This window comes from Parus major, chromosome 3 (genome assembly GCF_001522545.3).
Source record: "Parus major isolate Abel chromosome 3, Parus_major1.1, whole genome shotgun sequence".
Taxonomy (NCBI): Eukaryota; Metazoa; Chordata; class Aves; order Passeriformes; family Paridae; genus Parus; species Parus major.
In genome coordinates, this window is record NC_031770.1 from 109,651,275 (window position 1) to 109,706,139 (window position 54,865).

At 49.5% G+C, this 54,865-nt stretch overlaps 3 protein-coding genes across 3 annotated transcripts in view; 2 read left to right on the top strand and 1 right to left on the bottom strand.

The window, feature by feature from the left end:
- The window catches only part of PAQR8 (progestin and adipoQ receptor family member 8), a 14,406-nt gene extending 956 nt beyond the window's left edge, over nt 1–13,450 (top strand). The window contains exon 2 of the mRNA XM_015622677.2: nt 8,596–13,450. Within this exon, the coding sequence (XP_015478163.1) occupies nt 8,640–9,698 (1,059 nt within the window). The 5' untranslated portion in view covers nt 8,596–8,639 and the 3' untranslated portion in view covers nt 9,699–13,450. The remainder of the gene's footprint in view (nt 1–8,595) is intronic.
- Nucleotides 13,451–17,861: 4,411 nt separating this feature from the next.
- Nucleotides 17,862–34,820, top strand: EFHC1 (EF-hand domain containing 1). The gene is made up of 11 exons (XM_015620341.1): nt 17,862–18,016; nt 22,902–23,123; nt 24,756–25,043; nt 26,740–26,889; nt 27,932–28,124; nt 28,356–28,576; nt 29,278–29,418; nt 30,557–30,770; nt 31,120–31,267; nt 32,083–32,284; nt 34,315–34,820. Exons 1-11 carry the CDS (start codon nt 17,900–17,902, stop codon nt 34,438–34,440), a joined length of 2,022 nt encoding a protein of 673 aa, XP_015475827.1. The 5' UTR covers nt 17,862–17,899; the 3' UTR covers nt 34,441–34,820.
- Nucleotides 34,821–36,043: 1,223 nt separating this feature from the next.
- TRAM2 (translocation associated membrane protein 2) lies at nt 36,044–48,492 on the bottom strand (the record flags this gene model as incomplete). Its single annotated transcript, XM_033512947.1, is given in 11 exon segments — nt 36,044–40,492; nt 41,118–41,287; nt 42,250–42,408; nt 42,536–42,640; nt 43,294–43,364; nt 43,459–43,543; nt 44,089–44,147; nt 45,725–45,841; nt 46,065–46,174; nt 48,350–48,441; nt 48,443–48,492. Coding segments are annotated over 11 exon segments (1,092 nt in total), but the record flags the coding sequence as incomplete, so codon positions are not given.
- Between the last annotated feature and the right edge of the window lie 6,373 nt (nt 48,493–54,865).

Consider the following 54,865-nt stretch of genomic DNA (forward strand, 5'->3'; position numbering starts at 1 on the left):
GGACAGTCTTAAATCACAAATAATAGTTATATAAGATACATAAGATATATAGATATATAGGTATATAATATATATATTAGAGATATATAAGTTTAGGTAAACACTGTAACAGTCAAATGTCAAACCAGTTCCTCTCTGGCATGAGCAGGGTTGGGTGTGGAGCATCCCAGTAGCTGTGCCTAGGTGGCTTTGGCTGGGGCACACAGATTTTTACTGGCATGGAGAGGTGCACTTACTGTGGGATGCTGTGGGATTGTGGCTTCAGAGCTGGGAAATTGTTAACATATCGCTAGTTGGAGGATTTTGGGGTGGGATGGGGCTTGGAACAACCTGGTCTAGTGGAAAGTGTCCCTGCCCATGGCAGGGGGGTTGGAACAAGATGAGCTTTAAGGTCCTTTCCAACCCAAAACATTTTAGGATTCTAGGATGGCTTGCTGCGGATTAGGATGAGGAGTGTAATGCTGCTCTGGCAGCAGCTGTTGAAAAAGAGCAAAGTTATGGAAAGGTCATGAAAAAGGATGAGTCCAGCTGGTCTGAGGTCTGTTTTTGCCCTCTGCCAGAGCAGGGAGGGGACAGGCAGCTATCAGTTCTGAATTCTCGCAGCAGATTGTGCTCCAGCATTGGGGTGCTGTGCTGATACGTGCTGCAAACAATTCTTAGAAACTCATTCAGGGCTCATCAGGCTAAACCACACAGTTGCACATTTCCTGCCACCGGGGAAGGTGTGGGTTAACAGCCCTGCACCCTGCAGGATTTTCTGTTTCCTGGGCATTAATTGCTTTTATTTGTTTACGCCGAAGCTGCAGCCGAAGCCTGTGGCTGAGCAGAGGGCTGTGTCCCTGTGGATGCAGGGAGGGATGGCAGGGAGGGGTGGCCGTGCCAGCTAGGCTGGGGACAAGGGAGGTGCCACCACCGTGTCACGTGTGAGAGCTTGCAGCTACTTGCAGGTCTTGAATCAGGCGCCAGCTTAATTTTTTATCTGCCAGTTTACGGGGTAACCCTTGCTCATGGGGTCAGACCAGTGGCCCTTTAATTGCATAAACCATTAATGATTAGTAAGTTCTAGAAGAATAAATACCCAGGGAGGCTGCTGGAGGCTGCAGCTGTATAGTTGCCATGCTTTATAAGCTCCACAGAATCATAGAATGGTTTGGGTTGGAAGGGACATTAAAGATGATCCAGTTCCAACTCCCTGCCATGGAGTTGCTCCATGTCCCGTCTTGGTTGCTCCAAGTCCCATCCAACCTGGCCTTGGACACTTCCAGGTAGTAAGGGGAAGCTTGCTTCCACTTCCTTCCCACCCTCCAAGCCCCACCAAATCCTTGGGATTGAGTGGGACTCCAAGCAAGTGAATGCAGCACAGCTTGCATCCCTTTTGTGGAGGAAATCTCCCATCTGGCCCTTCCTTGGAGCTTTGTAGCCTCCAGGAAGGGCATCACTTCTGTCACTGCAGACCTAGAACCTGGCTGGGAGAGGCCATGGGGTTAAATGGGACAAGGTCCTGGATGGGGACAAAGACTTCTAGTGCAGGGGAGAGGAAAGCTCACAGCTCCACGGGGTTGGCACAGAGCTGCAGTCCCTCCCTGGCAGCACCTCCTCTCTGCCCGCAGCAGCCGCAGGGCTCTGCATGATTTATATACATTTTTTTCGAGTGACCAAAGCTCTAAAATCCACAGCCTTAAAAAAAGTTATGTTTTTGTACAAGAGGCTTTTGTGGATGAGAGCAAAGCTGAGCAGCCTCAGCCCCGAGGTTCTTTTGGGGATGATTTGAACCAACAAATAGCACACGGACAGTTTGGTTTGGTTGTTCTGCCCGCAGGCAGATGGTTCTGGGGTTGTCCCATCAGCAGATGGATCTGAGCAGGGAGGGATTGGCTGGCTTGTCAAGGAGTTCCCAATTCTAGATCTGCACTGAAGGAGGATTAGTGCTGAAGGAAATTTAGGAGGTGAAAGTGGGATGCCACTGTAACAGATTCAGGCTCCTTTTTTAGTCAGTACAGGGGGAAGACCCTCAGGCACTTTGCTGGCACAATTCCAGCTTCTGGAAAAAGTCCCAGTCCATCAGTGATCCCTGCAGGGCTGAATACAGCAGGCAGGGACTGGTGGGGGTGTCAGGACCAAAACCATGCTCAGAAGTGTGCTGACACTTCGGCAACCTGATGGTTACAGTTTGGGACTGTGGCCTGGTGTGGTTTGATTCCTGGTGTACTCATCCAGGGATTTCACACCCACCTGAAATCCAGCCCCAAAGCATCGGGTGCTGTGTTGGTTGTGTGTGGGAAAAGAAAGTGACGAGGGGATCAGGAAAGCACAAACAGCAAAGGATTAGTGAAACCAGGAAGAAGAGCTCCAGAATATTATGTACTAAGCAAATTTCGATACAGGGGGAGTGGATTTGCCAGAGGAGGGCATTCTCAGTCAGGGTCTGTGAGCAGAATTAGTGAATATTAACTAGTGCTGATACTAGTGTTAGCAGCAGCATCACCAAGCTCCAACCTGGGTTAGGCATGAGGAAACTGCAGCTGTGCTATCACAGCAAACCAGAACTGTGCCATTCCCTGACATGGTTTGGGAGATAGCACAGTCCAGGAGTTGTTCCTGGCTGACAGTTTGTGTGTGGCCACCCATTTAAGGGGTGCAGCAGCTCAAGAATGGCCAAGCCAGCCCAGCTGATCTCTGAGAACGTGATGTTGTGAAAATCAACTCCTCCTTGCACTTGCACATCATGCTCGGACTCTCACAATAAAGCTACCAGCCTCATCCAACCTTTGGTTTCCTAACTTTGGGGTTCCATTCCCCTGCTTTGCTCCCCCAAGCACCACAGGGCCTCGGGGGTCCCCCCTAATTGGGATGCTTTGCTGCAGGGACGTGGCCTTTGCCAGCAGCTTTGTTTTGCTCTGTGCCTTGCGAGCACAGCGTTCCCTGCGCTGGCTCCACTGCTCTCATCCCCTGGCCCCATCCCAAAGCTCGGGCAACGCTGAGCCCATGTCAAGAGGCACTTGCTGCTCAGCACGGCTGAGCTGGCTGCTGGCCCAGCTCGCTCCCAGGCCAGGAATTGCAGCAGAGCTGACACTGCTGTGGCTTCCGTGGGGGATCCTGCCACCTCCCACTGGCTTTCATGGCTCGTCTCCCAGCATCACGGGACGTTCGTTTCCTGAGGGATACAAGCTTGGACAAACCCTGCTTGGGCTGCACGCTGTGTGTGTGTGTGTGTATATAGAGAAGGGGAGAATTTGTGCCATTTTCTTTTATTTTAAATTTTCCACTAGGTTATTTTGACATTTTTTCTTAACAGATCAGGTTGTTTTAAGTTGTGCCCTTCAGTAAATCACATGGAATCACCTTTTACCTTCCAGAGCATCACAACCTGCAGGTCCCTGTTGGAGGAGTAACGGGAACTGGGCTGATGTAAATCTAACAGGGTACCTAAGTGCCTTGAGGGAAATAAAATCTGTGCAATGCACTGTTAAGTATTCCCAGCACTGCTCAGTACATTAGGAGCACAGTATCTCATTTCCATCAGGCAGATGAGGACTGATATCCCCATTTCATAGATGGGGAAGTGTAAGCCCAGTTTACAGAAGCCCCAGGCACCTGGCCCTTCTCTGGTTGTGGGGATTTCCACTTCTTTGGTGCTGGAGTGTAGATAAGTCCTTCACACCCTGCTGCCTACCTGGCAGGGTTGTCCCTGGCACAAACCATCAAATCATGGAATCACAGAGTGGTTTGGGTTGGGAGCAAAATTAAAGCTCACCCAGTTCAACTCCCCTGCTATGGGCAGGGACAGCTTCCCCTTGGTTGCTCCAAGCCCCATCCAGCCTGGCCTTGGACACTTCCAGGGATCCAGGGGCAGCCACAGCTTCTCTGGGCACCCTCTGCCATCCTGTGTAATCCTGTGTAAATCCCAGTAACTCCCTGAAGAAAGGATCTGAGCTCTGGGTGTTCCTGCTGCAGTCTGGAGGAATTTTGGCACCTAAATCTGTGGCAGGAGAAGGAAGCAGGTCATACCAAGACTGCACAGGAAGTGCTGCTTAAGCCAGTCCATAGTCTCTTATTTTCTCAGCTCTGGAGGGGCCTTTACAAAACACAGGGCAGAATGGGATGGAGGAGCTGGCACTGTGCTCCCAGGATGGTCTTTCAAAGTTTTCTCCAGCCCTACAGAATGGTTTAATTACAGGACGAGATGTTTGTGCTCGGGGAGGACCAGCCTTGAGACAGCAGGGTTTGGGATGGGGCCTATGCAGTGCATCTGAGCTGGGTGCAGCCCTGGTGCAGCCTCTCCCAGAGCTGAACTGCTCCCTGCCATCCTGGTGCAGTAGGAGCTGTGACACCAAAGTTAACCCCATGTAGGAAGGGGTCACAATAAAACCACAAGCTTCAAAATTACCTGGAGTCCCCCTAGGGACTTTTGCTCAAGTGCTAGAGGAGAGCAATTCAGGCATTAATCACCTGCATCTCTCCAAACCAGTTTGTTGGCCACTGCTGTTATTTTCATGCTGTTCACAATCACATCTTTTTTTTCCCCTCCTTGTTTTAAATGCCATGCATTTATTAAGGACTTCCCCAAAGCTGAGTACCCCCGGTTCTCCCTGCTTTGTTTACCAAGATTTACTGCCTTTTTGGAAGCCTGTGTAAACCTCTGATGCCTGAATACCAGTCTGCGAGCAAATCTATCACACTGGTCCAGCCTCAATCCCAGACAGTGAACTCGGGGGCCAGACCGGTGGGAAAATCGACCGTACTCTGTAGGAAATTTTCTCATTCAAACCCTTCCATCAGACTGTGACCAAAAAGCAAAAGAGCTGGGAAAACGCTCGGGTTTCCAATTACCCTCTTCAAAAGGGAGAGAAAAAATTGGAACAGGATCGTTCTCCTCCTGTGCCCGGAGTTTTTATTGTGGATGTAATGATCCAGCCTGGCCATCATCCACGCCCTCCTTCTCGCCTTGCAGCTCCCTCGCTGAACAAACGATACTTGGTTGCTGTTAATTGGGAGCAGCCAAAAGAACTGAATTCCCCGGAGATGGGGGTGAGGACGGAATCTCAACGAGACACCCCGCCAATGAATGTGGCTTTCAGCTGCTCCTACACCCCCGTGAAGGGAAAAGAATAGGGGCTCTGTGAAAGTGAAACAGCCAGTGCTGACCTTGGGTTTCTGGGTTGGTGGTGTTTTTTTGTTGTTGTTGTTGGTTTTTTTTCTCTTTCTCTCTCTTTTCTAACATTAATTGCCCGTCACTTTGTTTGATCACATGATCGCTGGAAACTGCCAACTTGTTCTCACTCGCTCATATCACAAGGTTTGAAATAAGCAGGCTATCAGGTTCCTGATTCAGCGCTATTCAGCCCCGTATCAGATGTGTTTCTTGTGATTTCGGACTATTATTTTGAAAATCTCTGCCCCTCACAGCCTGTTTAAAACTGGCATTTTCCAGCTCTGAAAGCCTGCCTGGAATAATCTGTGCTGTCAGGGAGATGTGCAGTGCCCAGGCTCTCTGGGGCGATGCTCGCTGCATGCACTGAGCTCTGGGGATGAGAGACCGTGGCAAAGTCCTGGCATGAGCACGAGCGGTGCAAGCCGGAGCCAGGCTGTGCCTGGGACAGAAGCTGCCTGTCTCCCCCACATCCTTGTCAGCATGCAAAGCAGGCAGGCCATGGACTGCACTCCCATGCATTCCTATTCCCAGGCTCAATTGCCACCCTCCCATGTGTTGATTTTGCTCTTCATGTGCAGTTTTCAGCAGGTTTGTCTGCAGGAGATGAGCACTGACTCTGCTCTCTCAGAGCTGGTCTCTTGGGAAGGTTGGTGCCCCCTCAGAGCTGGTTTGCAGTTCCCGTTGTGCTGGGGTTCACTCTGGCATTACTCTGTGTTCTCTAAGATGTAAGGAACTTCAGCATGTCCTTTCTTCTTCTGCCCCACCATCATGATCATTGAATCATAGAATCTCAGAATGGTCTGGGTTGGAAAAGGTAATTTTGTTCCAACTCTGCCATGGACAGGAAGTTCTTCCCTGTGAGGGTGCTGAGGCTATGGCAGAGGTTGCCCAGAGAAGCTGCGGTTGCTCCATCCCTGGAAGTGCCCAAGGCTGGACGGGGCTTGGAGCAATCTGGGATAGTGGAAGGTGTCCCTGCCCATGGCAGGAGGTTGGAATGAGATGATCTTCAAACCACTCCCCAGTTCCATAATTTGTGAATGAACGCCATTAGCTACAAGAAGACAGACTAGACTGGCTGTACATTGGAACAGGGCAGGGCGAGTGTTCCCTCCTGTTCACATTGTGCCCTCCTAGGAGTGCCCCAAACTCAAAATTTGCCTGGCCTTCCTATTTTGGCATGTAACTCCACAGGCATACACAACCTGCTGAATGAACTGCATGTCCCATGATAGGTGAGGACCCTGCAGACCCTTAGGAGAGAAACAAAGTCTTTATGAGTGTGCACGACATTAACTCCCCAGCAAGTGTGCTCTCTTCAGCATTACACATCTTTGAAACTGAAAAAGCATTTCCAGGGACCATTTTGCCTTCTGTGGCTAAAGCAGCTCCATCAAACACAGCAGACAAAGTCCCCTGTCGCAATCAGGGGAAAAAAACAACTCCAGCCTTGAGAGATGCTAAGAGGGAGAAAGCTTAGGCAGCATAGGGCGGAAAGAATTTTCTAGAAAATGAAACCTAATTATGACAGCTCCTCTCTGCTAGAATACAGAAGCAACATGAAAATATTTTGTCTCTTATCAGATACTTTGGGTTTCTACAGGAAGTGAGACTTGCTACCTGGTTGAGAGTCTGATCTGACTTGCTCTTTGTGCTGTCTCACCCTTGGACTGCAAGGTCCCACCTCCCTGCTTTCAGAAACTCTCATGGTGTTTCACACTGTCCTGTCCTCTGAATCACAGCCTAGCAGGGGTCTCCAATCACAGAATCACAGACTGGTTTGGATTGAAAGGGATCTTAAAGCTCCTCTAGTTCTACCACGGGCAGGGACGCCTTCATCAGACCAGACGCCCACACAAACTATTGGTGTCTCACCTCTGGACACAGCTGGTATCTCATGTAACAGGAGAAAAATTGGCTGTTTTCCACACTCAGGCAAAATACTTACTTGTGTTTCCTTTTTTTTTTGCTACCTCCATCCCCTGCAGCTCCACTTGTTTTGTATATAAGCTTAGGAGACAGATTCTGCTCCTGCAAACCTGTGTGTGTTGGTTTCAGAGGAGTAACCACAGCCCTGCACAGTCTGGTGGGGCCCCATCAGCACCAATTTCAGTTTAACATGGGCATTTGTGATGAATTTTCCTCTATTTTGTATGACAGAAACACCAGCAGGGAAGAGCGGTATCTAGGTTATTGGGAAACAGGGGGTATTGGGAATTAATTTAATGCCAGGAATTGTTCTCCACACATTAGGATCCTGCTGTGGCCTGAATCTGAATCTTGCCAGCCAAAGCTTAGCAAGTCTGGAGGTTACCAAGGAGCAGAGAAGGCAGAGGAGTGCCCAGCACTGGATTTGGCTGCTCTGAGCATCCAGGGACGTCTCTGGCAGTCCCTCAGCTTTGGCTCCATGGATGCTCCCAAAGGTCTGATGCTGTACCCAAACTGCAGCCAGCTCTCATTTCTTCAGTCCCTCTCAATCCTAATGCTTCTTACTTGTGGAGGGATGAGGGCTGCAGGTTTGGGATTGTGGATTTCTCTACTCCTCCCTCTGCCATACTCACTACAGTAACTCATGGGCAAACTGTGTGACAGGGAAGCTTGAGTTTCTCTGCAAGCTCCGTGATTTGGTTGGGACCCTCTTAACTCATGTGCGGACAGGCTGGTTATCTCTTAGATGAGTAATTTACATCTCAGTTTTGTTCCTGAGCATTTTGTTCTGGGATAAGGGGTGAAAAATCACCTTCATAAATCATCAGATGCCTTCTTGTCAACTAACTGCTTCCTGCAGTTGGCAGCTCATGGCTTCTGAACACGCTCCAAGCTGAGTGCCTGAGGAAGTGGCAAGGAAAGGCAGGATCTGATGCAGGCTGATCTGCAGGGACACTGCTCTGCATCCTCCTCTGTGCTGAATTTGGGTCAGAGAACAGATAACCCTGGGAATCCGGGACTCTCTCAGATGCTTCTCGAACTCCCGAGGAGATCTGGTACCCCTAAACTTGACAATATTCATAGAGTCACGGAATAGTTTGGATTAGAAGGGATCTGAAAGACCATCTTGACCCAACATGGATAAGGACATCTTCCACTATCCCTGGTTGCTCCAAGCCCACCCAGTCTAGCCTGGAACACTTTCAGGGATTCAGGGGCAGCCACAGCTTCTCTGGCCACCCTTTGCTAGGGACTTGCCACACTCACAGGAAACAATTCCTTCCCAATATCCCATCTATCCCTGCCCTCTGGCAGTGGGAAGCCATTGCCCTTGTCCTGTCCTTCCAGGCCCTTGTCCCAAGTCCCTCTCCAGCTCCCTTGGAGCCCCTTTAGGCACTGGAAGGTGCTCTACAGGCCAGCGTCTCGATGGTGCCATGGTTAATCCCACTGGGAATGGCAGCATGCTCTTCTCCCCGGTGCGCCACCATTAACATTTCCTCTTTCTCCGATCCCCGCAGGGCAGGAAGACGACGTTCCCTGGTGTGGGGCTGAAGGCAGCGGGATGACAGCCATCCTGGAGCGGCTCAGCACGCTGTCCCTCAGCGGGCAGCACCTCAGCCGGCTGCCCCGGCTGCTGGAGGACGGCTTCCCCAAGATGCCCTGCACGGTGAAGGAGTGCGAGGTGCCGCAGCTCTTCCGTGAGCCCTACATCCACAGCGGGTACCGCCCCACCGGCCAGGACTGGCGCTACTACTTCCTCAGCCTCTTCCAGAAGCACAACGAGGTGGTCAACGTGTGGACTCATCTCCTGGCTGCGCTGGCTGTGCTGCTGAGGTTCAAGACGTTTGTGGAGGCAGAGCAGTTGCCTGTGGATGCGTGGTCCTTGCCATTGCTCATCTTTGTCCTCTCCTCTGTCACCTACCTGACCTGCAGCCTCTTGGCGCACCTGCTGCAGTCCAAGTCGGAGCTGTACCACTACACCTTCTACTTCATGGACTATGTTGGAGTCAGCATCTACCAGTATGGCAGTGCCCTGGCTCATTTCTACTACAGCTCTGACCAAGCCTGGTACGACAAGTTCTGGCTTTTCTTCCTGCCAGCAGCAGCTTTCTGTGGCTGGTTGTCCTGTGCCGGCTGCTGCTATGCCAAATACCGGTACCGACGGCCTTACCCCATCATGAGGAAGATGTGCCAGGTGATCCCAGCAGGGCTGGCTTTCATCCTGGATATCAGTCCCGTGGCTCACCGGGTGGTCGTGTGTCACCTGGGGGGCTGTCAGGAAGATGCTGCTTGGTACCACACGTACCAGATACTGTTTTTCCTTGTCAGTGCTTATTTCTTTTCCTGCCCTGTCCCTGAGAAATACTTCCCTGGCTCCTGTGATATTGTTGGCCACGCCCACCAGATCTTCCACACCTTCCTGGCCATCTGCACCCTGTCGCAGCTGGAGGCCATTCTTTTGGATTACAAGAACAGGCAGGAGATTTTCCTGAAGAGACACGGGCCTTTCACGGTTTATCTGTCCTGCATCTCTTTTTTCGGCTTGGTGGCCTGTAGTGCCATCACAGCTTACATCCTGCAACGCAGGATCAAGGCCAGCCTGGCTAAAAAGGACTCCTGAGAGTCATGGATGTGATAGGCATGACATCACCAGAGAAAATCAAGAAAAGGCGGCATAACATACTAGAGACATGACTGTCTTACTTGCCTAACATGCCATGACTAACCAGGACCTTGGACTCAGATGGAAGGCTGGACACTTCATGCTGGATGCATTTTCACAGCAGGAATTGCCTTTTGCCATCCGGGTTGGGGGGGGACATGGAGTGTTTTAAGCCAGAACAAGTCACTGAACCAAGGATGCTGGAATAGGCAGAGGTTCCTTGTTCATTCTGGTAGAGCTGCGGGTGAGACCTTGCTGAAGGTCAGGGAGGGCAGCCTGGAGGCTGGGGGGCTGTAGAAGCGGGTGCCAGGGCTCACAACACCATGAGGACCACAGCTGGATGTGATGACCTCTCTGGGTTTTGCTATATCTACATGAGAACTGTTCCTATCAAAGGCACTAGGAAGGTTTTGGGAAGTCTGTGTTTCTAGGGTTTGGATGTGAGGGCATGTGTGGCACAGTGGCTGCTAGAATCCTTTTCCTGTTCCAGCCAGGTTCTGTCTGCACTCCCCTTGTCATGTCTGTCAATGCCAGGTCACTTAGATGGCTTTGGGAAAACATCTTTGGAGATCCAGGCTTGACCTGGGGTCCTCTGGGACAAACTGGGTCTGTGTCAGCTGTCTAGGGAGTCTGACCAACCTCTAGCAATATCCATGAAATATGGAATTACTTGGATGTGACCTGTTTGATACAGGAAAGGCTCTGCTCCTCCAACACCACCACTGTGATCACGGCCAAAAGGGTGTGAAGGTGAAGGAGTCTTTATTCCCCTCTTAATGCTCCTTGGTGAGCATTGTGGGAAAGCTGACCTTGAAGCTGCAGGGTTGCTGTTCTGTGACCAGTGGGGTTGTGACTGGCATGTTTTTATCAGTACTAGATGAAGGTGGAACAGCAAAAGGCCAGGAGCAGGGTGACAACATCAGGGTCCTGCACCTCAGCATGGGTTTGTCCTTGGTGATTCCTGTGTGGAGTAGAAAGGATAGTGATCAGGGTCACTCAGTGTCCATTGGTCACTCCTGTCCAAGGTAACAAAGGCTGGATTACTGTGTCCCGCACTAGAAGAATCTATTCTGTGCTTGCCTTGGGGGAATATTGAACATGGAACCACCAAGGAGGTTTAAATCTTTGCTGAAACCAAGGAATCCATGGGATCTATCTCAGCCACGGATTTGTCTCACTGAACCCAAGGGCAGGCAAATGAATTGTGATTGCTGGTTCTGAGCAGGCAGAATGTAGGGTTGGGGATATGGTTGGTGAGGACAAGCACTGATTTCTGCACTTCATCTGTGTTCTAGCTCTTGAGGTGTGAGTGTGTGTTCATGTTCCATGCGTGTGCATGGGATTTGTTATCCAGATAGGCTTTGCCTTGGGATTTTATATCTGCAGAGCCTCCTGGTTGGGTTAAGATTAACCTGAAGGAAACAGTGCTGTCCTGCTGGAGGAGCAAGGTGGGCCAGATTTGTTAATGGGTGGTGGAAAACCTGTAAATAGGTACTTTGCTGGTCCTGTGTTTAGTAGGTAAATTTGGAACTCATGGCCCTATAGAAAATTAAATACAAAGGGAGAGGAAAGTAAGTTTGGAGTACAGGAGAAGAAATCATAGGAAAGCCTTCAGGAGGTCATCAAGTCCACCCTTTCTCATCAGTCCTGGCCTCAGAGCTTAGAAATTAATTACTTAATTTCATAGGGTGTTTTTGATGGTACAGATGGTACAGCCATGCTGACTTAGCATAAAATCTGCCTCAGGGGAGATGCCAAGCAGGGGTTTTCCCACTTGCACCTCACTGAACCTCTTCCCATGCACAGAAGCTCATCTGGCCACAGAGCAAGCCAGCACCGGGAGAGGCAGCATTGGGAAACCAATCCCACTGAAAAAATGTCAGTAATTTTCAGCTGGTTTTAACTCTGAGCCAGCTCACTTGGACAATGCAGCTGCTGGCAGGGAAGGGCTGGAGTGGAGTCCAGCAGCAGTTCTTCCTTGCATGGCAGCTGGCTGCTCAACTCACTCAGCTGCACCGATGGACTGCTCCCTCCATGGGCTCTGGCTTTGCTTGTGGGTCTCCTCCCAGTCTGAGGAAAGGCTTCCAGTGGGAGCAGCTTTTTCTCACAGCCTAATTTGCCTTGGTTTTGTGGTAGATAGGGAAGAACAAGGCACTGGGTGTGGAACTGACTGGATGGTATTAGTGAGTTTCTGTGCAGAAACAAAGGTAAATCAGGCTGGTCCAGAGCTCATTTCTGGTATAAAATGGAGAAGGATTAGGCATGGCTCATAACAGCAAACCTGCTCTGCTGCTACCTGGAGTTATACTGGTACCAAAGGAAGGGATCACCCAGGGGTCCCCTCCTCTGAGGGTTTGAAAACAGATGGCATGCCCTGCCCTTGTTGAAAGAGTGTGAGTACGGTAATGCCATCTCATTCAGGGACAGGCAGAGGAGCCCACATGGCTCTTCCAAGCTACTTTTGGTCGTATCTTCTCCTCCCTGGCTGAACAGAAGTGACAACAGAAGTGACACTTCTCTGGAGCAGTGGTGTGACAGTGGAGGTGTTTTTGCACACTCCCATGTTTCCCCTCAGGTGAAGCTGCTCCCATCTCGGCGTAGCCCTGCACTCCCACCTGGAGCTGACCTCCTGGTTACGATGATGGGTGGAGTGAGCGGGGATCTACAACACGGATCTGTGCTGCTGTGAGGATGTGCCCTTGTGTCACAAGAGGCTCACCAACACTGGAGCTTCCTTCATCCCTGTCTCCATCCTCCTCCTCTTCCTCCAACCAGCTTCATTCCTTCCTTTATCCCCAGACTTTATCCTTGTGCCTTATGCACCTGGCTGCCTTCCTGAGCAGACTCCACGTGCCGCAGTCTGCTGGCTCTCGGCTGGAAAGTGGCAGTGGAAGCTTTGCCAGTGGTCCAGAGGAGATCAGAGCTGTATCTGGAAAGAGCCAAAGTGCTGCTGTGATAAATGCTCAGTTTGTCTGAGCCCCCCAGGACCTTCTCCTTGGGCTCACTGCTTGGAGCAGGTCTCCTCCATCCCGGTGTTCCTAAGGAGGCATGGCTGGGAAGGATGTACCAGTGGCCAGAGCCGGTGGAGAGCTGACCACCAAAGGATGAGCACACCTGAGATCCCAAAGGGACTGAGGTCACAGGAATACTCCCTCAGGAATCTCTAGTCCTGAGGTAGTATTCCTGCAGATCTTGCAAACCAGGACAGATCCTGAGAATTCATCCCAATGTGCCTTGTGCTATTCCTTTTGGGGATTAATCTTGAAGGAACCTGAGAGTCAAGGGCAACCTCTTTGCTGTCTGCTGGTCCATGGTTGCTCTTAACAGCCAATTCCCACTGACAGGATTTGCTCAGTGTACAGAGCAGGAGGAGAGGATGGAGACAGGTGCTTTAAATTTGTATTTATGCCTAATTTGTGTAACAAGGCAAGGACGGGTTCCTCATGTGCCTTGCAATTTACATCTTTTACTGACAAGATTATTTTTAAGCACTGTTTGTTACTAAACAGAAATACAAAAAGAGTTTGTATTTTTTTTTCCTTTGGGAAACAGGGAAGGATATGAGTGTTCCTTATTAACTATCCCCTTCCCAACTCCCATCTGCTGACTTTGTATTGTTGAAAACATTGACAATATTTTAAGCTTTGTACTGTACTGATCTTTATTTAAAAACTTTAGTGGAAAAAAAAAAATCTGTGAAAGCAAAATAATTGGTGTGGTGTGAAATTCCCAAATGCACAACTACAGAAGGTTCTGAGTTATTAGAAAGAAATAATTACACAGAGGATATATTAGAGTGATAATAATTACAATAATGAACAATAAGGTGTGGTTTTATCTGTGCATCTCAAAGCACTGTCAAGGTTTCACAATACTTGTTGGATTTCCTTCCCTTTCCACAAGGGAAGTGCAGAACAGCTTCCCTGACACTGATAGGAAACTTTTAGTTCATCATCCACAATCACAGAAGGGTTGAGTTTGGAAAAGATCTCTGGGGGCCATTTGCTCCAACCCTCAGCTCAAGCAGGGCTACCCAGAGCTGGTTGTCCAGATGGATTTTGAATATCTCCAAGGATGAAGACTCTGTCACCTCTCTGGGCAACCTGTGCCAGTGCTCAGCCGCCCTCACAGTAAAAAAGCATTTCCTGATGCTCAGAGGAACCTCCTGTGTGTGCCCATGGCCTCTGGTCCTGGCCCTGGGGCCCGGCACAGAACCTCGTCCTGTCCTCTTTGCACCCTCCCTTCAGGGATTTATATACACCTATAAAATCCTTTAAACATTCCCTGAGCCGATCCTCTTCCACCAAGGTACATATTCCTTGCTTCAGCCCTTCCTCCTTGTCTCAGGGACCAGGAATTTCTGAAGGCTCGTCTTGCTGGTAAAGACTGAGGTACAGAAGGCTTTTCCACATTCTCTGTAGCCAGCTGCCACATATTATTGAGCAATAGGCCCACTACATTTTCCTTTCTATCCCTTTTGTTACCCTCTAGAAATCCTTCCTGAACAGATTCTAGTTGGACTTTGCCTTTCTCCATCCCCACACGCTCAGATCATGTCTCTGTATTCCCTTCTATTTGTGTCCTTGCTTTCACCTTCTCTCTGCTGCTTCTGTGTTTTTTTCAGGAGCTCCATGTTTATCCATGCAGGCCTGCTGGCATTTTTGCCCAGCTTCCTGCTCATCAGAATGGACTGCTCTTGAGCTTGGAGGTGACTCCTCCCAGGCTTCCTTATCCCAGGGCACTCTACCAAGGGGATAGAGGCCTTCAAAGAGGCCAGAGTCTGAAGTCTAGTGTTTGAAGTTTGCACTCCTCTCTTCCTTCAGGATCCTGAACTCCACCAGCCAACTCTGCCTTTGACCACCAATTCCCAGCAAACCATGGCTGGTGAGTCTGATGTCCAGCAATGCAGCTCTCCTTGTTGGTTCCTCCATCACTTGGAGGAGAGATTTACCAGTACTGCATTCCAGAAACCTCCTGGACTGTGAATCACAGAATTATAGAAGGGTTTGGGTTGGAATGGACCTTAAAGATCATCTTGTTTCAACCCCCTGCCATGGGCAGGGACACCTTCCACTAGACCAGGGTTCTCAGGGCTCCATCCAATTTGACCCTGAATGTTTCCACGGATAGGGCATTCACAGATTTTCTGGACAACCAGTTCCAGGGCCTCACCAACCCCACACCAAAGAATTTCTTCCTAATATCCAGTCTAAATCTACTCTCTGGCTTCACTTTGAAGCTGTTCCCCTTTGTCCTGTCACTACATGTTTTTGTAAATAGTCCCTCTCCATCTTTCCTGTAGGCTCCCTTCAGGTACTGGAAGACTGCAGTTAAGTTACCCTGAAGCCTTCTCTTGTCCAGGATGAACAATCAAAATTCTCTTGGCATTTTCTCTTAGGAGAGGTGCTCCATCCCTCTTTAGTTGTCCTTCCAGCATCTGTCAGGGTGGATGAAGTTCCCCATGAGGAGCAGGGCCTGCAAACAGGCAACTGCCCAGTACAGTGTCAGCCACACTGATTATCCCTTGAGCCTTTGCCCTGTAAGCTCTCTGTTGGCTTATCATCCATGCAGAATTCCAGGCACTCCAGCTGTTCTCCCACTAAAGGGCAGCTCCCTCTCCTCACCTTTTTGGCTTGTCTGTATCCTTCCACTGCACTGGGGTCGTGGGAGCCATCCCACACCTTCCTGATCCCAACAAGATCATGGCCCTGCAGATGTACCCGGATCTCTGACTCGTCATGCCCAGTCCCCACACTGCTGGTGTTCTTTACACACATTCCTGAGAGACACCCCAGCACACTGACTTCCCAGATTTAGGGATTCAAGTTTGGGGAGTTTATCCATCATGGTGTTTTGTTGATTTTCTGATCCCTTTCTGTCATATCGCTCCAGGTCCTCAAGTCATCAACCTTATGTGTGAGCGTTGTGTGAAATCACATACATAATTCACCAATTTTTCCTGAATTTCAGAACTTAAAACCTCTGGAATATCTTCTAATTTCCCTTCCAATAACCAGTAATTTTAATTATTATTTCTTAATATAGCACACAGACCAAGGCTTCTGCAGGTTGTGTTTTTAGCCACCAGAGGGCGAGTTGTCTCCATCTGTGTCCTCCAGTGCCACGAAAGCAGAGGCTGATAAGGAATTACTTTTCCCTTTCATGAGTACATAGCAGGTATGTAGGAAGCTAAAAAGGCTCATCTTAACCTTGGCAAGTCAGACTTGTCTGTCCAGAAGTTGTCAAGGATGAAGCTTAATCCAGATCTTCACTTTAATTCCTTACTCCTCGTTTCTCCTCTCTTCTGCTTTACAGTCACTTACAAAGTTTCTGCTATGGCTTTTCTTCTACTTCCTTCTGTGGAATCCCAGAATGGTTTGAGTTAGAAGGGACATTAAAGACCATCCCATTCCAAACCCCTGCCATGAGCAGGGATACCTTTCATTAAACCAGATTGCTCAACCTGGCCTTGAACACTCCAGGGATGGCACAGCCACAGCTTCTCTGGGCAACCTGTGCCAGGGCCTCCCCACACTCACAGGGATTAATTCCTTCCCAATATCCTATTTAACCCTGCCCTCTAGCAGTTTAAATCCACTGTCCCTTGTTCTGCCACTGCATACCCTTGTAAATCATCCCTTTTGGGCTCTCTCACAACCCCTTTAGGCACTGGAAAGGACTCGAAGGACTTCCCAGAGCCTTCTTTTCTCCAGGCTGAACATGCCTAGCTTGTCATCTTTATAGACTGTGCACTAGGCACTCTGCCACACAGCTTTGTCACAAATTTGCAGTCACTCTCTTTGGGGATGATCTTTGGTACACAGAAGTGAGTTTCCTTCTCTGAGACAGGCCCCGTTCCCTGTTAAATGCTGCCTGGATATCGTAGCTTGAAAAATCAGAGGGCTTGATCAGGGTCCTGCACCTGGGTCTAAGTCAGCCCTCACACCAAGAGCTTTGCTGTCTTCCAGATTCAGCTCTTCCAGCCCTGCTTGGCCTTCAGTCCATTATTTTCCTTTGTAAGCTCATCAGCCTCGTTCTTTATCTCCCACCGTCTGGCTTTCTTCTCTTTCCCAGTCTCTGCTCAGACAGACGGTCTAGCTGTCATTCTCCCTGCTTAACTTCTGCTTACAAAACCTTCGGATCTGCTGCCTGCCCTTGAATCACAGCCTGGTTTGGCTGCTGTACTGGTGATAAAAAGAGCAAAGCAAAGATGCACAAAGAAACTTTTTTCATGGAATCCTAGAAGGTTTGCTTTGGAAGGGACGTTCGGGATCATCTCGTTCCAACCCCCTTGCTATGGGCAGAGACACCTTCCACTAGACTAGGTTTCTCCTAAATCCTGTCCAGCCTGGCCCTGAATGCTTCCAGGGATGAGGAATCCAATTCTTTTGGGGAATCCACAACTTCTGTAGGCAACAAACAATTTCTGTTTTCCATGGTAATGGATTTAGTTCCGTTCTCTCTCTTGGCATTTGTATAGCCACTTTCCCTTGATGGTATCCCTGATGCTTCTCTTTGCCCCTTCCTCTAGACATAAAAATCATGTTTGAGAGGAATTTTATCAGTGCTAAATATGAAAAATACACTATTTTACAACTATATACATTTTTATACATGTGTATATACACCATAAACCAGTACAACCACTTTGGTTAAAATATCTCAATCACTCCAGGTATGGACTTGTCCCTTCACAGCTGCTCCTCACCCTGGGCACTGCATAAGGCAGGGAAAATTCCTCAAAAAGAAGCAGTCCAGATGCGACCACCCGTTTGGGAGGCCAAGATGTTTTAACATGAGGGGGTTATAAGGCGCTACGAGAGAGATCTGAGTGGGCTCTGAGGGAATTATGAAAGGCTGAGTAGGACACGAGCGGACTGTGAAGGGGAAATCCCTAATAAAACAGGATTAACGCTTTCCACGTCTTTTTTTTCCCCGCTGCGGGGGCCGGACTCCCCTCCCAGGGGTGGGGGGGGAGACGGTTCGGCCCCTCAGAGCCGCCCCCACCCGTCACGGCGGCCGCGCGCCCCGCGGCGTTCAATGCGCAGGCGCAGAGGCAGAGGCGCGAAGGGCCCCGCGCATGCGCACTGAGCTCGCGGCCGGTTGCCGTGGAGACGCGTCGGCCGGGACGGGCCCGGAGCGCCGCCGCCGTCGCCGCCATGAGTTCGGGGCCGAGGCCGGAGCCGGGGCCAGGGCCAGGGATACGGCCGGGGACAGGGACAGAACCCCCGATCGATCTGCCCTTCCTCCCCGGCTGCGGCATCAAGGACCCCACGGTGAGCGCGCCCGCCCACTGTATCCCCGCTGTACTCCCTTCCCACGGGAGGCCCCCCGGATCAAGGTGGGCTGGTGTGGCGGGTGCCCCCCGAGAGGCGGCCTCAGGACGGGCCTCTGCACCTCTCCGCACCCGCTTCAGGTGGTACCTGCTATCCCCTGAAAACACTCTGGGAATCTGGTGATCCCTCAGACCTTCCTCTAAATCCACGGGAGACTTGAGACCCCTAAACTCGACAATATTCATAGAATCATGGAATAGTGTGGTTTAGAAGACCTTAAAGACCATCCCATTCCACCCCTTGCTATGGGCAGGGACACCTTCCACTATCCCAGGCTGCTCCAAGCCCTGTCCAGCCTGGCCTTGGACACTTCCAGGGATCCAGGGGCATCACAGCTTCTCTGGGCACCCTGTGCCAGGGCCTCTTCACAGCCACAGGGAAGAATTCCTTCCCAGTATCCCATCCATCCCTTCCCTCTGGCAGTGGGAAGCCATTGCCCCTTGTCCTGTCCCTCCATCCCTTGTCCCAAGTCCCTCTCCAGGTTTCCTGGAGTTCCTTTAGGCACCAAAAGGTGTCCCTGGAGCCTTCTCTTCTCCAGGTGAGCACCCCCAGCTCTCCCAGCCTGGCTCCAGAGCAGAGGGGCTCCAGCCCCCAGAGCATCTCTGTGGTTTTTGCTCCAACAGGTCCATGCATTTCTTGCATTTTGGGCTCCCAGCCTGGGTGCAGCACTGCAGGTGGGGTTTCGCAAGAGCAGAGACAGTTTCTTCAGGGAGCATGTTACCCTCTGAACCCACACCAAGGGAACCTGCTGTTCCTTCAAATCACCTTGTAATTCCCCCAAGAGGCCTGGTACCTCCTGCATTCACCAAATATCCCTGAGACAACTTGGTGTCCTCTGATCCCATGTCCTGGGAACCTCAAACTCACCAGACTCTGAACATGACCCCTGAACAACCTGGTGCTCTGTAAGCTCAATTGATGCTCCCCAGCATACTTAATATCCACTTAACTCTCCTGCAGGGAGTTGGTGTTTCCCAAAGCCACCAAATACCTGCTGGACTCACTTCTGGGGGATCTGAATGCTCTGTACCTACCTGATATCTCCTGATCCCACCCACAGCAGACTGGTACTTCCATAATTCTTCCAATGTTATTGACAATCACAATCTGTTCCCAAGGGACCAAGTATCCCTGAAATAACCTTCAAGGGGACTTGGTACTTTTAATCTTCTCCCCAAGGAATCAATTGCATCATGTACCCATTTTATAACCCTGAATTTGTCCCGATAGTTTTGGAGAGAGACATACACACCTCTTCTCCCCTCATTTGTGAGCCTCATTTGAAATTCCAAAAGCTTTTTCCATAACTGCAGATCTACTGTCTGCAAACTCACTCCTTTGGATATTCATTTCCCCTAAATCCATCCAATAATTTCCCTACAGTTCAAGAGATACCCCAAGGGAAATCCCCAAACTCGCTTTATGGTCCTGAAACCTGATTCCCTCAGAAAAACTGAAACCATCTGAGTTTTCCCAAAGCAAAGTCTTCTCAACTGATATTGATATTGTTCTGAACTAAGTTCCTTAAATGAAGATAGATATACCCAGGAGAACCAATATTGATCAAACCTTGAATATTCCTCCCCTAGGAATTAATCCCACAAATCTTCCCAATGTAATTATTTTCTGGACATAATTTATCTGTTACGTAGATACACCTTGAAGTCACCAGTCTCATTGGCAATCAACACCTTCATGATACCACTTCCTCCAAAGCTCTGATACTTCCAAAACTGTTCTCCTGGTGTTGCCTGAGAACTGAATCCTTGCCAGTCCAGGTCTGGAATTTGATAATCTGATGAGAGAACTGGTATCCCACCACAGAACTGGTGCCATCACAGCTTCCATGTTCATCCCCAGGAAATGACACACTCTCAGCTGCTCCCAGGTTCTCTGGAAGAAGCAGTCTCATCCTCATCCTCATCCTCCTCATCCTCTGCAACTGATACCTAAATGAGGAAGCAACCTCTCCTTTTCCTTTCCATCCAGTGATCCAGGCCCTAAGAACTTGATAACCCAAAATCCTTCCAATGTCCTGTTGAAGAAGTGGTGTCACAGAGAACTGATGTTTCCATTTATTTCTCTGATATACTAAAAAAATCCCCAAAAAAGCCAAAAAGGGGGTTGTTGCATGCCTGGTTTGGTGTGTAAATTCCTCACCAGGAATTTACAGCCTCCCTGGAGAACATCTTTAACAGAAAACATTCCTGGCTGCATTCAGCTTTGTATATGAAAATTATTTGTCACAGAATCATGGAATGGTTTGGGTTGGAAGGAACTATTAAAGATAATCTTGTTCCAACCCTCTGCTATGGGCAGAGACACCTTCCACAGACCAGGTCACTCCAAGCCCATCCAACCTGGACTAAAATCAGTGACAACTGAGTTCTCCAGTACTAAATAGAGTAAATTACTCATAACAAATAAGTATCCAGTAATAAATGTTATCTCAGAATTATTATCTGATAATAATATTTCCTTGAAATAATTTATAACATCGTGGAAATCTGCAGTTTTCCAGTCTATAAAACTGGCATCACAATATTTGGTTTCCAAGTGAATGCTGAGAAGTTCTGGAGGAAACCTCTGTGTTCAAGTAAAGTGCTGTTACTGCTTAGTGCTCACAGGACAGGGAAGCAGACACTGGGAGGGGGAATGGTGTTTGTATGAAGTGTTACAGACTTGGAAAAAAGAAGGACTTAATTCAGTGGAATTTCTTTACATAAACACTGGCAGCAACTGAGATTAGGAGTTTACATTCTGGGCTTTCCCTTTTAAATTTGCATGAGTCACCTGATCCTGGGAGATGTTTTCTGGCATCCAGGCTCACTTTGGGAGAGCTTATCTGCTCAGGAGCCTTATGAACCAATGAGGTGCTTTCTTTAGGTGAATGTGGGCTCTTAAAAGCCTGTATACCTCTTAACAAACACTGATATTGCTCAAATTGAAGACAAACTTCCTGGTTTTCCTTGAATGTTTTTTCCCAAAGTTTTCCCTTGGTGTTTATTTGACAGAAGGAAGTAGCAGTTCTGTGGCAGTTTATAAGATGTTCTGCTAAAATGTCTTCAGACAAATCTTGTTTTCACCTGTTTTCCTCACTGCTCTCTCCATTGCAAGATCTATAGTAGCAGTTTAAAGAAAAAACAGGGAATTATGTGGAATTCAAGTGGGGCCTTGAAGGTATAAATAAGATTAGAGGCTTAACCATGAGGGGTGAGGGAGGGGGTGGAGAAGAAGCAGTTTGCATGCCTGAGGTTGGACTGACTGCAAGCCTGGGGCTGGAAAAGGAGCTGGAGCTTGTTCTCTCAGCACTAGAAATGCTTAAAACCCTGTTTCATTTGGCAAAAGTCAAGAGGTTTTATTATCATAATTTCCCCTGGTTCCTCTGGAGCTTTGAGTGTTGAGAGCCCAGTGGGACCAGGCAGTCTCTTGGGGTGCAGGTGAGGTACCACGTGGGGTGGAGTGCAGCAGATGCAGTGGTTTGATGTCACTCCAGTCTGACCCTGCTCTTCAGTGGTGAAGAACAAGACTGGCTGACAGAGGTCAGGTCCTGTGCACAGCTCTGACTGAATGCAGCCCTGGGAGAAGGACTGGGGCTGCTGATGGATGAGTGGCTGGGACCCAGGAACCCCCATCATGTGCTGGGCTGATCTTCCCATGTGGGCAGCAGGCCAGGGGGCGATTCTGCCCCTCTGCCCTGCTCAGGTTGGACCCCCACCTGCAGAGTTGCCTCCAGCCCTGGGGTCCTCAGCATAAATAGGACGTGGAGCTGCTGGAACAAATCCAGAGGAGGCCATGGAGATGCTCCAAGGGCTGGATCCCAGCTCTGGAACCAGGCTGGGAGAGCTGGGGGTGCTCACCTGGAGAAGAGAGGGATCCAGGGAGACCTCAGAGCCCCTTCCAGGGCCTAAAGGGGCTTCATGAAAGATGGGATAAACTTTTTAGCAGGGCCTGTAGCAGCAGGACAAGGAATGATGGTTTTAAACTCAAAGAGGCTTAATTGAGATTACATACAAGGAAGAAGTTTTTTACAAAGAGGATGGTGAGGCCCTGGCACAGGATGCCCAGAGAAGCTGTGGCTGTCCCTGGATCCCTGGAAGTGTCCAAGGCCAGGTTGGATGGGGCTTGGAGCAACCTGGGATAGTGGAAGGCGTCCCTTCCCAGGGCAGGGGGTGGAACTGGATAATCTTTAATGTCCCTTCCAACCCAAACTGTTCTATGAGTCTATGACTATATAGAGATTAAAACAACTAATGTGCTTTTGTACATTTCATAATTGCAGTTCTGTAGGCATGACATGCCTTATTTAACCCAGCAAAGAAAATCCTGTGTCATGTCCAGGGGAGGGTTAAAAAAGTAAATAACCATGGAATACACAAAGGGTGCACAACAGTGAAGGGAGCACCACAAGGCAGTAACCGAGGTCCTGGTGCTCTGTACTGCTGACAAATAGGGTAGGGAACAAAGAGTTGGTGAGATAAATACCAGGGCAGATAAAGTGCTGACACACTGTTCTAGGCACTGTATATCGTGGCAGTCAGGAAATTCAGTGATTTAAGTTCTTCCGGAGTCTGTGGCGGGTGCAAGGATCTGAGCTCACTCTTGTGCTTTGTGCATCCATCACTCTCTGTTTTTTCCACTTTCCTGATCTAAGTACAAAATCTGACTAAATAACTGCTGCAGTAGTTTATAATAAAATGCTGTGGATGTGTGTGGGGGGAGACATTCTTGATATTGTACTCTCTTACTGAGTTTTTTTGTGCTTCCAGTAGCTGTGTCTGCTAAATTCATGCAGTATTTTGATAGCTGGATTTCCTTCCAACAGAGAACGTCTTTTCATCGGCCCCAGACACTGGACTTCAAAAATGGATATGCCTTTTCCCGGCTGCCAAGAGAGGGGGTTGGTGGGGAGACACTCTTTGCAAATCAGCTCTCTCAAGATGAATTAGATGATTTGTGCACCAAGGGATCCACACTGACCTATGGGCAAGTCAAGAGGCCTGCACCTTCCCGGTTCACTCCAGCATTCGTGGCTTATGACAAAAAGGTATAAAGAAGCTGATTCCAGGAATATCACTGGCCAAATTCGGAGACATAAACAGTCAGCTCCAGGGTTCACGAGACTGCATAGAGCAGTTTTCAGATGCCAGAGCCCTTAGTCAGAGACAGCTGAATCCCAGACTGAAAGAGGCTTTCTTTGCTTGGGAGGAGGATTATAATACGTAAACGATGTAAGACATTCCCTGCAAGTTACACTCGAGCATTTCCAGCAGATGTTGGAAAAGAGGTTTGATTAGCTCTGGAAAGTTCCAGTTTATAAGCATTGCTCTGTAAGCCACAACCTGGAGTTTTGTGTTTCCAAAACTATATTGAGGTTGTAATTGAGCTTTAACTGGAAAAGTCAGTCTGCAGTGGGAACCCTGTTTGACCCTGGTGTATCTATTCATGCTTGTGTTGGTCACCACAGTGTGTCACAACCCGAGCTGCTCCATTAGCGCTTCCCACGTTACATCTTGGTGATCATATCAGACTGGGTGGTGGCTCTGTGTCTGCTCAGAGCAGTCCTGAGCTGACCCTTGGTTTTCAATGTGCCAGTGGCCCAAGCTGCAGCCCTGAGCCGTGGATGGAGCAGCAGCAGCAGTGGGAGCTGCAGGGCTCGGGAGCTCAGCACGTGCAGGCTGCACACACTGCCAGAGCAGTGTGCAGCCAGCCAGCCCTCAGCCCGGCTCTGACACAGGCTGGGGAACAGATGTGCTCTGTTAATTGCTGAGGCTGTTCCTTCAGAGTAATGTAGATGTTGCTGTTTAATCTGTCAGATCCTTCTCTGCCCCTTCCTTCAAGCTACTGGAGCAGCAGGAGCCCCAGTGCTGCTGGGGATGTCACAATCCCTTGTGGGGCACTTTGCTGACTGATAGGAATTTACTGCTTTATAATCTCTTAATTATCCAGGCCTCTGGGCTGGTGTAGGCTGGGTGTGCAAGGCCTGATTGGCCACCTGCACCTTCTTAGGAGCTTTGAATGATCTGAATATTTCTGCCAAGCAGAGGAACTGGCTGATTAGTTTCCTTGTTTCCCCAGCACAAATCAGTTTTTGCTGTCAGTGCTGAATAGATGTGACTTCAGATCATGGAAAAGGACCTTAAAGATTATCTTGTTCCAGCCTCCCTGCCATGGGTAGGGACACCTTCCACTAGACCAGGTTACTCAGACCCCCCTCCAGCCTGGCCTTAAAATGATGACCTCTTCCAGATTTTACAATCCTCAGATGTGGTTGAACTCTTTATTAAAATCTGTGGATAACTTCCCTAAATCAGGGCTGTAAAGCTGGCAAGTAAAAAGCCATGTGTGTCAGTAAAGTAGATTACTGTCAGCAGCCAAGCACCTGACAGTAGGTGAAGCAGCAGGTGATCAGCAAGTAGGGAAAAGGCTGGATTTTTACACTTGTCTCAGTGTAAAAGTCTCAAATTTGCAAAAGGCACATATTGATAAAAGCCTTCCTGGTGCCTTTGCTGTCACCCACAGATTAGGCCACAGCTGTCTTTGAAGAATTTTAGAATCTAATCCAGTAACTTTACACCACCAAAGCAAACTGCAATTAAATTATTGGCCTCAATAGACTAACCACGGTGTTCAAACTGCTTCTCTCTCTCTCCCTTTGCTATATTGTCCCTTTGGGCAGGTTTTGAAGTTCGATGCCTACTTCATGGAGGAGGTGCCTATCTCTGCAGATGAGCACTACCGGATCCGCCAAGTGGGGCTCTACTACTACCTGGAAGATGACAGCATGTGTATCATCGAGCCTAAGGTGAAGAACTCGGGTCTGCTTCAGGGCAAACTCATGAGACGCCACCGGGTGCCCAAGAATGAGCACGGGGATTATTACCACTGGAAGGATCTGAACCTGGGCATCGACCTCCCCATATACGGCCGGACCTACCGCCTGGTCAACTGCGACTCCTTCACCAAGGTGTGTTGTAGGGAGGACATTGACAGAAAGACTCCTGGGAATTGCAGGGTTTTAATTAACTGTTAGAGTCCAGCAGTTTGCAACTGTAGTTTTTGTGATATGGGTGCTCACAGTGTTTCATTTTGCTTTTTGTGTAGATTTCTGTTTTTCAGGGGTGTTCAGGGTATGACGTCTGCTGAGGGCAAGTTAACTGCTCAGTATTTTTGCCACAGGACTGCTGGTAGTCCATCCTTTGTCCTCAGGACTTTTCTTTACAGGACAAATTCTAAGTTTATGTCTGGGCAGTTTAACTGTTTGGAGCCCAGATTAAACACTGTGCATACATGCGAGGGAAATTAGTGATTCTGACTCTTTTCTGATTTAATATTCCTCTGTTAGGAACAGTGGAAGGGAATACAAGCAGTAACTCTTGCACACATCCACAGCCAAGCCATGATCCATGGTTGAGAATCATGGTATGAACTGACCTTTCTTAGAAAGCTTATTCATTGCCTGCTTTTCTATTTCTGGCTATTTCTGTGCCAGTAAATGAGATAATAACGATCCAATAACAAGAAATAAGAATTACCAGAATTACCAGTTTGCTGCTATCCTGCTAGATTGTTCCCAGTCAAATCTCAGCCCTGGTCAGCTACTGTTCTTCCAGGCCAGGAGTTAGACTGCTCCAGAGACCATTCCCAATAGGTGAGTTACATGCAGTCAGCCTGTCCTGGAGGCTGGGAGTTTAGGCTTTTCCTTGTCAGTTGGCCTCAGTACCCAGGAATGTTCCCAAGCATGTGTAATATATTGGTATAAATGTGGCTGTGGAGCCAGCTCTGCTGGAGCTGTTCAAGTCAGTCCACATCAAATGAAGAGCTGGTCCTCATGTTAATATTGATGGAAAACATGGAATGAGCTAGGTGGGTCTACATCTCCAGGCCAATAGTGTATTTATCCTTTACTGGCATCTTCCAACCCAGAAAATAGTGAGTCTGAAAGTATCAACCTGCCTTGTGAGTCTCCAGGGGGATCTCATATTCCTGTGGGAGATGTTTGCATAGGTGCTTCCTGGGCTGAATGTTTTCATGGAGCAAAAAGGGAACAAGTCTCTTGACTTCAGAGGTTGTTTTGGGTGACTGATGCAAGTCCATGAGTAACACCCTGGATTTTGTTCATGGTCCAAGGTAAGCAAAACATCCCTTTATAAACAAGCAGATTGTACTCTTTCTGTGGGAAAAATATTCCTGAAAGATGGAATAAAGCTGCCACTGACACATATCCTCATGTCTGAAGTGTCTTGATGTGCCTAGTGACACTTGCTTCTTCTGTTTGACACAACCCTAAGTACTTCCAAATTCAGGCTGACTACATCTGTGTTTATACAGCAATTTAATCTTTTTCATTTACATAAAAGAGACCAACTGACAGTTATCTTCCATTTAGAGCCTTAAGGGCAGAGAAAACTGTGCTCAAGTGAAATCTGAGTTAGGATGTTCAGGACAGGACTGCTCTGATTAATTAAAGGGTAAGCAAAGATAAGAAGCAGTTTAAATAAATGTATTTGTCATCTGTTGTATTTTGCTGTTGCTGTAGAATTCTCTGTGAGGAGTGAACTTGTAGAATTCTGACCTCACTCATCCCAGTCCACCTGTAACCTCTAGTCACCTCTTACCTTCAGAACTCCTGGCAGCACTAACACCTCAGATGACCTTCCTAGGTGTTCCTGGAGAGCCAAGGAATTTTAGTGAACCCTCCAGAGGAGCTGGTTTCAGATCCTTACATAGAACAGCGTCGGACGCCTGTGCAAAAACCCATCGTGCCCACAGGTCCTGACCCCTTCAGGCAGTTTCTGACCTATGACACAAAGGTAAGAGGGCTGGGGATTACCCAAATTATTGTATAATTACCCACCACACCGGTGAGGCACCTCCAGTCCTGTGTCCTGGTCTGGGCCCTTCACTCAGGAAAGACATTGAGGGTATGGAGTGTGTCCAGGAGAGGGGCTGGAGCACCAGGAGAGGCTGAGGGAGCTGGGAAAGGGGCTCAGCCTGGAGAAAAGGAGGCTCAGGGGGCCCTTCTGGCTCTACACAACTCCCTGACAGGAGGGGACAACCAGGTAGGGATCAGTATCTTTTCCCAGGCAACCAGAGACATAACCAGAAATGGCCTCAAGTTGTACAAGGGGAGGTTTAGGTTAAATTAAGAATTTCTTCACAGAAAGGGTGATTAGACATTGAAACAGGCTGCCCAGGGAGGTGGTAAAGTCTCCATCCCTGGAGGTGTCCAAGGAATGCCTGGATGTGGCACTCAGTGCCCTGGGCTAACAAGGTGGGGTCAGTCAGAGCTTGGACTCAACGATCTTCCAGCCTAAAAGATTCTGTGATTACAGTGAATATGTGCTATTGAAACCCAGATCTTGTGAGTTTTTGCAACCTCACTCATTCTAAATTGTCTCAGTCTGCTGAACAGACTCCAGATTTGCTCCTTTCTTGGCTCTAGTGAGATACAAAACTTTTTATGTTTTTTTCTGGGCTTTGTGCCTTGTAAACAATTCCTCTTTGGATTGCAGAGCCTGTGCTCAATATCATCCATTACTCTCTTGCTTTCTGTTGGGATGAGATAAGCCACCTGCCTCTGGAATTTAGCAGCCAGATGCAGTTCTATTAGGAATGGTCTTGCTGCATCCACTCCCCTCCTCCCCCAAGATACTGATGCCAGGTGCCAGAGCAGACAATTTCAGATAAACACAAATTCCCCTTGCTCTGACTAAATTTCCCCTGTGTCTCTCCTGTCTCTTCAGGAGCTGAACCTTGGGGAACTCTTGAGCATCTCAGTGTGATGAGTTTGATTTCTGTGCCACCAAAAGATGACTCTGATCCATGTTTGTCTGGTTTTTTTCTTCCACACAGGTGCTTCGCTTCTATGCCATATGGGATGACACCAACTGTGCCTTTGGTGATCACCATCCCTGCATCATCCATTACTTCTTGGCAGATGACACAGTGGAGGTTCGGGAAGTCCACAAGAAAAATGATGGGAGAGATCCATTCCCGGTACTGATGAGACGCCAGCGCTTGCCCAAAATCTTTGGGGACAAGAACAGTAAGTTTAGATTGGCACATCCATCTGTGCTAAGGTGTTATTATTTCATGGTCAAAAAAGGGTTCTTCAAATTGTCACTAAATTCTTTATCTTTTGGGAAACAGTGGCTGGACAGCAGTGCCAACATCTCCCTGTCGTTATTTATACACCTTGCTTTTATATCCCTTTTCACTAGGAAATGTTAGCATCTCCTTGATTAATATATTTTTCCTTCTGCTCTCTTGTCCTTAGAGAACTTCCCAAGCTGTGTGCTGGAGATCACTGACCACGAGGTACAAGAGTGGTACTCACCCAAAGACTTTGCTGTTGGCAAAACTGTCACCCTCCTTGGACGCACCTTCTTAATCTACGATTGTGACAAGTTCACCCAGGACTTCTATCGTGAGAAATATGGCATCACAGACTTCCAGCCAGTGGATGTAAATAAGAAACCACTTGAAAAAGCTCCCCAGGTACTGCAAACAATTTCTCAAAAGAAGGGAGGAAAGGAAGTAGTTGGTGTGAACTCTTATAGTAAAGTGGAAGTTCAGCTTAGTAAGAACCTGTAGAAAACAAGTTTAAAGAAAAAAAAAGTAACTTGAAAAAGACAAGGCAAGGATGGTCATAACTGGTATAAAAATGAAAGCATGGCTGCACTCATACCACTGAACTCTCCCTCACTCTCCAAAACAGTGTTGCCAAGTCCAAACTGCCTACTGGGAATGGTCACAGCCCTTGTTACCTCCCAGATTGAGCCCAGAAATGGTTTGGGGTTGTGGTTTAGATCACAGACACGATGGGGATTAGGTTGTCAGTGTAACCATTTGATAGCTGGGTTCCTGTGCATTGGAAGGTTTAGTTGGAACTAGATGATTTTAAGGTTTTTTTCAACCCCCAAACCATTCTATGGTTCCTTAATATAGCCACAACCCCTTAATTCAGAGAAATTACCCAGCTTTCTGAGTTTCAGACTTCCTTAATCCTCTCTTATTTTCATTAAATACAACACACAGCCAGGCTGCTATCATCCATCTCTACTGGGCAGGATATCACAGCTTTTGCTACCTGGTGGCAGAATATTTCCTTCCAAATCTGATGGGCTCTGCTAAGTCCTGTAAACTTTGTCTTGTTCTTAGTTGCAGCTATTTATGGTTGATATCTCCTCTGGATACAGGTAATTCCTCCCTACAATGGTTTTGGCATCCCTGAAGACTCTCTCCAGAACTGCCTTAGTCTGTTTCCAAAGCCTCCACGGAAAGATATCATTAAGATGCTGGAGAATAATCTCAAGGTCCTGCGGTACCAGGTGGCCCTGGTAAGTGTTTTCCTTGGTGGAATAGTGCCAGGAGGATGGGAGGAGCAGACAAGGCTGTTGGCAAACTCTCCTTTGTGCCAGTGGGAAAAGGGAGCTCCCCCAGCCAACACGGGTGTCCCTGGGGGGATGCCACGGGACTATTGTGTGCTTGCTGTGACAATTGGCAGCTCTCAAAACTAAAAAAAAAAATAAAACTAAAAAAAATACTAGAAAGTAGAAACCAGACCTGCTACAAACCCACAGCCATTTATGGAAAAACTCCCTCTGCCACTGCTACGTGACAGATGGCCCTGGCTGAAGCAGCTCCACTGGGCACTGTGCCTGTGCCTGCCTGCCACCACCACCACCAGCCAGTGCTTGATGCCTCTGCTGCTGGCTCCAGCCCCTGTCCTTCTCCAGGCCAGTCCTGGATGCAGCAAGGAGCTGTCCTAGCAGAGCAGCCAAGTGCCTGGAAAATCCATGAGAATGGTGTTTTCCAGCCAGAACAGCACCCAGGCCCTGGCCTTTGTGCCAGTTTTACAGCTGGTTGATGCAAGGAGCCTCTGGCACATCCAGCAGAGCGATGGCATTTCCTGGGCTGCCTGCTGCCTGCCCTCTCCAAACACTCGGGGTGGGTAAGGGCTGGTTTCTTTTCTCTGTCGTGCAGGAGTTCCCTAAAGGTCACAGCTGAGGAGTTAAGATCCACTTAGCTTTAAACTAAGCACGTAAATCCACTGGTGTGTCAGGGGAGTGACTTCCTGTGACTAAGGGCTGGAGCAGCACCAGCCTCTCTCAGGCACTCTGCATAATGAAAAGTGTCATTTAAATCTGAATTTTACAGTCTCTCTGGGATGAATCATTCCATATAGGATATTCCTTTCTCTTGGATTACTCAAGCTGTGGAAACACTGAATATACTTGGTAATTTCAGCCCAGATTCTGCTTCAGTCTCTTCAGTAAAGCAAGTAACCTTTGAAATTCAGATCCTAAATGCTGTCTAGTGCTTTGTTATGCTTATGTCAGCACATCAAGTGCTTTGTTTAGTCAGCTATAAAAAAAGCTCTGGGCTTATGAGTGGGTTACTAGGTACTCCTAAGCACCCTAGGCAAGGAAAACCTGTTTCAAATGCTCTGTTCCAAACCTGCTACCTTTGCTCTAGGAATCACCAGTGCCTGAGGACAAAAATCGTCGATTCATCCTCTCTTATTTCCTCTCCGATGACACAATCAGCATCTATGAACCCCCAGTCAAAAACTCTGGCATCCCTGGAGGCAAATACTTAAAAAGGACCAAAGTTACCAAGCCAGGGTCTACTCCAGAGAATCCCATATACTATGAGGCTTCTGACTTCACCATCGGTTCTACAATTGAAGGTAAAATTCAGCCTGGATTTATAATAATACCCTGCTTTGATATCTCATTTATTGCATGGACAGTGCATATCCCTTCCTTCACCTGAAAGATCTGCTGCTTCTGGGTCTCCTCACATTTGAGTTTCCAGATCAGCAACTGGTGTACATTGATACAATTTTGTTAGTGTCAATGTCTGAACCTTGCAATCAGTGAAATTATTCTGACTTCAAGAAGTGAAACAAGTAGAAGAGCTGGCTCAAAGCTGAGTCCAGCCACAGGAGAGGAATCCTGCTCCCTCCTGGACAAAGAAATGCCTTTAACCCATGCTAAAACATAGGTAACACTACCTCTTTAATGCTTCTTCCCCAGTGTTTGGCCACAGGTTTATTATCACTGATGCTGATGAATATGTGCTTAATTATTTGGAGAGAAATGCAGAGAGTTTCCCTGCAGCAACAGTGCAATCCATAAGGGATCATTTCCTCCCACGGAAGGTGGTAGTGGAGACTGCCAGCAGGTAGGCTACAGAGAATGGGGTGATGTGGCTAAATAAGACTAAGATTGACAGCTAAGAGCATTTTCAGCTGCCTCCCTGGGCTCCAGCCTCCTGCTCTGCTGGTGGTTCAGCTCCAAGAAGCTGTGTTTGGGCAGATTCAGAGGGTATGAAGTCCTTACATTAAAATGTTGTGGCTGCTGCTGGCCCCAAAACCTCCTGGGACAGCTCTGGCTCAGCAGCAGAGACAGAGAAGTGGTCACAACACCAAGCCTGAGTTCAAAAAGTGTTTGGACTTCCAGCCAAAATCACAGAATCACAAAATGGCTTGGGTTGGAAGGACCTTACAGATCAGCTCAGTCCAACCCCTGCCATGGGCAGGGACACCTTCCACTATCCCAGCTTGCTCCAAGCCCCATCCAACCTGATCTTAAACACTTCCAGGGATGGGGGACACATCTTTTCCCAAAAGGCATCAGTTCACTTCAACAGATGCTGCAAACTTAAGCTGTTTGATGGTTGTAGGCTCAGCAGGTGGTGGAGGGGAAGTCTTTTTTAGGGCACTTATTCCTTCTTTGCTTATCAGCCAGCCCATCAGAGCTTAGACCTCATCCTCCTTTTAGGTGTCTGGATGCAGTTTGTGTGACCCAGTAACAACCCTGTTACCTCAGAACATGGTCTGGAGGCAGTTATGTCGTGGTTCTGGTTGAAACTTGAGTTTCCCACAGTTTCTGACACTGTGGAGCACACAGGGAAATGCTCCTTTTTCACTCATGTGTCACAGCAAGGCTGCCAAAATGAGTTTTTGAATGAAATCCTTTTATTCTTTTCTTTTGTAGTGGCATCCCCAAGAAGGACCTGGATGATTTAATTGTGGAGGTTCAGAAAGAACTGAGGCTCCAAGCACCCTTCAACACCAAGCAGTTTCATGAGGCATTTCATCATTTTGACAGAGAGGGCTCTGGCTTCCTGGATAAAGCAAGATTTTTAAACATTTGTGACAGGTTCAATGTGCCAACCAGCACCATTCTTCTTAAAAAGGTGAGATGGAAGGGGTGATGTGCATGTGGAATTCCCCTCCTATGGCTCTTCCAAAAGATCCCTTCTAAAAACCAACCCTAACCAGCTGCTTTAGCCTTCAAAGGAGAACAAATACAAAAAAAAAAAGGGCAGGGAGGTCCCAGTTTAGAAAACCTTCTGAGCTGTTGGACTGATCCTGTGTCTTAGAGGAGATAATAATTGCTGTCCTCTAAGGAAAGGGGAAAATAAGTTACCCAGGTTGCCCCCCATGTTTGGCTGTACTGTAATGTGTGAAAATTCCTGCTGGTTCAGGTCTTGGATGAGTAGAAGAGGTTGTGTATCATGATAGAGATGAGGAATCATGACAGAGATCAGGGACAGGCTCCTGCAGAGCTTGGAGTGTCTGTGATGGCTTAAGCACAGCTGGGAGTGAGTAGAGGTGACACTGAGGTGTCAAGGAATGTGCCTTAGGAAGGCTTAGAGACATTCTGGATTTAACAGCAACTGAACTGAAGGTCTAAGAACAAAGTATTTTCCAAAATTATTATTGTTATTGTTATTGTTATTGTTATATTTTATAATCATAATGCCCTGGTTAACACTTGCTGGGCACTAGGAGCAACAAACAGCACAGGGAGATCACAGCTGTGATCTTTAAAAAATGTGAAAAAAGAAAATGTGAGGCAAACTGAGGGAAAAATTCCTGCAGTGAGGATGGAGGAGGATCCCTTCAGGAATGTGACTGGCAAGGATGTTTCCTCAGCATCATGTGATTGACATGTTGATTAGTGGCCAATAGAGGGGGACTCAGACTTTAGAGAAATCTAGAAAGCAGAGGGAGTTATTTCCTCTGCTAAAATAAATACTTTTCCAGAGCAGGCAGCTGTGAGCCTCACAGCCATGGTTAGGAAGGTGCATGGGCAGGGGATTTGTCTCTGGATGTGAGATGAATAAAGGCCCTGACAAGCACCCAGGGCTTTGCTGTACCAGAGCTCATCAGAGCTCACCCTGCCCAGAGGAATTTACAGGGTGGTGACAATCCCTGCTCCACTCTGAGAGTGGCAGAGAAGTGCCATTCCTAAAATTATGTGGGGAACCTGTGACAATTGAAGCTAAACTCCCACATCTGAGCCCCAGTCTAGGACTATGCACTAAAAACATTCATCTCCTCTCTTGAAATCTTAATCCCAGTGTTCCCAGAGCCCTGGGAAGCATGGCAGGGGTATAAATTAAATATATGGCAGGGAGTTCACTGCCTGGAGAGGGGCACAGCTGTCAGTCACAGAAATGAAGCCCAGAGAATCTGTCTCCAGGCGACAAGGGGAAGAAGAATCCTTTCAAGGAATTGTGATATTAGACCTTTTCCATCTCACTGGGTGTCAGAAGGAGATTAGTTATGCAATTAAAGAAACAAAAGCCTTCTTTCTTCCCCTGAAGCACACAAGGGCTGTGGCTCTGTAACACAATGCAGGGTCAGGCACGGACACCAGAACTGGCTCATTAGTGGGGCTGTCACCGAGCTCAATTATCTGCGTCTCCCCTTTATGCCATGTGCACATACCAAAGTGACACCAGAGAACAGGGACTGTTCACATACACTGCCCCCACCCCACTTCTGGCAGGGATTTCTGCAAGATTTCCTGTGGCCCATCCATGCTTTGTATTTTTGTGGCTCTGTTGTCACTCTGGTGAGGCCCAGAAGGAAATCAGGATTAAACTCAAACACTTTAACTCTTCTCCTTGCATAGACTAGTGTCACCTATAGGCATTCAAGGTTGGACTTGAACCTTTAGATCATCAAGTCCAGCCTTTAGATCATTGAGTTCAATCCTTAAATGGTTGGACTCAATGATCTTGTAGGTCTTTTCAGTCCTTAATGGTTCTATGATTCCAAATTTACCTGTGACTCAGGACTACCAGAAATCCACATGGGGGAATAACATCTGCTCTGTCACACAAGGAGAACTCTGGGCACATTTCCATAAAAACAGCACCAATTTTGCAGCTTTTTCCAACTCTTTACGGTGTTTGCTGTGTTTTTGTCCCCACAGCTGATTGACTGCTGTTCCTGTGATGAAGACAAGGTAAACTACCGTGAATTCCTTCTAGCCTTCCCTAGTGACCTCTTCCCAGAAGCTGAAGGACAGGACCAGCAATTGAATTCTCAGCTAACTTGAAGATATTTTACTTCAAAAGGATGTTCTGTTTTTCACCCTTGCTTCATTTTCTCCTTTCCCTTTCACAGACCCAGCTGATTGCACCCTCATGTTAACTTTTTTTTCCTTCCTAACCTCTCCCTCCCCTTTTAGCCACCCCCAAACTCAACCTCACAACTGCTGGATGTTGAAATGAAAGTTATAGGAGGAAAAAAAAAATTCTGAGAACCAAAATCAGGTTCTTCTGTTGTTTTCTCAACCTTTTAGTGCAGCACTTTAGAGAGTTAAAGCTCTCTGGATACTGGAGTGAAAACCACTTCAGGTTTCTCTCAGAATAGCCTTTCACCTTAAAGTAGTGAAGACTGCCAGTTGTTATTAAAATTTCAATAAAACTGTAGTTGCTATGAAAGTGTTAAAAACCCTTTATTTATATAGAATGTCTGGAATAACTAAGGATTAAAATAAGGGTGGGGGAAAACCCACAAATTGTGATTCTGGGTCTACTCAAAATGGGGTGATGGTGGTGAGTTCAGTTGTCTGGAGGTAACAGGGGTCTGGACACAAATCTGCTGACAGCACCTCTGCATTTTTTAACAAGAAATTGGGAAAATGTTTTTAGGATTGATCCCATCTAAACCCACCTTATCCACCTGTCATCTCAGCAGCCAGGACTCCAAGGAAAAGGGAACACAGGCAGTTGGCATAGCAATAGAGCTGTGACACTCGTGCTCCTCTTAAGAGTCACATTACTCATCTCCTGTGAAGGTAGCGTGGCAGGAGCCTTCTCAGCCCAAGTGACACCTGCCAGGTGTTGCCATGGAGCACACAGGAAAGGCAGCTGTCATGCACAGAGAACAAAGCTCTTTGGAACAAAATGCTGCTTTATATCAGCTTTTGTGTCGTGGATTCCCACTTCTCCTCTGACAGCTGAGAGTCTCCACGTGACAGCTCCCTCCTGTCTCTCCTTGTTTGGAAAGGTCACTGCTCTTCCCTTCTGGGCCATTCTGTGCTGCTGCTCACCCTGACCAAGGATCATTCCAGGGATCTCTGGTCCACCTCAGATTTCAAGAGACCAAAAATTTACAGATGAAAATACTTGAGCTGTAGAAAGTCAGAAAATATTTTCTGCACAGGCTCCGAAACCGTAACCTGACCCTCAGCCAAGTGACGTCGTGTGCCTGGGGCCAGCTGCACAGAATATACAATATAGCTCACCAAAAATATGTGCTTAAACCACATCAGATAAATCATCTCCTACAAATACCCTTATCCTCCACTCCCTCTGATGAGAGCAGCCACGAGTAATGAACTCTGGAGCAGCTGCCCGTGCCGTGGACATGGGAAATGTGGGAAGACGAAACCCAGCTGCAAGGGTTTGGGGTGACAGGAGGAGGGGGAATGGTTTTAAACTGAAAGAGTAGATTTAGATTGAATATTGGGGAAAAATTCTTCCCTGTGAGGGTGGGCAGGCCCTGGCACAGGCTGACCAGAGAAGCTGTGACTGCCCCATCCCTGGAAGCGTCCAAGGCCAGGCTGGGTGGGCCTTGGAGCAGCCTGGGACAGTGGGAGGTGTCCCTGCCACATGCACAGCTTAGCAATAATAAAGCATCAGCAGAAACAGCACTGGAAGAATCTATGCCTTTTATTTATTTATTTCAGAAAAATACTTCTGCCAAGTTTATCACAAAAGTCATTGAACAATGAACATCAACAAACAAAATCCATACCAAAAACTGAAGTGAGAGGAAGAATGAAACAAACGGGAAAAAATAGCAGAGACTGTTAATTCCCCCCACCCCCTCCAAAATCAGGAAATTTGCACTAAAGCATAAATATGGAAGAACAGGAATTTTCCTCGAGTTCCTTTACTGAAGTTTGATCAGTTGAGTTCAACATTTTTGAGGAAAAACCACACACCTCTGCCTGGCTTTTCCAACAGCCATTCTTCCTAGAAAAACCCCACACACAGCTCCTAGGAGGAGGAACATACTTCACTGCTGGGCATAAAACCTACTAAACCAACCTTTCACCCCCCATGAAGTTTCCTGGAAGGCTGTAAATCAAACCCCATCATCTCCATCCACTGTTGGCACAATCTGGGGTCCATCTACCAAAGGCAAGAGCCTGAGGCTGCTGTAAACCCCCAGGCACTGCAGCAAAGGCAGGGTGGCTCCAAGCTCCCAGAGTCACTTGGAGGCAAGGAAGAGACATCCCAGAGTGGCCACTCTTCCTGCCAACCAGGAAGCCTACCAAAAATACCTTTTAAAACTCTGAATTGAAGGTAAGGGGACCTACAGGGAAACTGGAACTTGGCTACTACTAACCCAAATATGACAAGTAAGAAGAATCATAAACAACAACAAGAAGAAGACAAAACACGACTGTAATGCCCCATAATGTTAGAGTCACTCAAAAACTGTGTGTGAAATGCTACATGTGTTCTTCCTCTACCCCTTTCTCTTCCCAAGCCCATTCTCCAACTACCTAAGACAAGAAGAGAGAACTAGTGCTGGTATTTCACAGCTCTTCTAGGCTAGGACAGGAAAACACTACACTTCACCCCAAAAACCACAGGCTACTCAATTCCTGACCTCCTCAGGTTGGATAATGGACACAGACTACTAAAGCAGCCTCAAACCCACAGGAGAGGTGGAAGGAATCATGTCCCACTGGAAGTTCTGGATAATCTCCATCACCTTCTGCATTGTGGTGGACAAGAGCTCCTGTTCAGGGCTGGATTTTGGTGTTAGATTAAAGGTTTTTTGATTTTGATGAGTTTGGAGGCATTTTCCAACCTCACCCAACAATTCCATGGTGTTTTCTGCAGATGACACAAGGCTTGACAAGATGGGGCATGAGAAGAGCATCCACTAAAGGTAAGTGAGCTTGTGGCATTTCATAGGCAGAGCAGCCAAGGACAGACTGACCACTAAGGGCTTGCAATGAAAATGCTCCAAGAAAAAGTTCTTTGGGCTGAAAGGAAGGCTGGATCTGCTGAGAAATGACACGGACACAGGAGCAGTTACTGCAGGCTTGCAGCCCAGGGATTGTGCTTGCACAACAACACAGAGTTAGGAGCAGCCCATGGCAGCCCCTCTGATGGAGAGGGGATTGCAAACCTCCATGATGACAGTGGATATCACCTCACAACAAAGGTTCAGCTCAAAAATAACCAACCTGGCAGGTTTGGGTATAACAGAAAGATGGAGATTTCTGAGGACTAAATATAGGGGAGGGCAAAAAAGAAAAAAAACCAGCCCCATCATCTTACAGGTTTAAAAAACCAAAATCATAAAAAGAACACATGGAAATGCTTCAAAAACAAATGTCCCTTTTCCTGATAGCTCTATCAAAAAGAAAACAAAAACCACATAAATGTAGCATATGTTGTACATAAGTAGTAACAGAGGAGAGTGTTTAGCTACTGCCACAGTTCGCAGAGACGCTACAACGTAAGGCACTTGGGATACAAAGCATCACCAGCTACTGTGTGAAGAGACAGGATTGTGCAAGTGGAAAAGCTGCCTGAAGCCAAGCAGGCAGGAGGAGGAATCATTCAGCAGCTGTGTTTTTGGGAGGCTCTATGTGTCACCTGCTAACAGAGTCAGCAGCTCGGCTGCTGCGAGGCTCCGGCGCTGCGGAAAGGCCTGAGGCTCTGGGGAGGTGTCAGCCAGCAGTCGCTCCTGGAGGGCACTGGCAGCAGATGGCAGGGGATGGGAAGAGACAGGAGAAAGGAAAAACCTCTCACACTACACCTTTTCCACCTCCTCCCCAACATAAAGCTCTTCTGCCCCCGATCACGCTGCACTGTGGGTCCTGTCGCTGCCTCTGAGCTAAAAAGTGTTTTCTTCTCTCAGCACAGGCTACGAGGAGCGATGGCAAGGTACCACCAAGGGCTCTGCTCCAGCCTCCTTCCCCAGCCCCCCTGAAAACAGGGAAAGCCCTCTTCTGCCAGTATCTCTCAAATGTTGTGGGGATTGAGGAACAAGAGGAATTTGACTAACTGTCCTCATGGCCCTGCATGTTTTCTCCCTCCAGTGCTTCCTCAACAAGGAGAGGGGAGGAAAGGACAAAAGACACCCAAATAAATGGGAAAAAGCCCAACTCAACTCAAAGAGGGGCAGAAAATCAACCGTCACCTGTTCCTCAAAACACGACTGGCACGAAGGACAACAGCACAGCCTCAAGCTGGAATTGCACCTGGAGAGAGCTGGAGTTCAGCTGCCCCCATGGGCTGAGCCAGGGGCAGGACAAGGATCAGTCCTGGGCTGTACAAGGAGAGCACCTCAGCTCTGTGTCCCTCTCCTCACCCAGCCAAGGGGACACAGCACGAGTCCCCTGCTCCTGCCGTGGCAGAGCAGAACTAAAGCTACGGCCGACTTCGCTGCACAAGAGGCACCAACAGCAAAGCCCAGCTCAGGAACCGCCCCAGAGGACAGTGTGGGGACAGAGGTGCCACTACTGCTCACCTGCCCAACCTAGCCTGGCACAGCACCCCAAAAAGAAGCCCAGTGAGATGGCACTGACCCACGAAACCCCACACAGGTGCTGCTCCCCAGCGGAGTCAGCGAGAGATCAGTCTGGTGGGATGTGGCTTTGTCCTGCCAGCACATGGAGGTGGCAGCGGGCAGGAGCAAGAGGGGGAAGTGGTCTGCAGCAACAGATGGCCTCTGAGGTAGATTTGAGACAATTCCATCTGCCAACAGCTACATGTCACAAGCCAGGCTTTTCCTAAAATTCAAGCTGCTCCTTGCAGCCCCGGCCTCCTTCCCCTTCCCTCCCTGTCATCTCATTCACAGCTCAGAAAGGGATGGAGGGGCTAGGATTTTTGGAAGAAACCCTGGATTTGATAGCACCTTGGGTGGATACAAGAGCTGTATCCTTTGGAAACAAAGAGTGAAGCTGGTGGCTGCCGATGGCACGGCTGGACTGGTGTGGTAGGGATGAGGAAGGCTGAGGTGACAGCATGAGGGGCACTGTCCCACTGATGCAAAAACCCTTTGCAGCAATCAGTTTGTCACCTGGATGTGGTCACAAGCAACAAGAACACCAGATCCATGAGGCACAGACAAGCTGGCAAAGGGCCTGGGGCTGACAGGAGCCAGACCAGCGCTCAGAGCAGGGCAGGCCTCAAGGATTCACGTGGAACTGAGGATGCTGCTGCCCCATAACAAAACACTGAGAGCTGCAGAGCCCTGGGCCCAGCTCTTGGGGCTGGGAGGCCCAGAATAACTATGGACAACCAAGAGAAACCCAGCTGGGGCGAGCAAAGGCTGGGAGGTGGACCTTCCATATGAAGAGGGAAGTTCTCTCCATTCTCTGCTGCCCAGCTCTCCAAAATTCTCAAAAGCAGGGTTCAGAAAACCCCAGTTAACTGGAGGTCCACCAGGAGACAAGACAGGGTTGAGCTTCCTCCATCAGACCCTGGTCTCTCTTTGCAGCATCACCATCCTGCTGAGCGCTGGCCAGATGTGCCCCATCTCACCTGAGAGCACCCCTGAGCCTCAGATCTCACAGCCCCAGCACATTCCCCCAGGAATCTGATCCCATAACACACATTTGGTGCCTTCAAGCTGTCGTGGCCCTGTCCCAGGGGCTCAGGGAAGCACCATGAAGAGAGGGGAGGAACATGCTGTAGGAGAAAAAAGGATTGTTTGGAACCATCTATGATACATTTGTAACCATTAATGAAAATAACCAAACACTAAAATAGAAAAAAAAAAAATAAAAAATTGCACACTGGTTTACGATCAAACAGAGGAAAGGCAAAACCAGGAGGGATGGAAAGGGTTCCTGTGAGGGGGGATGGGAGAAGGGGAAAGGGGCCTTTTTGGTTTTATTGCAAACAGTTCACGAGAGCAAGAAAGGAAGGGAGGAGAGCGAGAGACACCTTGGGAAGATGATTCCAAGCCTTTCAAGATGCCACTCGTGAGGAGCAGGAGGAGGGGCTGCTCAGTCCTGGTATCTCGCCCTCCTCCCCAGGAGACAACCCTTGGCTTCTACGGAGACTTGAGCTTCTTGGTGCGAGGTGAGGTTCCGTTCTCTGCTTTCACCACTCCGTTCTCATGGTAACCTGGGGATGGCAACAAAGGGACACGGAGCTGGTGAGGGGTCCAAAGGGTAATCTGAGGGAGCTGGGGGGTGTTTAACCCGGAGAAAAGGAGGCTCAGGAGGGACCTTCTTGCTGGCCTCACCTCCCTGACAGGAGGGTGCAGCCAGGTAGGGCTCTGCTCCCAGGGAACAAGGGACAGGACAAGATGAAATGGCCTTAAGCCGCCACAAGGGAGGTTCAGCTTGGGCATTAGAAGGAATTTCCTCACAGAAAGGGTGGTTAAACATTGGAATGGGCTTCTCTGGGAGGTTTGGAGTCACCACCCCTGGAGATGTCCAAGGAACGACTGGACATGGCACTCAGCACTCTGGTCTGGTTGACACTGTGGTGATTGGTTAAAGGTTGAAATCCATGGTCTCAGACGTCTTTTCCAACCTAAACCATTCTGTGATTCTATGGAGAAAGAAACTTTGTCCCTTGCACAAGCCAAACCCTTTATCCTCTCAGGACAGGCCCACAGATGTGGGGAAACCCCCACGACATCAGGACACTGCTGGGGACGCCCTGCACGGGCAGCAGCCTTCTGGGGGATGCTGACCCCCAGCACTGACACCTCCACAGTGCCACCCACCCTTCCAGCACTCACCCGAGTCCCTCTTGAGCAGCTTGGTTTGCTGCTTGGTGCCAGCAGGGGCGGCGGCTCGCTTCCGACTGCTCTGCTCGTTCCAGTACTCCCTCCAGCGCCGCAGCTGGAAGTGGATGAAGCGCCACATCACCGAGGCCTGGAAGAGGCACACCAACAGCAGCACACTCATTCTGCCAGGAGCGGAGAAGAGGCAGGCTGAGAACACAGCAGCGAGGCCACTCCCAGCCCGGCCTTCCCCCCACACCAGGGCCGGTGGCCGAGGTCCCCCCGCGTGGCCGACGCCGTCCCTTCAGCCACCATCTCTCCTTTCTGCCACCCCTGAGCCCAGAGCAGCCACCTTCCTTTCCCTCCACACCATAAAGCCCTCAGGTTTTGGTGCATTGATTCTTTCAACTTTAGGGCAAGAATGGATGAACAGGATCACCTCAACCAGCACTGCCCAAAACACAGCGTGGCACAGTCAAGGCACGATGTCCCCGGATGATCTAAAAGCTGGAAGGGAGGTAAGAAACACCCTCAAATTGTCAAGTGTGCCAGCAGTCCTTGGCTTCAAAAAGCTTGGGAATGACCATGCCTAGCAAATTCTGGACTGAACCCACAGCTGCTGCAAGGGTGAGAAAGGCTCCCAGACTGCAAGGCATGATTAGCCCAATTCACCCTCTGCTTCCCACATCAATGGGCAGCAAAACATGGCCAAGCAGAAGGGAAAATGCCTTCTCCTTGACCACATCCATGTAAATGCACTTACAGGTACAAGAAAAGCTTGCAAGCATTTCTCCAAGATAGGCTTGCACTTTAGAACTTCACTTGATTAACACTTTATTTCCTGACTTTTCCCCTCCATTTTGGCTCTGCATAGCCTTTAAACCCCTCCTCACTTCCTTCTGCTCACTAAGACCTTCCCTAAATGCAATCAGAATCAGATCCCCATTGTTTGGATCCCATTTGGATGGAGCTTAGAGCAACCTGGTCTGGTGATGGTCTCCATATCCATGGCAGGGGTTGGAACGAGATAACCTTTAAGGTCACTTCCATCCCAATCCCAAACCATTCTAGGATTCCATGATTTCCAAACTCAGCAAAACCCACGCTGGGATAACACTGCCAAGAAAGACACAGGAGACATTCCTACCTGAAGAGAATGTTGTTGAAGAGGAAGCTGAAGAAGTTTCCTCTCTCAGGGTCCAGGGCCTGGCTCTCCACACGTGGCAGCCCAAAGCCGATGACCAGGATGTACAAGGTGAGGGTGAAGAGCCTGGTGACCACGAACACGACGGCCCAGACGTTAAACCTGCAGGAGGGGCAAGCAGAGGTGTGGGCAGGAGCAGCCCCAGTGCTGACCCAGGAGGTGAGAGCGAGACCCAGGCTCTCCTGGGCTCCAAAGGAGGTCGGGAGCCACAAGCAGCTCCCCTGCTTACAGCTTCTCGTTGTTCTCGTCCGTGAAGTAAACCAGCCGCGCCATGTGGAAGAAGAACTCGGCCAAGTACTGCAACAGCAAGAGGATCAGCCCCAAGCGGGTTAAGCTGGCAGGGAAGAGGAAGAAAAAAGCATCACTGGCCTGGTCAACCTTCATCCTTCAACCTTCAAACTCAGCTACAGCCTTGGCCCTGCTGTCCATGAGCTGCAGCGCCAGCCCAAAGCCAGACCTCTGTGCAGCAGTGGGAGTAGGACAGCAATAGGGGAAATCTTTGTCTACAAACCATCAACACAATCCAAAACATGAGCAGAGCGGGGCTGTATCCAACACAAAACCCCGTGGCTGGCAAAGCTGCTCTGCTTTGTATCAGAGAATGGCTTGGGTGGGAAGGATCATCTCATTCCAACCCCCTGCTCTAGACATCTTCCACTGTCCCAGGTTGCTCCAATGCCCATCCAACCTGACCTCGAATAATTCCAGGGATGGGAAATGCTCTGGACAACCTGTACAAAGTGCCATACCACCCTCACAGGCAAGAATTTCTTCCCAGTATCCAAATCTCTCCTCATTTAGTTTAAAACCATTCCCCTTGTTTTATATACCTGCCTAGGCAGAAAGTCTCTCTCCACAAAACAATCCCATTTATTCCTTCTAAGCTCCTCACCCCACTGAGGATTCCCAGGTGACTCCCAGGGCCAAAGAAGCTGCCCAGCCCCATCCCTGGTGTGTGAGGGATGCTGAGGCAGGTGAGTGACTCACTTGAGCAGGTAGGCGCCGGCGATGTGCAGCAGGTAGAGTGAGATGCAGCGCAGCTGCCGGGGGATCTCCTCCTGCCAGGGGCAGAAAAGCCAAATCAACCTCTCAGCCCTTTCCACCCATCCTCTCCCAGAGCTCCCTCTCCCAAAACCTCCACCTGGCTCTCACCTTGCGGACTTTTTGGAAGTAGAGCTCGGGCAGGGCGTGCAGCCAGTATGCCAACTGGCACAGGTAGAAAAACTTCACCTGGTACCTGGAATACACGGAGGAGCCACGTGAGCCAGCCCAGGCCACAGCAGGACCCCAAGAACCCAAGTGCCAGGGCAGCATTGGGCAATCCCTCCACTGTTTTGGAGCCATAGGATTTCAGAGAAATCCTTTCAGGGCTGAAATTATCATTGAGCCGAGAGAGCTGCACATGGAGTTTATCCAGATGCTTGTGCTATGATCTCTGTGCTCTCAGCAAACCTCACTTTTGTAAAACCAAGAAGGAAGGGTAATCCCCCACTACATTTCTGCTGTGTAAAATGAACAGCAAAGAGATTTTCCCAAGGTGATGCAGGAAACAGGCAGGATGAATAACCAAGCCCACAGGGCCTTCCTCATGAAACCCTCTGGAACAGCCTCCCCAGGCTCACAAATGAGATATCCCCATTCCCCATGGTCTCACTGCAGCACCCTTGCTGCAGGGTGCAAGCAGAGCGTGCTGTGCTCTCGGCACCCTACTACCAGCAGGCAAAACTATGGAGAGGAAGGAAGTGGCCAGCCCCAGAACAAAATGCCCCCACAAGTGCTTACGGCAGATAAACATGCGGGTAGTTTTCCCACAGACTCCGGGGGTTTGAAATGTATCCTTCCTGAAAAAGAGAAGAGAGGCAAGGCTTCAGCAAAACAAAACAGGTCATGAGAGGGTGGGCTGATGGTACATGAAACGAGGAACTGGGGATGACACCCAAGTCTCGTCACAACCTGCAGGAAAAACCACGTTCCCTGTGAGGGCCCAGGCTGAGCTCTGCATCTCTGCCTCCCTAGCACCCCTCTAAAATTTCACCAGGCCCCTTGTTTGGGGGCTGAAGGCTGCTTGCTTAGTTCCACAGAGGGTCCCAAATTCAGGAGAGGATATTTTGGGGTCTGGAATGCTCTGGAGGTGTGGGGTGAGATTCCTGTAGCATGGCTCAGGCAGCCGTGTGCATGGTCCACAGGCTTCTTCCCCACTGGCATTTCCAACCCCAGCAGCCCTTAAGCAACAGGAAGTACTTCTGAAGAGAAAAAGGAACAGAAAACACCAACAAAAATAACTGGATGAATTGCATAGTTTCATTTTTCCACCTCTTGCCTTACAGGACAGGACTCCCTTCTCACTCCTGACACGGATGCTGCCCTGGGCTTTGTGAGGACATGCTGGCATGGGAAATTTGTCCTGCCCAGTCAGCATCACCCATCCCTGTCTGTCACAAGATCCCTTTTTTTTTCAGATGGGGAAGGCCAAGGAAGCACAAGGGTGACCTGCTCTGCACATGTTGGCTGTTTGGGGAGCACATCGTAGCAATGTGGGTTGTAGGAGGCTCCAGCCCCACAGCTGCTGAGGGATGGGTCTGGCACTGGGCAACGGGAGACCAAAACCAGCAGCATCAACTGTTTTGCCAAAATTTCCTTCCTCAGAGCCCTGTGGGGCAGAGGAAGTGCCAGCAGATCTCTAGAAATGCTGGCCTTGAATAGAAAAGTAGTTCTCTGAGAAGGGCTGGCAGGACCCTCTGAGCAGTGGGGAGGGGATCTGTCCCAAGGATCCACCCCCAGAGCCACTGGACCACAGCTGGACCCCAATGGCTGCAGGTAGCAGAGCATCATCACTTCACACTGCCAAAATAGTCAGAGCTCTCTCACACCACCTGTTCTTCCCTCCCCCTTCCTTCCCAAAATGAGAGTTTTTCCTCTAAATTCCTTGGGTTGACACATCCCCAAACAGCATGGTTTCCCTCAAAGATTCCCTCACCATCAGCTTGCCAAGGAAGGAAGCACAGATCCCAAGGAGGGATCCCAAAATTCTGCCCATTAGCCCCATGACCCCACAAAAGGCACCCAAAAACCTCAAGGCACTGAATGTACATATGGAGGACAACAAGAGGCTGAGACAGGCATCAGCTCCTGGAGCAGAGGATGGAGATGATGGGGCCAAGCAGGATTTCTGGGGCCCAGCTCCAAAAATATTTTACAACCCGTTTACCTGTGCCTTGTACAATACAGGAAAAGGCTCTCCCAGAACTGCCCTCACAGAGTGGCTGGAAAGATCCACCACAGCTGAAAACTAAACTGACTGAAATGTGCCTGTTTTGGCCCAGAAGCTGGCTGGGGACTATGCTGCCAGTGGGGTTTTGTGTTCCAGAACCCACAGTTCCCCCTGGAAACCCAAATGCCAGCCAGCCCTGTGCCTTACCGTCACCACGACGTACAAGCACCAGATGACAGAGGTGAGGTGGAAGGCAACCAGCTGCCCTGATTCATTGAACTTGCTGTGTTTGACCTTGGAGAGATGCAGACGCCTGTTGATTTTCTGGGAAGGAGCAGAGGGAGAGACAAACAACAAGAAAACATGAGCCACCATCAACTCTCTCTCTCCTCCTCCTCATCCCAAGCAGCCTCCAGAGATGAAGGCTCACTCATCACCACCTCAGCCCCCCAGACCACCCCCAGAACAGCATTTAACTGCAGCAGGACCGCAGCTCCCCGTGGGATTTGAGGTATTTTGAGGACACAAGACAGGGAATGGCACTCACATCCAGGGCGTATTCCTGCACCACTGCATGCAGGATGATGGCGATGAAGATGTAGAAGAGGATGGTGACCAGATCCTTCAGCCCATAGTGATACTGGACCAGCTCCCCATCTGCAAGGAGACCAAAGCGTGGATCAGACCCCCATGGCCCAAAGGATTTCCAGGCAGCAGGAAACAGCCTGGATGGGGACAGCAGGAGAGGTCATGGCTATGCCAGTGGTAGGGAAAAAGGGCTCTCTCCAGGGCTAGCTCAGGAAACCACCACTCAGAGGTGGGTGGTTTCCCCTCTAATAGGTACACACCTCAAGGAAGGGGACACTGGGGACACTAAAAGCTTCCCCCTGCCACAGGGGACAGCTTGGCTGTGGAGATGGGAATTTATCACCTGGAGGGATGAAGACTTGGCAGGCTGAAGCAGGTGATGGGATCAGGGATGCACCACTAGGAACATCAGGGCTTGGGATAGGATTTCCACCCCCTCAGTTATGATTTAACACTTCCTTATGATCTCCCACTCCTCCCTGAAAACTGCTGGAGCAGGATTCAGCTGCCTAAACACAGATGCCTTCTGCTATTTAGGGATCTGAGGCAGCAGCACAGGGCTGGTGAGAAACAGGACCCATAGGAGTCTGTGCCCTTCTGGAGCAACAGGAGTCCAAACAGCATCTAAAATACCCCAGACATCTGCATTTAAGTGACTATTTGCAGCTCTTAAGCTTATGGGGAGAAGCAGAATTAGGAAGGCTGCAGGAAGCATCATCACAGAAAGCTCAGCCCACCCCTGGCTGCTGCTCTCCCTTACCCTGATCCAGTCTGTCCTCTCCTGATACCAATGCTGGGAAAAGACTGCTCTGTCACCAGCCCTGCCTACCCTAAACAAAGCTTCATTCCAGATTTCTAAGATTTGAATGGGGTTTATGAACACACCTGGCACAAGGACATGAAAACACCCTGTCCTTAGGAGCCCCGGGTGCTGTGCAGACCCAGAGGTAAAAATGGTGCCTGTATCCCAGAGCAAGGTAAAAGACAGAACTGCAAGGCCAAAGAAAATAATATCACGTACATGTGCTCTGCCTCCTCTCTCCAGGGCACCTCAGAAGCTCCAGCAGGAGCTGTGAGAAAGCCTTGGAAAAATTTAGATTCCTCCCAAGAAGCTGCTGCAGCAAGACCTCTCTCCCCACTAGCTCTTGCCCTATACTGATACCCCAATAACTGGTCCTGGGGAGGTGTTTCTGTGCCCCCTGGGACTTCTTGTATCAGGAAAGAATAAATCCCTTAAAAACCAGCAGCGGAAGTTGTCTGGACTGTGCCACAGGGGAGAAAGAACCACAATTTAATCTGGAAGCTGGATGATTCCTTCAACCATAACCAAAGCCTTTAAGGGCAGAGCTTTTATCTTCCGCATGTCTGCCTCATTGTAGCTCCACTAATCCCAACACCCTGCTCTTTCTTTGGATGATTACTCAAACACTCCCAATTAACTGCAGTTTTCTGCCACCAGGCCAGGCTTTGTGCCCCGGGCATTTGGCTCATCCCGAGCCCAGGCCTTTACCCAAACCACCTCCTGCTGTCTCCACGCCAGTGCTCAGATCCCTGCCAGATCCAGAGGGGCTCTGAGCCAGGAAGGCAGCAGCCAAAATAGGAACAGGGGCTGGGAGCTGGGACACCTCCTCTGGTCCGTTTGGTTCCGAGCTGCACCGGCTCACAGCCTCCTGGAATTTACTCCCTGGGAATCGGAACCTGCCGGGAGCAGGGATGCTGAACACCAAGTGCATCTCCATACCCTCCTCTCCATGTGCCATCCCCAAAAATCAGCAGGACAGGGATGACATGTACAGCCCCTGCTGCTTGGCAAAGAGGTAAATCCCTCCTGTTCCTCAGGAGGAGAAGAAGCTGCTCCAGGCAGGCGATGACACAGTTGGATCCTGCCCGACCAGGCTTGGAGCAGCATCCTCACCCTGAAGGCAGCACAGAGTGGCCTGGTCATGGCAGAAAGGGAGAGGAAGCTTGCCCAAACTCCCTGGAAAGCATTCCTTCCCAGCCCTGACAGCGTGAGGACTGGCAGACAGGACCAGAGTGCTCTGAGCCACTCAAACTTTGCTTCTTCACAAAATATTTTATTTATTTATTTTTTAATTTTTAATCTCTGCCAGACTGAATTTACTGCCAGACAAGACCCTGAGCAGCTGATCAGCAGAGGGTGAGCCCAAAGCAGCTAGGAGGGAGGATCTGGGGCAGACCAGGCTCAATGTTCCTTGGGATTTGCAGAGCAGAGGCATCTCTCACCTGCTGTAGGCACACTAACATTATACTGAGGTAAGATGAACAGGAAGGCAGTCTTGGCTGTGACCTGTCAAAGACACAAAGGTGAGAAGAAGCAAATCAGTTGTTAAATCCATTCCTCTGGACCAGTTTTTTTCTGTCACAATGGGAAAGGCAAATCACCCAGGGAGATGCACTGGCACCAGCTTCGCTTGCAGAAACACTGAACCTTGCACTGGTCACCCACAAGGTCCCAGATGCATGTCCAAAAAGGGGAAAAAAGGCCTGGGATGAGACATCAGGACATCCAGAACCCAGGGCTGTGCTGCTCTTCATTTACTGAATGATAGAATTGAATCATGGAATATCCTGAATTGCAAGGGACCAAAAAAATGATTGAAATCCCACTCCTATCCCTGCACAGGACACCCCAAGAATCCCATCCTGTGCCTGAGAGCATCGTCAAAACCCTTCTTGAACTCTGTCAGGCTGTGGCCATTCCCTGGGGAGCCTGTTCAGTGCCCAACCACCCTCTGGGGAAAGAATCTTTTCCTGATATTCAACCTAAACCCTCCCTGACACAGCTCCAGCCATGCCCTCTGGTCCTGTTATTGATCACCACAGAGGGAACCATTGACCAGCTTGCTTTTAATTCAAAGGAATGATCCTCCCCAGCAGCAAAGCAGGAGGCTTTGTGGGGATGGGGCAGAGCACCTACCCCACAGGGCACCTCAAAACTGCACCTCTGAAACCAAAGCACCCTCAAGCTGAGGTCACAGCAAAATCCAGTGCACAGACATCCAACACCAAACATGTCTTCATCCCATCCAACCCCACACTGGCAGCAGGTCACCAGATTTTCCCTTTCCAGTGGCTCACAGCCAACCCTCCAACGCTTCACAAGCACCCATCCTCAAACACAACCATTCCCAAAAAATCCTGTGCCCGTCAAACACCGACAGAGATGAACTGCATTTCACACTGACAGGCTGCCACTGCTTCAGAGCTGCAGGCTATTAAAATCCCAGCTGGAAATTGCTCCACAGCTTGTGGGGGAGACAGGAGGACTTTGCCAAGCGTTCCCATCCTGCCACCACCGGCATTGAGCAACCAGTGCAGGCAGCCCCAGCTCGGCAACAGCAAACTCCGTGGCATGTTTTTGTGATGTTTGGGGGATTTTTGTTTTTTCCACTTAAAAAAAAACAAAAAGGAAATCCCACATGTTGTGCTCTGTTTGTGGAGGAGTAGATGCAGGAGACAGAGACCATGGGCAGAGTTTGGGGTGGGAATGGAAAAAGTGCATCGCCTGGCTTCAGGCTGGCTGAGGGAGACACTTCTGGCTCCTACAGACCTTGCTGGCTGGGAAAGCCAAGTTGCTTCATCCCAGAGCTGTACAGCACATCCAGGACCTGGAGTTTACATCCAAACCTTGCCACAGGCTGGCACAGGGCACAAAACAAAGGCATGGAGCCAGTTGTGGCTGTGATGCTGCAGGGATGGGTGGCCATGTCATGGACATGCTAACAGCAGCAGGCACTGATGGATTTACAGCTCCTGAGTACCTGGCTGCCATCCATTGCTGTAAACAGCTGGGAACAAGACATCATCTCCAGGTGAAGCCTTCTAACCTGCTGGAGAGGACACAGGCCAGAGCTGTGAGTCAAGGAAAATGACCCCAGAGTATCTCCAGGGTGGGAAGCAATGCCTGGACAGAGCTCAGCCCCAGCACAGTTTCTGAGGATTCTCCTTATCTTACTTCCCAAAGCACCTGGTAGAAAGGTTCCTCCATCCACTCCAGCATCAAGCTGTTGTCCCATCTCCACAGCTGCCTTTGCTCTCCTGTGAGCTGGAGAACCACCAGCAGCTTTGGATCCACCCCAGCACATCTCCACCTTTCCTTACAGAAGGGTAGCAGGTTGTTTCCTGAAGTCTCAGTGAAATATTTTAACAACTGAAGACAAATGTAACCTCCTAGATGCAGGCATCTGCAAGGCAAAAACCAGGTTTCCTTGGCTTGGGAAATAGGGATGAGCACCAGGGATGACAAAACTCTTCAGAGCCTGCCTTGAGCATTTCACAGGCAGCCAGGGAAAGCAGAAGTTTGGAGTGGGAAGAGAAATGTGAGGATTATTCAGAGGCACAAGACTTGCTGTCTGTTTGCTCTGAAACAAGATGCTGGTATGGGAAAGGAAGTGCTGGACACACTTCTGCCCCGCAGGGCAGCAAACAGAGCCAGAGCTGCCACTGAACTACTACTGGCATGGGCAGAACTCATGGAATCCTAGAATAGTTTAGGTTGGAAAAGCCCTCTAGGATCATGGAATCCAACTGTTCCCCCAGCACTGCCAAGCCCACCACAAAACCATGTCCACAGGTGCCACACCTACACAATTTTTAAACGATTTCAGGGATGGTGACTCCACAACTTCCAGCCTGTTCCAATCCCTGACTGTCTTTTCAGCAAAGAAATTTGTCCTCATATTCAACCTAATCCTTCCTGGCGCAACACTTAGAGGGTGGGAGAGGGATTTGTGGCTTTTAAAAAGGTGTCTAAGCACACACAACCAGGCAGTTTAGCACCTCTTCCAGAAAGTACCCAACACAACTCTCAAACACTGATATTTTCAGGAATGAGGGATAATTTTTGAGCATCCTTCCCCAGGACACTCTGTGAACTCCTGGAACAGCTTGCCCAGATTGGTTGTGGACTCCCCATCCCGAAAGTGTTCCAGGCCAGGCTGGACAGGGCTCTTGAGTAATCTGGTCTAGTGGAAGTTGTTCCTGCCCATGGCAGAGGGTTGGAATGAGATGAGTTTTAAGGTCTCTTCCAACTTGAACAATTCCAGGTGTCTATAAAACACGTTTCCCTTCTCCAAAGTCTCATCCCAGTGGGATTTGTCTTTCCCCCAGCCAGGAGCCCCCAGGCATGCCAGCATCTCCACGGTCTTGTTTGAATTAAAGACATTCTGAAGGAAGGAAGCAGCTCCAAACCCCTGGCGGGGGAGGCTGGGGGAGTTTTCTGCAGTCAGAGCCGGGAAAACACTTCCAGGGCTTGAAAAACAACTCAAACTAATAACAGACAAAATGCTATCCAAAGGCTTTTCTCACAGCTTTGCGTTTCTTTTCCTCCCCCTAGCCAGAGTTTATTGAAAGACAAACTTGCTGATCCACAATATGGATTGACACAGGCCCTATATGTAAACTAAACCCCAAACTTTGGACCAAAGCCTTTCAAAGTAAACATCTGGCTTCGACAAAAAAGCTCTTCCCAAGGGCGGTGCAGCCCCTCTGCCCCCACAGACAAACTCATCCCCCAGCACAACACGATTTCCAGTGCCTCACCCTCCCTCCTGTTTATTCCCTTTTTAAAAGTTAACCTAAATTCTGGGGTTTTTTTACCTTTTTCCCCACTCCTCTCTAGCTATTCAACCCTTATGCCACCCACGTGCCTCACATCCACATCTGGCAAAGAGCAGGGGAGGCAGCAATGCATTTTGTTTTCCCTCATTAACAATGGGAAGGCCTTAATTTTTAGAGTACTATGGAGGGGACCAGGAAGAGGAAAGTATATTTAGCAGGAAGCCTGGAAATAGCAGCTCATTTGTCAGCTGCCTTTTTCTGACTGTGTCACAACTCAGAGTTTGGGAGCCCGTGACTCACATCCCACAATCTGCACGGGGGAAAGCCCAGCAAGGGCATGGAAGCACTTCTAAAACAATGGTTTATAACTTTATTTCATCACCCCATGCATAAGACTGAGCCTCAGTTTCCCCATCTTAGAGATTACAACAGCAGAGATTACAACAACCCCATCTAATATAGAAACTTCTCCAAAATCAGTGAAGTTTCCCCCAGACTGGACCTGACACCACTCACAGGAGCCACCCCTGGTGGGACACAGGTTAAATGTTCATAAACAGGTTTCATTCTTCTGCAAAGCAGGATGGAAAAAGATATGCAAAGTAATTTCTGCATGAGGATGGGAAGCACCTGTTTCGCATTTCTATACAGAGTAACTCAAAAGAGTTTTTCACCAAAAAAAGGGGGAGGTTTCCTTCTGGACTTCAGCAGCCACGAACACGTGGCAAAATCTCTCTCTGGCATCAGGCAGATGCACAACCCCAGGTGTGTTTTCACAGCCTGAAGGCTTAGGGCTGGCTAGAAAGGAAAAACCCTTTGCAGTGCCCAGCTCAGGACAGCTCTTTTTTGGGGAACTCTCTCCAAGCCTGGGGCTTCCCTCCCTGAGCAACACTACGGTCCTCAAAAACACACACAACACTGGAATAATCAAATCCAGCACACCTGTAACACAAGGAGCAGCCTCATGCCACCAAATCCCATCACAACTGGTACCTGTCCCCTTCTACAGAGGAATTACCAACTTGGTGAATCCATGTGGATGGGGAAAGATGAAAGACACAAAAAGATGCTCAAGGTGTAGCTTATGCTGTGCTTGGGCAGTGGAAGACCCATGGCAGCCCCCCAGCATCACCCTGAGCAGGCTGCTGGAGCAAGGAAGCAGTCAGCTCCTGAGTGATGCCTGGGAAAAGGTTAAAAGTCTTATTTGTGTCTTCCCAAAAAAACCTTCCCTGCAGGAAACGGCCTATTGTGAGCAGGATTCGGCCTCTTCCGCTGAGCCTGAGCTTGGCTGTGGCCACTGGCATTGGGGAAGGTGGAAGCCCAGCTGCAGGGTGGGAAGCAGGGATGAGAGGAGACAGAGGGAAAGGGACAGTGCCAGGTCCTCCTCACCATGGCAAGGGATCAGAGCTGCCACCAAAACTCACCACAGAGGTGGCACAAATGGGCAGGGATGGTTTGGAGGGCTGGACAAGAGCAGAGGCTGCTTCCTCCTTAGGGGAAAAGAAAGCAGAAGGAATAAATGTAATAATGAAATAAAAATAAGCTAAAATACCCAGAAGGACCAAACCCCATGCCAAGGGAAAGGCAGGGATGATGCTGCCAGGCACAGGGAGCACTGGAAGCCACCCTGGCATGGCAAGCACTGTCACCCTGAGGTCTGCTGGGAGCGCAGCAAAGTGCTGCCTTCAGCATCCGAGGGAGACTGAATTAAAAGACATTTAAAAAACCCCATGAACACCACAAACCCCTCCCTGCTGCCATCTCCACAGGGGGGGTTCATCATTTTTCAAAACTGGCCTCATAGCACCACATCAACCAAAAGCACCAGAGCAGCAAGCCCAGGTACTACCTCTTCAGGATGGGGCTCCCAAACTGCAACAAAACCATCTGCAGGGAAAAACCCTGAGACAGAGATGCAACCTCAGTGGCATTTTCTTTTTAGAATACGAGCATGAAACTTGCAGCCCAAGTTTGCAGCATTTGCATGTGGCTTTGGAATACAGCTGGCGCTCCTGGGTCGGTTTTGAAACCCTTAAATAAATACATATATACATGCACAAGAACATTGCAAGGGGTTCGAGTGCTGTAAGAGACTCGTTCATTCAATGAGTTAGCTGTGAAAAAATAGGGGGATAGAAAAGCAGGGGGTTGCAGCGGGGAGGAATTAAGGAAATGGATTTCCTCCTCCTGCGATTTGCTACAGAAGGAGACTTTCCTCCCTCGCCAGGCCCCCCGGCCACCCCTTTCCCATCCGGATTTGCTTTGAAACGTGGCACTGCCGAAGGGGAGGGTTCAGCGGAGGAGGAGGGGGGGTCCCGGCCGGCGGTGCCGCTGACCACGGCCCGGAGCCTCGGCGTGGGATGCCCGGAGCCGAGCGGAGCCGCACGGAACAGGGGAAAGCAGGCGGAGAGGGAAGGAGCCGGAGCGGAGAGCGGCGTTCCCGACACGGCGGGACAGGGACGGCCTTGCGGGGGTCTGCGGCCACCCCGGCAGGGTGAAGGGATCCCGTGGAAGCCTTGCCATGGCCCGCAGCCCTGCGGGACGGCCGGGAGCGGGGAAGGCCGGGGAGCCCCCGGCGTCTGCCCGAGGCCCAGGAGCCCCCGGCGCTGGTCCCACGGCGCGGGGTCAGCGGGCTGAGGGGAAAACACCTGCAAAAGGGCTATTGTTAAAGAAAACAAGGGGAAAAAAAAAAGGGGAAAAAAAATCTTCCCATCTCCAAAAGCTGGGAATATCAGACAAGGCTTGGCTTCTCGCTGTGTGGGGCTGATGTGCCCCTCAGTGCTTGGGACGTCCCGGCAGCTGCGGCGGGTTTGGGGCAGGGGGTCTGACACCCCCTGAGCTCCCCCTCCCCAGCCAGGGACCCCCGGCAGAGCTGGAGCGGGGGCAGAAGGATGTGCCAGCCCTAAAGCCAGCAGCAGGCTGGGTCCCCGTGGGAACGGGGGAACCTCTCCGCTGCTGGGTGAGAGACGGGGAATGAATGGGGCGGCACTCTGACCCCCCAGACCGAGGGGTCCCGCACCTCACAGCCCCCTGCCCGTGCGGGATGGGGACACCTGGCCCGGGTGGGGACAGCCCCGAGCTGGGACAGCCCCAGGGGGGATACCCCATACAGAGCAAGGGGGGTCACCTCGTCCACGGGGTGGGGACACACGGACAGCCGGTCCCGGCGGGGGGCGATGG

Coding starts and splice junctions, on each gene's coding strand:
- EFHC1 (XM_015620341.1), top strand. CDS start 17,900: ATGAGTTCGGGGCCGAGGCCGGAGCCGGGGCCAGGGCCAGGGATACGG. Junction 23,124..24,755: donor TCGTGGCTTATGACAAAAAG/GTATAAAGAAGC, acceptor CCCTTTGGGCAG/GTTTTGAAGTTCGATGCCTA. Junction 25,044..26,739: donor ACTGCGACTCCTTCACCAAG/GTGTGTTGTAGG, acceptor TGACCTTCCTAG/GTGTTCCTGGAGAGCCAAGG.